The following is a 72,089-nucleotide window of genomic DNA, read 5'->3' as shown; positions in this document are numbered from 1 at the left end:
GATCTGATCCCTTGGAAAATGTGAAATAAACCCGCTGCTACCTCCGAAAAGGAGCACATGAATCTATTTGAAGGGAGCCATGTTTGCACTTGTGATTAAAGCAGACTGACCTTTCTGGGGTGGTTTTCGTCTTTCCATTTTGTGATTCATGAAATGTTTTCATCATATCCCCTCAAAGTTCTAGATAAATGAACAGCAGGCCCAGGAAAGCCTATATGCCCATAATAAGTTTCTCCTAAAAAGTGAATTTATGGAAATTTTGGTTATTTGTGCAGCTACAGGAAAGCAAATCTCAAATCTGGGGAAATGGAAAGAACAGGAACCCAGGGAGACTTGAGGCACAAATTCTTCATACACTTGTGTTTGCCTGGTCACTCCACGGGTACATGCCAAGTAAGGACGAGTGAGATCCATAAGCTTGCTTTCTTATATGGCTGCCATGACCGCCTAGAACCATCCAGAACTCTACCATCTTCAATTGTCCAGGACCATATAGGCCCTGATTTGCTCTTGGGGACATTTCATACTTCTACACATTCTGAGACACAAACACACAAACTCAGTAGTGGCAAAGAATAATTTCCAAAGAGTTAGAACATGACTCTCATATGAATGTATAGTGAGTGTATATCAAAGAGTTACTTACAGTCATGCCTCCATATATCTGAGGGCTTCATATCCACGGGTTCTGCATCTGTGGATTCAATCAACTGCAGATTGAAAATATTCAGAAAAAAATTAAAAATAACGATATAACAATAAAAAATAAATACAAATGGAAAAACAATACAGTATAGCAACTATGTATATAACATTTACTTTGCATTAGATATAAGTAATCTAGAGATGATTTAAGATATATGGGAGGATGTGCGTAGGTCCTTGCGAATACTATATCATTTTATAGAAGGGACCTGAGTATCCATGGATTTTGGCATCTGCAGCAGGGCATCCTGAAACCAGTCTCCAGTGATACCAAGGGATGACTGTACTTCATTTGTGAGAGATCCAGTAGGCTGGTAAAGCTAGTTCACAGAGTATTTGAGGAAAAAAGATTTATATAGTCAGTCAAAAAAGGGGGGTTAAAATAAATTTAAGTTAGGTTCAAAACTGATTAATGCCCTATCAGGCAATAAAACTATAAGCCTTGGGATTATATTTTCTATTAGAGAGAAATCATTGCTATCTCTCCTGGACAAAAGTCACTTGCTCTATCTTCTATAAAGTAACATCTAACCTGACAGTCTGGTCTCTAATCAAAAAGAAATAAAAATTTTTGGTGATGATAGATATGTTCATTACCTTCATTGTGGTGGTGGTAAAATTTATCAGATTGCACAATTTATGTGCATTTATTGTATGTCAATTATACTTCAATAAAGCTGTTAAAAGAGAGAAAAAAATAATAAACCAAAGTTAGTTCCCATTGAAAATTAGATAATCCTTGGGCAAACCTATTAGAAAATGGCCCAGTATGATATAAAAGAATTCTATCATCCTTTTGCTTTACTTCCAAGCTTTAGATAATTTTTTGACACTAATTAAAGTAATTGTTCTAGAGTCAAATAGATTAAGGTTTTGCCCGCTTACTAATTGTGTAACCTTAGGCAAAATATTTAAATCACTCTAAGGCTTAGATTCTCCATCTGAAAAAAAAAATGGAGATAATAATAGACTCCTGTGTCCTAGGGATATTATTAGGATTAAATAAAATAATGCATGTGGGGTGCTTAGCATGGCCCCTGGTTTATGTTAAGGACCTAGTAAATGTTAACTATTAATTATTGTTTCTAGGGAAGAAGATAGCTGAGGAGCCATCTGAATGAGACGACGTGAATAGAAAGACCATAGACCAGGAATGAGGTTCTAAGGTCACTAAAAACTGTGTGATCTTGACCAGGTCACTTGTCTTTACCTTATCTCTGATCCCTCAACTATAAATTGTGATAAGTGTAGATGAGGGCCAAAGCAGGTTCTAACTTTTAAAGTGGAATTCATACTTTTTTCCTAGATTACTACATATTACTATGATATATTATAATTACCAAGCCTTGAACCAAATCCTGATGGAATCCTGGCTTCTTCACACCTAGAATATATTCATAAGACTTAGGATTGTATGTCCACAGTATTGTAGCTCATTGGTCAGTGGTGAGGACTCTAGATTCAGGCTCTTTGGGTTCAAATCCCACCTCTGCCACTTACTAGCTATGTGACCATAAGCCATTTACTTAACTCCTCTGTGCCTTGGTTTCCTATCTATAAAATGAGGATAATAAAGGCACTCACCTCACGGAGAGTTGTTGAGACCATGACAATGATATCACATACCAGGATGGCAGACACTATGGCCTTTGAACAAGTGGCTGAGCAGCCCAGGGTCCTGAACATTGGGCAAAACTGAGAAGTGTTGATGGACTTCTCAGAGTGATGTGAGTTGAAAATGTAATTTTTATATGCAGGACAATTACCCTTTGAGGTGTCACACAGCAGTAACTCCACAGGTATATTGCAGGTATGAACACAAGTTTTCTGACAGGCGCATATACAGTTTAATAACATAAAAATGTTCTGAGATCTCATGCACACCCTGGCACTGAAGAAAAGCTGTTGATACTCACAAAGGGGGTGACCTGGCCAGTCCTTGCACCCTGCTGACTGGCAGGGTTCCCTGAGCAGGATGTGCCCTCCTGTTCCCACTGAGCCCACAGATGGCTCACCACCTGCTTTGGGAAGATGGCTTCTCCCTAGTTCTGCAGTGATACTCAGCCTGAGCCCTATAGCAGGCACCGTGGGTCCCCCCCATGAGATCCCCTTGGATCCCTTTTTACCAGTCTATGTGTAGCTTCTGCATATTTTGTTGCTAAAGGGAACTGCCAGAAATGCCTGGATGTTTTTGAATGCCCACAGTGGCTTTAGTCAATAACTGACTGATGTGGGCCTACAAAAGCCCAGCTCCCAGGCCTGGAGGTGGGATGTACCCTGAGGTGCATTTAAGACTCCAGAGCTCACTGGAGAATGGGGCCAGCGCTGGGACACCCTCCTTGCTTGGCTTCTTCTCTTTTCTTGACCTGCTTCCTCCACTCTTTTCCTGGTCTCCCTTAGCAGCACTCCCTCCATAAATCCCTTGTACATACATAGACTCTTGGTTCAGGGTTGGCTCCTGGGAGAAACCAGCCCAGGACCACCTCCCTTCCCCTCACTCCCACCTCCAGTAGAGAATGTCTCTCTGCAGATAGCTGTGGAATTCCAAAGGAGGAGGGTCCTGCTTTGAGGTTCCTAGAAAGACAGGACTTTGAGCAATTTGCCCCATCCTGAGCTACTCCTATGCTCAACACTGCAGCGGGGAGGGGGGCGCAAAAGCAGAATAGGAAGACTTGGGCCTCTAAGTGGATGCAGAAAGCAGCAATTCAGAATCCTCCAAGGAAAAATTGGTCCCCCCACGGCAAAGTGCTGGAGAGTCAGACCTGTCAGGTCTGTGGGGTTTTTCTAATGCAATGCATAGTCCCAGACCCTCAGGAACTTCTCCCAGAACAGATACAGCCTTCTCTGTGCCTCATTGGCTGCAGGGAAAGTTTCCCTAGCTTCTGCCTTCTGCTCAGCCACCTTAAGATGAAGCCTCAGACCATTTCTTCATTGAAATAAAAAGGTTGATGAGACTCAATGGGACTCCTGAGCTCTGCCATTTTCTATCTAAGGGTACTTGAAATGACAGAGAGAGGAATCCCTTCTTCCCCTGCCACTCCCTGCCCCCTTCCCTGCAACCCATACCCTAGCCTTTGGGTAGGAGGATGACCTGAAAGTTTTGCCAAATCACAAAGACCAAGCAGCCCCATGGGGGATTATAACGATCATGACTGCCAACCTGCCAGGTTTCCAGAAGTCTAGATTGTCTCACATTCTCACTGGAGTGGGAAAGTACTTCAAAGTTTAATTGCTTAAGGGGCTATCAAGGGGTGTCTGCTCCCTCAGCCACAGATGACACCCTAAATTCTTGTCCATCATTTTGCATGTATCCTTCAAATGAGCAAATAACTCCTTGACCAAGACAGGGACTGGATGGGGGAGGGTGAGTGGTCAGGGTAGCTCCTCCCTGTTTCTGGAATAGTCACACACACATGCACAAGTATCTTATTTCCTCTGCCAGCGCAGGATATGGGGAGAATTCACTGAAGCCAGTTGTTCCTCTTTATAGCACTTTGTCACTAGCGGTCTGTACTCTGCCTGGCAATAGATGCACAGTGAAGGTTTCTCAGACTCTGCAAAGCTAATGAAGAGTCATAGCACTAAGGAAGTGCTCATTAAAAACATTAGTAGACAAGTCCACCTTTCCTACAATTTAACACAGGAATCAGGTGGATTAGAAATGAGAAGATTTGTGTCCTGCATTCATTGAAAATTTTTCTGTTTCCTTGAACATTTAAAAATTCTAGCCACCTTTTCCTTTGTGTAATGTGGCTTTCATAACTTTAGGCTTCATCTACTGATTTTAAATAGGGCTATTAAGCACAGAACAGTGAGACTATAATGATTATGAAAACGATATTAAATATAAATAATAAAAATAGATTTTACTGCATTCAGAATTGGTAATAAATCAATCTGGAGCATAATGTAGGAAAACCTTTCTTCACAGATAATGCAAGGCTATAAACAATATTACAGAGGGAGAATATTTAAAGTAGAACAGATGGATTTAGTCAGGCCTGTTGCTGGCAAAGCTACAAGCTGCTTGCAGACAGATTAAAGCCATCTTAGAGAGGATGAGCTTTGGGTTGTTTTTCAACACCTAAGTGTTCTATAAATGAGTGAGAGTTAAAACCAGAAATAGGTATCTGTAAGAAATAATAATGGTTAAAATTTAGATGAGAATATACTCAAACTAGTTTGTGAATAGATTAAAACTTCTTTATGTGCATCACTGAGTCTCTACTACTACAAAGTACAGTAAATTAACCTACATATTTTATTTTAAACTTCTTTGAATCATAAACTAATGGAGAAAGAATAAATTATTCAACAAATGATGTTGAGAAAAAGGGCTGTTTGGAAAAATATTGAATTAGAGCTTTACCTCTTTCGATACATACACTAAAATAAATTTTAGCTGGGTTACAAGTTAAAAATAAACATGGAGAAAACTAGAAAAAATAAATATTTAACTATTATTGAAATATGCAAATATTTTTACAAACAAAAAATTAACACAAGTTAAAAAGTGTACATTGATAAACCTTTGTAGAAAACATTTGGTAATACAGGGTTACTTCAAAAAGTTTGTGGAAAGATTTGTATTATCTTTCAATTCTATTTTTACATGAACGTTTTGAAGTACCCTCATATACCTCTGATGTCTTTAAAGCATTCATTTTCTTTGGCTTATAAATCCACTCCCAGGAATCCTTTATAAGGAAGTCATTCAAGATGTAGATAAGGTTTTTGTGTGAATACGTCCATGGCAGTCTAACTTATGATGGCAGAAGTAAAAACAGAAAAGAGAAGATAGGAAAGGAGAGAAAAGGAAGGGAAGGAGAGGGGAGGGGAGGGAAAAGGAGGGAAGGAAAAGAAAATAACACTAAACATGTAATAATAGGGGATTAACCAAATAAATCATGATACATTTATATGATGAAATATATGTAATCTTTTAAGATAGCATTTGAGCAATGCTTAATGATTAATGAAAAATTTCATAATATAATTCATAGTAAAAGAAAAAACAGGATAATATATTTTGGTTTGATCCTAATTTGAAAATAATTTTGTGTATATGCACACGAACAAATGTATTAGTTCTGAGTAGCACAGTGTGAGAAATGCCCTCAGCCATCCAATCCCAAAGGATGGACACAGAGACACGAGGTACAGCAAAGCAAGACTTTTAATTATGGCCTTATAAGTTTCCGGTGTCTGAAGGGCAGGCACAAGGAAAAGGGCTGTAGCAAGCAATTTATTCCCTCCCCTCACTTCCTCATTGCCTGAGTACTACAGTGTGCACGATCTTCCGGATGGCTGAAATTTATTACCCGCTTGCAGTGCAAAGAATTCCTTTGTCTGGGGGCTCAGGACAAACCTGCAAAAAAGGCCCACTTAAGCCCTGTGAAGGGAGAAACACCAGAGGGTGAAGAAAACAATGGGGGCTAGTAACTAATTACCATCTCAATAAAACACCATCAGATAAATCATTTCTGAAAACGAATCACCTGGATTATTTTCTTACCCACAATGGTTCTCAATCTTGGCTGTACATTAAAGTCACCTGGGGAGCTTTAGAGTACTGTATATTATTTCCTGGGATCCATTCCCAGAGATTCTGATTGAATTGGTCTAGGGGGCCACCTGGGCAACAGCAATTTTTTTTTTAAAGCTCCCCAGGAGATTTCAATATGCCCCCTCACCAGATGTGAGAACCATGGGCATAAGATTTTTAAAAAATTTTTCTTCACTAAGCAAACTAGGAGAAAGAATGAGTATCCACTGAGACCTCCAAAGAAACTGTAGTTCACCTAGTAGCTGCTACCAATTTTCACAGCATAGTGCCCAAGAAAAAGCTCACCTGTTTGTACAAGTGTACTTCAGAAAGTTTGTGGAAAAATAGAATTGAACTTTTTGAACTCCTTGTATTCTTAAGAAAAATTATCCAAAACTTGGAAATAAGGCAAAATGATGGATACATGTATTTTCACTTGACATACTGCACCCTCTAATGGACTCGCTCAAGGACTGATTATCTAATTCTCTTTCTTTGACTTGCTATTAACTTTTGATCAGGTTCCAGACTCTGTGAAGTTACATGTTTGATAATTTAGAGATTTTTGTGTGATAAAAATTTAAATGATTTCTGTCTGGTAGAAAAGATAATTACAAAGGTTACAGTTTCATGGCCCTGGGAGATGTTAATCAGCTTTGTATCTAAGTTAGCAGTCTTATTCTAGCATTGTGTATGAATTATCTTTGAACCAGCTTTACTATCTTGTTTATTCCCTCATTAATAAGTTAAATAAATCTTCAATACATATTCATGTTATATTTTTACAAGTCACGTTTTTAACTTTTTGAAATTGTACCTTGAAACTATCCATGATCAAATATGGATTCAGTGATACAAGTAAACATAGAAAACTCACATGGAGTGGAGATTTAGCCAGCATAAACATCTTACCATCTGGCCACAGAAAGCTTCCTTCTCTCTGATGTTCTCAGTATATGCTCTCTGCATGCTTTACAAAAATCCCCAGGCCCTTTGCCCACAAGGTCTAATCCAAAGTGCTTTTTAAATCCACTCCATGATAATGACAGTGAATGCCAAACTGAGTAACTGGAGAAGTCGAATTTATACACTGGGGTAGTGACAGTCACACTACGTTACTTTATCTTAAGCGATTGAAGATTTGCATAAATTTAATTTTTATAAATCAGTCTTCTGTCCCCATTGACCCACACAATCACTTCAGAGACACTTTATCATCATTTGGATCTCCTCTGCCATCACCTGGGACTCCTGACACTTTGGCTGGGACTTTTTTATTTTTTGTTCCCACTCTCTGTGTCAAGTACTTAATGAACTGTAAAATGCTAGAATATAAGTTGGTAGCTTTGCTATTTAAAGAAACCCTACAATGAATTCATTTCTGGAGCAAGTAATTTTCCAGTGAGTCCCTTAGCTTAGCTGCTTAGTAGGTTGATGTATAGTGGGTTTGTTCCAAGTGGGATTGTGTTCTTAGGTCCTGGTTTCTTCAAGGAGTGATATGGCAGAACTGTTATCTAAGGTTTAAAAAAAATTATCTCCATCAAAGGTGAAAATTACAAAGTCCAGCATGAATGCCCATGTTGTTTGATATGAGATTATCAGATTAATCTGAGAAATAACAATTAGGTTGGCATTTTTTATTCTCTCACCTCCATGGAAGCAGAATTTGCAAATGAGCCAGCTCCTTCTTAGGAGTTTGCTGGTTTAGGAAATGTTTTCCTTGTTTCCAAACACAATAAATCCTTTAATACTGAGGAGCAGATGGTATTTCTTCTGGTATGGTAAACCTTTCCCAAAAGGGATGAGAGGGTAGAAAGAATGATGTCCATCAGAGTTCTAATCTCAATAACAATCTTGTGGATACCGAGGAACCACACTGCAGGATTTGCCTCGGCTAATCAACAAATTCCAATTCCCATTACTACAAAGAACCCACTGTTAAGAGGTAGACCTGGGCTTGTGCTATCAACACCATGTGTGCACCTTGGCTTCCTTCATAGAACCAGAGACCCCAATTTGGAAGGGAATTTACACATCATCTGATCCAGTGTCCCATCTCATAAATGAATTGCATCCACTAAAGGCCACCAGTTGGTCAGCCAGCCTTTGTTTGAAAACTGCCAGGGACAGGGCACTTACTTCTTCCAAGTCCTCTAACTCAGAATTTAGACAGATGTCTTAGAAAGTTCTTTACCAGGCCAAACTCTTTTCCTATAACTTCCTCCCAGTGTTGATGATTTTGTTTCTTCGAATCTATTGCAATTTCATAATTCTCAGTAATTAGTTCAGTATACGTAGTTTGAGTAGGTGAAGTTTGGAGGTCTCTTTCCTCATAACCTTGAAAATGGGTATTATGTTATAAGGAAGCCAAGCCTCAGGATGAATTCTTCCCTTCATTCAAATATTTATTAGAGAGCAGACACAATACTAGTTGAACACCTGTTCTACAAGCACAGTGAAGTTCCAGCTTTCTGTTCTTTTAGGCATTCCAATAAGGACCTTGCATAAAAGGCTTATGCAAGGAAGATACAACAATATTCTAGTGGCAGGACTTAGGTGACCTTGGAGTCGGCTCAGATAAGAAGAGTGGTTCTCAAAGTGTGTTCCCTGAACCAGCAGCAGCAACATAACCTAAGAATGAGAATCCATCTTAGAAATGCAAATTATCAGGCCCTACCTCAGAATCACTTACAGCATCAGCAATCTGAGTTTTAACAAGTCTTACAGGTAAGAACCAGTGGCCAAAAGAATCCCCTAACCATGACAAAATAAAGGAGAAAATTTAAGCCTTAGGTTAATGGCATAGCTCCAGAGTCACTGGAATACACACACAAATATACACACACAAATATATATAAAGTATGTGTGTTTTATATATATAATAATTATACAAGTATTTATATATAAGTATTTACATATATCTTATATAAGATATATGTATTTATATATAACGCACATACTTTATATAATATATAATATACAAAACATACACTTTATATATTATATATATTTACATATATATTATGTGGGATGTTAGTGCTTGTACAGTATTTCTAGCCAATTCACATATTTTGAACACTCTTTTCACCAATACAAATCACTCCTAACATTCATTATGTTAGTCAGAAAACCTGCCAGTAGATCATAAAGGGAGTTGAAGCATTTATACTAGCTGTCTTGGGAATGTGAATAAGACTGTTTCAAATGATAACTACTGATCTTAGAAGTGTATATTCCTGATTAGCATACACATAGTGTTTACCAACTACCTCTGGGGAACAGATTACAGCTAATGCATATCCATGCCAAAGAATTTGGTTAAATCACAGACAGTGTAATGGTTCACATAGAGCAAGCCTGATATCTACTTCTTGTGGTAGCTATTGAGTCTTGCTCTGCCTTCTTTTGGCCCAGCTAAACACCTTTATGCCTTCAGTCATCCTTAAAATAATGTGATTTCAAAGCCCCTGACCACCTGTTCCTTCTCAGCTTTAAGTTAACCACAAATTAATAAGTATGAACATTTGATGGGAATTACATGTTTTGTGAGTTCCCAATCCCAGGATAAAGGTACTTACACACACACACACACACACACACACAAAGACCCCAAATGTCCCACTTCTATGCCTTAGGCCACCACACCTTAGATACTGCTCAAACTCAGTGCCCCTGTTTGCCAAGCTTCCCTGGCCTACCTTTGTACTCTCTACATGGGTCAGACAGAGAAATGTAGGCAAGAATGTGGGGTGCCTGACCCCACCCCACATCGGTAGCAATGAATTCCCAGATAAGACACATACACCCTGATGGCTCACCAAATGAGCTTAGAAGGATGATACATGAAGTTTGTTTTATTGTGTGTCTCTTTTAATATACCTTAAGAAAGCAATGAGCAATAAAACTTTTGATTTCATAGATATCATTACTTAGAACAAGGTCAAGTTTGAAGGGGAAGTCCATTAATCATTTTTTTTAAAAGATTAAGTAAATTAATAATCTGGGATGTATCTACATCTAAATTGTGAATTAGGCACAAGAAGCCTAGGGTTTTGGAAAAACTACTTGTAAGGATAATGGGTTCAGGATATGGGTGCTCTGGCCATAGGGGCCTTCACCATAAGTACCTTTTCTAGGAAAACAGAGATCATATTGCTCGGCATCATTTACCTGCCAAGTTGTTCATCTTGTGTCCAGAAGGAAGCAGAAAATAACAGAAAATGCCAAAAACTCAGTTAGTTTAGCAACACAAACACCGCTAATGCTTTGATAAATCCCATATCGCTCATATGCCTCCTTTTAATTCAGGAAAGAACACATTCTATACCAATTCCCATACCCATCAGAAAAGATCTAAGCCAGAAAAAATTAGAGTTTTAGCTTCACTAGTGGAAGGATGATATCATGACATATAAAAATAGTGATTGCCTCAAATTAACAGTGGGAAAAAGCACAGGCCACATCAGCCTCACTCGTATTATTTTTATACATTCTGAAAACATTCTCAATGAGCACGGACAAGTAGTTCCTTCCTCCCAACTTTTCTGGTGTTTGCTGTTTCAAGAATACCTGGAGAGGAGCCCTAGATTGAAAGTTAGGAGATTCGGGTTCCAGATGACTCTGTAGTCTCAAACAAATTATTGCACCTCTCTGAGTGTCCCTTCTTCCTGTGAGGAATGCTGTTCCAATAACCCTCAAGTTCTAGCCATCCTGTGACATTTAGGATGTGGAGTCTTCAAATCCAAGTAAGTCCAGCAAAGATTTACCATCTCCTTTAGCATGGCTGGGAGTAGAGAGAATTTTTGTTCTTTTCCCACTTCTTTTCCTGATGCAATGACTTGTCAATTCCTCTAAGAACCTTGTGCCCAGTCATGCCTTTGTGATAAAATATAGCTCACAAGCCAATGGAAGTTGTCTTAGGCTGGGTTCCTCAGAATCAGACCCTTGGACAAGGATTATGTGCAAGTGATTTATCAAGGAAGTGCTCCCAGAAAAAAGCAGAAAGGGAGTGGGAGAAGAAAGACAGTAAGGACGGGAGGAAGCCAAGTGCAAGTGCCATTGCAGGCAGAGCCCCAGCCTTGCGTGGTCCTGAGAGAATCTCTGGAGTGTACATTACACCTCGCGGTTTCTCCCCTTAAGGCAAAGGAGCTGGGCTTTTGTACTCCTGTGCCAGTCAGGTGTTTGCTATGGGCCTGCCTGGGGGAAACCTAAACTCCCAGGCACTTGCGGCTCTCAGTGGATCAGGCGAAGCAGCTCTAGGTTGGTCTTACAAAGAGGGTCACAAGCACAGAAACAGGAGGATGACCACGAAGAACTAGTTCAGGGGCTTGAGGAGAGCACCAGCAACATCCACGACCAAATAGCGAGCCTCAATACACCGCAGCTTCCTTCTGACTGTCGATTTGGTCATATGAGCGCAAAAAAAAGTTTGGTTTTAATGAGAATGGAGGTCTTTCTGTTCGGTCTTGGATTCTGTCTGTTCATGTACCCCTGAGTGGAATCATTCTATTTAGGGTGTAATAAGACTTGTTGTTTATTGTGGCCAAGTATTAGTCCTACAGAATATTGCCCATCTCTAAAGAACCAAGCCGTGTACCTTGGAATACAAACATTTCCATCTGTTCTCCCTAGGCAAGGCAGAGAAGGTGACCTGAACACCAAAGGCTTCTTGCTAGAGCTCCTGGAGCCATCCCTTAGAGGCGGCCATTCCACTCCAGCTGTGTGCTGGATTCCACAGCTGCACTGATAGTAGCAGTAGTAGTTAAGTAAAGGAGCCAGTGACTGTGGCTTGCTTAGAGTATGATCAGGATAAATGAGACAAGGTTTAGTTCTGCCCTTCCCTCTCTCCTGGTCAGTGAATCTACCATACTCAGGCTCCCAAGTAAACAATCAAGACTGTTGCATAATACAAACCACAGTGCTAAATACCCATTTAGCCATATTTGCAAAACAGACAAAAGAAACATTGGCATTTTTGAAAAAGAGAGATTTAGGCATAATCAGTGTTAGTTGTGGCTGGCTGCCCTGTTGCAATTAAGAAATGCCAATGCTGGCTGCATTTAAATGGCAGGCCACCCCAGACCCAGCACCCTAAAAAAAAAAAAAACCCAAACAGAAGCCGCCTGGCAGCTATGCTGTTATTAATCCTGGAACAGCCCAGGGGCTTGTCTGGGAAGTCAGACTTCCCTTCTCAGAAGAAACCAGATCAGGACTCCTTCTATTTATATCCAGATATACAGCTATGGGAAAGTACTTCAAAAAGTTCACGGAAAGATTTGTATTCTATTTTAATTCTGTTACTCCATGAACTTTTTGAAATACCCTCATAGAGTCCCATTTAGAATGGTATGGGGTCTGGAAAATAAGCCAAGCTTGAAAGCAGTTGGGCTTTAATGGTGCTCAGTGCTTCCCCTCAGCCACTCAAGGGAGAGGGTGACACTTCTGTGAGCTGGTTGAATTGCATGTCTCTTGCGATGGTTCTTCAGCTAAATTCTCCCATAAGAAGTGTATTCATGGTGTTGAATCTAGTATATACTAAGTCACCAAATTTTGAGAAGAGCATAGTGGGGAGAAAATGAGGCCACGACCTCAGATCAAGATGGCCTCCTAAATGCTGGGGAACCACGTACTTGTGTTTCTCGGTGATTTTGTCATAGGATTGCCAGAGTTTCCCATTGTATACTTGCAAAGACCTTCAGCCATAAGTGATGCTACACATGATCCTCCCATTCTGGGGGGCATGAAAAGGACCTATGGTTGTTGTTGAAAATGCAAATTCTAGCCCCATCTCCTTCCCAGGTGGTATAACTGGGAATCCTCATTTTAACAAGCAACTAAAAAAGGTTTTGATGCAAGGAGATTTCAGACCACACTACTAAGAAGTCCAGAAGTAATCAATTGTGACTTACTCATTAACCAGATAATGGGTGTAAAATGGAAAAAAGACGGTAAATCAATTCATTCATGAGCTAGGTATTCATCATATTTGAAATATAATCTTTTGATTCAAGTAAGACATTGATTAAAACTAGTAGTACCTACTATGAAGAGAGGAGGTTGAATTTCATGCACAAGAATGTTTAACTGTATAACTACAGGAAGCCAAGTCGAGTCCACACTTTTAAGAACTTACGACCATGGACACAACTGATTTAAGAAATGGCCATTTTTAATGATAGAAGTGTAAACAGAACTTTGCTACATGTTATCTGCTAAAAGTACTCTTAGCTCTGGTTCTTAGTTTAGCATTAAGACATGAACTTTATTATTTTCAGAGGGAAAAGAATAACTTATCAGAACCATCCACAGAGTTTCCACTATTAAAAATTCTCAGTGTTTTCTTCTTCTAATTGTCTTAAACAAGTCTTAGGCTTCACAGACTCTTTTACTTGGGAAAATGGAAAGTTGCCAGTATGCTTTTCCTGATAACCATCTTCCCTTTGTTTTCTGAATGAAAGACTTTATTTCATGGAAATCAGCCAGTTTGTCCACCCTTCCAGGCCAGGAAGACCCTTAGAACCTGTGGACTCATACAGCTTTCAGTCTGTTGGGGAAGGAAGCAAATGATGCTGGAAGTCTACAGGGCATGTGAGTTGGGAAAATTAAAATACCCATGCATGGTACAAGGTGGAAACACAGAGTCAGAGCCTGAGGTGGGAAACTCAGCCTCCACTCACCAAGTCCATAATCTTGATTGGCTATCGAGTCAATTTCTACTTCATTCTTTTCATGCTTAATGAAATAATGTGGAGATAATGTGCTTTGGGGCAGCACTTCTCAAACTTTTAATGCTTGGTATCTTGTTTAATAGGGGATCTGATTCAACAGGTCTGGGGTGAAAACTAAGATTCTGTATTTCTAACAAGCTCCCGGTAAGGCTGATGCTGGTCTGGGGATAACATTTGGAATAGCAAAGGTTTGGGATCCCTATACAACCCCCCTAGTTTTGTATAAAGTTCCCAGTTTGATTCCTATCACATAGCAAGCTCTTAATAACAATGAACAATATTTTGACAACTAATAGTCATGTGGCATAGAATGTGGGAATAAGTGCAGCTGATTTCACTTAATCAAGAAAGGCTGCTTCAAACCTTGGCAAGTTCTGATGACTTAGGAAAGTGAAGGAATCACCTCTTCACCAGTCTCACTTGCCTGCTCCCGATATACTGGAGGAGCCTTAGGAAGTTGTCTAGATTGGGCACTTTGGGTCTTACAGTTGCATTAACTTCAAGGAGAAATTTCATCTAGTGAAATTAATAGCACTAGGCCCATCCTTGATCACAGTCTCATGCAGTTACAGTGGGGAAAAGGGATCATTAGCCTCCAAGCAAATCCAAATACTGGCTTCTTCTAGAGAGTGAAAATACAAACCTAGAGGAAAAAAGGGACTGCTCCACTGTTAAAATCTGAGTCATGAACTGATGACCGCACATTAACCCACAACTTAAATACTTAATATGGCTTTGTTGTTGTTGTTGTTATTTTGATTTACTTTATGAAGGTGAAAGAAATAAGGCTGACAAATAATATTCCAGAACCTTGAGTTTGACCAAAGTCATGCAACATAAATAACCTAGTGAAATTGAGCATATGGTAGCAATATGTATCTTTAATATTGATAAAAGCTACCATCCACCATGAAAAAGTAACAATCATGGACCTACGCATGACAACACAGCTGCAACATGTAAAAAAAAAAAAATATATGGCTGAAATAGAAGAAGAAATTGATAAAGCTATGGTCACTGTGGGTGACCTGAATACCCCCTTTTCAGAAATCAATAGGTCAAGTCGACTAAGGAATTTAGGGGGGTTGAATAACATAAACCTTTTTTTTTTTCTGCTTGATTTGACTTAGGCAGGTAGCTAAATAGAGTCAAAGACAGAGCAGACCTTCTTTTCAAATGCAAATTAAACATTCTCAGAAACTGGCCATGTGTTAGTGCACAAAGGAAATCTCAACAAATTCCAAAAAGCAAAAACTATATGGGCCACTTTGATTCACCACAATAAAAATTAAATTAGAAATTACAAAAAAACCCACCAAACTCTCTAATACTTAAATTTTAAATCTCACTTTTAAATAACTCAAGTTAGAGAGGAAATCAAAACTTAAATTTAAAACTATATAGAAATAAATATCAAAGGACAAAAACATGTAGGATACAGTCACAATAACACACAGAGGACAATTTATAGCTAAGTATGCTATACCAAAACCAAAAAGAAATGTAAAACAAATTAATCATTTGTCAATTCAAAAAGATTATTTAAAAAAAAAAAAAAACCACACAATAACGTATCTTATTGTTATCGAACTGGCTTGCCTGCCCCAAACAAAAACCCTGGCTTGGCTCACCAAAATCTGTTACCCCTGGTCATTCAACTCCTGGCTGAGGCTCGCCAAAAATCTTGTTTCCAAACCGAAGACTGGCTGCCTGCCCAAAACAAAAACAAACTACTCAAAAGTCAAATGTTGGTGGAATAGGAAGTTAGCTTTATTCAGGAATAACAGTGACCTGAGGAGAGATGTTCGGTAACCCATCTCTGCAATAAACTTGAAGGGGTATGTCCAGACTAAAGCCAGCTCAAAGACAGATCTACAGGGGATTTTTAAGAGGGAGCTGAGGGAATGGAATGTGGAAAGTGAAAAGCAGGAGGGAGAAGGATGTGTATGGGGCTAGGAATCAGCAAATGTTTTGTGTACAGAGCCAGATAGTAAATATTTTCAGTTTTTCGGGCCACGTGGTCTCTGTTACAACCACTCAACTCTGCCATCAGAGCATGAAAGGGACCATTGACAATAGGTAAGCAAGTGGGCATGTGTGTGCACCAATAATATTTTATTTATGAACCCAGAAATTTGAATTTCATATAATTTTCACATGTCACAAAGTTTCTTCTTTGAGCCTTTTTAGCCATTTAAAAATGTAAAAACCGGCTGGCTGGTTAGCTCAGTTCGTTAGAGTGTAATGCTGATATCACCGAGGTCTGGGGATCGATTACTGTACCACCCAGCCATCTAAAACAAACAAAAGTTTTTAAAAAATTAAAATGTAAAATCTTTTCTTAGCTTAAAGCCAGTACAAAGACAGGCAGCAAACTGGATTTGGACCATGAACCCTAATTCCTGCAAAGCCCCTGGTTTATTTAGCCCACTGTCTCTCCACTCTGTGTAAGTACAAAGCTTCCCCCCACCTCACCAAGTGACACACTGACATTCTTCTATCGATCAGAGCTACCCAGAGTGTGCTCTACGGACCAGCAGCATCAACCTCACCTGGGGACTAGTTAGAAACACAGAATTTGAGACCCCATCTCAGACCAACTGGATCAGAATATCTGAAGATGGGGCCTAGCGTCGGTGGTAACAAGGTTTCTGGTGATTCTGATGCCTGTTGAAGTTTTAGAAGCACTGTCCTAGACCACACCTTGAAACATGCTGATTTGGGAACGTTAGATGCTATCTGGGGGTGTCAGAATAGTTCATTCAACAAGTCAGTTAACATAAATTGAACACCTACAAGGGGCCAGGCCCTTCACTAAGCGCTGGTGATTTGAGATCATTAATAAGATACTGTTGGGTCCTTAGTGGACTGGGCGGTTATCTTACATCGGAGCCCCAGGGAATAGTTTTGAGTGGTTTTGCTTCCTAGTTCCCTCACTTAACGAAGCAGGCTCTGCTGGTTGGGCCACACTACCAGCTCAAGCAACACACGGGATGGCAGTTTACTGTGCTGAAATGAGTGAATTTATTATCAACTGCTGCATTGATAATAAACGCCATTTCACTGCTCACATGCTTTCAGCTACTGAGATGACTGTTCATCAACATCATTAAGCTTCTTCCGTCGCTGTCTCTTAGAATGCTAATATGCATGGGTTTGGGGTTCATGGGGACAATTTATCAAACACTAGCAATAAACGTCCCAAGAGAAAAGCTAGAGGTACACTCAGTGCTCACTCCACTGGCTCACTTATTAGGAGCGTGAACATTGATTTTTTAGCTTTGAAATGCTGTATATTTGAGAACGGTCAAATTCATCAGCCCTCTAACCAAATCACAGACATACCCCTTAGTTTTAGAGTAGGACAAAGGTGTGGGAGCTCCCAGCGCAACCGTGAAAGTGATAAAAACAAGGGTATCTACCACATGGCTTCTCTGCCATCATGACACCTGTCCATCAGCAAGACCCGGATAGGTGGCCGTCAGCTTGGAAACAGGGAGCCTTATAGCTGTTCTTTACATGCTGAGAATAGCAACTTGGAGAGGAGATTACCAAGGAAACACATGAGACTTGAGTATGTGTGTGTGTGTAAGAGAGACAGTGGAGAGAGAGCACACACATCCATCAGCAGGCAGAGCTAGAGCAGGGGGGAATCACCATAGTACTGCAAGTCTGAAAGCACATGGACCCCTTCCCTTCCCTTCCCTGTTAAAGGGAAAGGCCACTTGCTTGCTTGGGCTGAAGGAAGACATTCCCCAAGGAAGCTAGCAGCAGAATATAAAGATAGGGAACAGGGCCAGAAGGCACTAGTGTTTGTCTCTATGTGTTAACCCTGAGAGATGTGCTGTCTAGGGACTGGAGGCTCAGGCACGCTGCTGGTTTCCCTGGTTTCAGACTTCCATGGGTTCTCAGCACCACAGCGACATGCCACGTGCCTCGCCATTAGTAGAGGAAAGCTAATGAACAAATACTGGATTTGCTGCAGTCTTAGCAAAGGGTAGAAGCCTATCTTGAATGAGCGAGCTTTTCTGAATATTAAGCCCCCACCTCCTGAAGAACAAGGTTGATTAGAGCTTTCTATAATTTATTGCTCTCAGCAAGCCTATGAGATTGGCATTGTTTGCCCTGTTGAGAAAACTCAGGCTCAGAGATGGTGATGAATTTGCCCAGAGTCACCCAGCTTCTGAGTGCCAGGGCCAGCAGTCCAACTAGGTCTTTCAGACATCAAACCCTTTACCCACTCCACCGAGCTGTGGACCACAATCTACTCAACTTTCCTGTGGCCCACCCTTTTATTCTGGAGGTAGATCTCTAATCACTCAAGGGAACTTTGGAATTTTGTTTCTGCTCATCTTGAGGTTCAGTAGTCACTTGGTATAAATGTTTTCAGCTTCTGTTTCATAGATTCCCCAATTTCTAAGAAGGAGACCTGTTGTATTAGTCCATTTTTGTGTTGCTATAACAGAAAACCTGAGACTGGGTGATTTATAAAGAAAAACGACATTTATTGCTTACAGTTTCTGAGGCTGGGAAGTCCAAAGTCCATCTGGTGATGGTGACAGCAATCCAGGAGTCTCACATTGTAAGGCAGTGGAAGCAGAGAGAAAGAGTGAAAGACAGACTCTCCTCTTCTTTTAAAGCCCTCAGAACCACACCCCTGACCACCATTTTTAATCCATTCACTACTGCATGGTCCTACAATCCAATCACCTCTTCAAGGCTCCACCTTTCAATTACCATAATAGGATTTCCCACCCTCTTAACAATCACAGTGGGGGCTAAGTTTACAATACATAAAACTTGGGGTACACAATTCAAACTTCAGTGAGTTTTGGGGGGACATAATTCAATTCACTGCACCTGAATTTAAGAAAAACACAAAGTGTTTACAGCTCTATATCATATCATGGACACATATCCTAGTGGCCAGAACAGGTGTTTGGAAATTAGCAGGTTCAGAATATGATGCTCTGTCAATTTTTTAAATGACTGTGCATAAAACTAATATAAGCTTACTACATTATTTTTTTAATGTCAGTGTAGGATGCAGCCCTGAAGCTTTTTTCTTCTCTACTATGATTTCATATTTGACACTTTGCCCAAGAATCACTGGGTAGTAAAGAACCATGAAATCTATGATCACCAAAGAAGTTTCGCTTTAGGATTCTTCCTATCTAAAAACCCTAAATAGTCTGACTCACAAGAGCGATAAATGAGAAAGATTCTGATAATATGTATGAAATTAGAAACCTGGAGGAATTCAATCTTAGCAACTGAGAAAGCAGTGTAATAGTGGGCCTCGGAGAAGGGGTCACAGAGCCCCTTCCCCGACTCAGATTGAGGGCCTGCCTCTGTGAGCTTTCATTGACTTGCCTCGCAATGGGTATGTTCCTGACTTGTTAATGAAGAGTTTTCATTTCATTTTTGAAAGACTTGATTCTCATATAAATAATAATAATAAAAACATGATATTGCCCTAAGGCCCTAAATCTGATTTCCTCTCCCATCTTCAGTTTTCAATAGAAGGACAAACACGAATACATTTTGTGGTTGGGAAATAATGCTCATATGCACTGTTTCTATTCCATTTGTTTCTACAGGTCTTTATTGGTTAGCGGTAACACCAGCTGCTAAAACAAAACCAAACCCTCTGATTTCTAGTAGCATAGCACAATAGAAGTGTGTTGTTCATTCATGGAAGAGGGCGGGTGTTTCTGGTGAGCTGTCAACTTTCCTCCATGCAGGGATTCAAAAGATGCAAGTTCCTGCTGTCTCCTGGCTCAGCCACCTTCTAGAGGCCTGTTTTTGCTGGCAGAAGGAGAAGAAGAGGGAGTAGAATATCTGCTTCTGAACCGCCTTAGTCTGACCAGAACACACGTCATCTCACTACAACTTATGGACCATCTCTAGCCACATGGCACCACCACTTTGCAAGGGGGTCTGGAAATGTAACTCCTGGCTGCACAGCCCTTTCACAGAGACCATGCACTCCCATGCAAGGCAGAGGGATAAATTCCAGTGCCCAGTTGGCCATGTCGGCCACAAGACAAGAGCCCATGCCTTCTATAAATTTGGTTTATAGAGTACGGTTGTGCTGCTTACAGAGAAGTCTTCATCACATCAAACACTTCATCAGGCCCTTTACCCCCTTCCCTCTGATGGCCATTCCTGGGGACATGAACTTTTTAGGGAAGACTGCTGTGAGCCCATGGGCACCCATGGCATGAGGCATGTTCCCTAGCGTAATTACTATCACACCGAATAACTAATTTCCTTCTTTCACTCCCATTTTCCCAGTTAGTTCTGTGAAGGCAGTGAATTTGCATGTCTCGTTCATCACTACATCCCAGGTGCCTAACACTGTCCTGGCATATTACAGGTGCTCAATAAATATTTGAGAAGGCAGAAAGGAGGGGAGAAAGAAAAGAGGAAGGAAGGGATAGAGGGAGGCAGGGAGGCGTGCTCAGTCCTGCTACCTGTAATTTGCACCATAATGGATTTCAGGAGAGCAGCCAAAAAATGAGCTGGTCACATTTCAGGGCAAAGGACCCATCCCTCTTTGGGGTGATAGCAGCTTACCCCCATACAAGTCCTCTGGGTAACCTCTTATGACAATTGAAAGAGAGAAAGATTTTCTGCCTTTTCCTTCTAAATGCCTCTAAATACAATGGAATACCACTCAACAACAAAAAGGAATGAGCTATTAATATATGTTGCAACATAGACACATCTCAAAATAACTATGCTAAGTGAAAGCCAGACAAAACCAGTACATACTATATGATTTCATTTATATAAAATTCTAAGAAATGCAAACTCATTTATAGTGAGAAAAAGTAGATCAGCAGTTTTCTGGGCAAGGGGGTGGGGATCGATGGATGGGTAGGATTACGAAGAATGTAAGGGGACTTTTGGAATTGTTGGGAACGTTTATTTTCTTGATTGTGGTCATGGCTACCTGGGTGTATATATATGTCAAAACTTCTCAAATCGTACCCTTCAAAAATGTGGGGTTGGTTGTGTCTCAATTCTACCGCAATAAACTGTTTAAAAAAATTAAATAAAATAAAAATAAATAAATGTGACATTTAAAGTGTACTAACCCAGGACAACGCTCCTTCATCCCATCATTTGCAATCCTTGGGTGGTTTGTGTCTTTAAAAATCCTTCACAGGTAGACGGGTGTCTATCTCCACGGTAAAGTTAGCAAGTATGTATTCATGGCACTTCTTGGAGAAATAGCATCATTCTGTTGACCCTTGTCTGAGTATGCTTCAAGTTCAGAAGATGACTGAGCCATGGGGACAGAGCACGGGCCATTCAGATCTCCTACTTTTTTTTTTTTTTTTTTTTTTTTTTTTTCGTGACCGGCACTCAGCCAGTGAGTGCACCGGTCATTCCGATATAGGATCCGAACCCGCAGCGGGAGCGTCGCCGCGCTCCCAGCGCAGCACTCTACCGAGTGCGCCACGGGCTCGGCCCCAGATCTCCTACTTTTTGCACACCCCTACACGCACACATACAAACTCATATTTTCAAATCTGCTTCTTCTCAGGTTGCACGGCCAAATCCGTCACTGACGCCCCAGCCCAGGTGCCCTGCCACCCCCCACCGCTACCATGGCCGAAGACGCGGACATGCGCAATGAGCTGGAGGAGATGCAGCGAAGGGCTGACCAGCTGGCAGATGAGGTGAGGACCCCCCCACCCCACCCTGCTACCAGCCCAGAAAGTGGGGAGCTGGGTGGTTTGCCTCATGCAGGTTCAGGTGGGAAAAGGGGTTTTTCTAATGTTTCAATTTAGAAAAATCAATAAATAAAACGGTATGACTTTGATTTCCTATACACCTAAGGGCTCTGCAAAGTAGGATGGGTTGATTAAAAAACCTGCATACAAATTAATATCTTGGCCCAAACTCTCAATTTCTACAAATCTTGAGAAGTCAAAGTCCTCTGAGAAAAACAGTGTCTTCGGGTGTCTTACAGTCACTGGTGTGCTGGGGTTGTCTCAATTGAGAGAGCTACCTGTTAACATTTTCAGGAATTTTGCAAGCTGTTGCTAAACACAGCCATTATTATAATTGAATTATATAAACTGACAATTGGATAGATAACATTAAGATCAGACGTAATAAATACTCAAAATCCATCACTTCCTAATTACTTTACTACTATCTGTGCTCTCGAGTTATTAACGTCTTCTGTATCTGTAGGGTGTGGATACCGTATAGTGGGTGTTACGGTTATCTTCCCAACTTCACGTTTGGTGACGTCACATGTAGTTAGAAGTCAGACAGGGTAAGAGTATTTATACCACAGAATCTGCAAACTCTACAAGTCAGGGTTTGACTTATTGTTTTGTTGATTGCCTAGACTTAAGAAAGTGGAGAAAATATGAATAATGCAGATCAAACTTAAAAGTGTGCCCATCTGCAGCCATTACACTATGATTAACACAAAAAATTGACGAGATCTTCCAGTATTGGAAAACTATGCATCTCTTCAGCCAAGAGATCACTGTCATGAGTGATGTGTCAATATATGTCTTCATTGTTTCCTTTTCTTCTTACTCGTTAACGTAAATAAAAATATCCAACCAACATTCATGCCAGAACTACACTTATTCATCACATGGTTAGCCACACACACGGGCTGAGCCAAAAAGCTTTCTAGAGAATCAATTGACTATATGGAATTTACAAAAAAGAATATCGTTTATTTTACTATTATTGATAAATTTTGTTCTATTCACTCTTTCTTACCAGTAAAATAATACACTTAAATACGTATACATATTTTTATATTTTTTCCAGACAGCTGGTTGTGAAACATTTACCAGCATGCCACTGCTTACGGATATGCTATTTTAAAAAGCAGCCTGCTGACAGCTCTTCCAGAAAAGTTAACATTCTTTAGTTTCCTGCGGAATCTTGTCCAAAATAAGTTTGTCACTTAAAAGCCTGGTTTTGAGAAATGGCACTGGTTGTTGGAGTCTAGTCGTGTCAAAGGAACTGAGAAAGAAGTGACACACTGTGCCCGAGGGACTGTCACAGAGCCCAAACTTTCCATCTCATTTGTTTTTTATCTGAGGATGAAGATGGTTATTACAGCTATCTCCTGTAGGCTAGTTATTTCAAGCATGTCTGGTTTTTTTCACCTTGAGGCAACAGCTTAATTTGTATTGATAAGAACTTCCGATTGTGTTTTAGGAGCTTTATAAGAAATTTGATGTTATATTCTTCTCAATTCTTGAAAAATTATGTTTGTGTTTAAAATTCAATATTTCCAGCCCAGGGAGGCCAAATTAGGCCTCTGAGTATTTGAGATAATTTTTCATGCATCCCGAGCATGGAAAATTATCTTTTCCAGATTACTTTGTCTTTGATATCAAGATCAGCGTCATATGGCTTTGATTTTATGAAGATAAGCTTTAATGCAATTGCTTTAGGGAATCCAATCATGTAGAAGCCTAATAGGAAAGAGATTGAAAATGGAAAGACATTTTGTGTTTCAGCTGCAAACTTAAAAGAATATGTGATAGGAACCCTTTGTGTTTCTCAAGTGAAGAAAGTGTTTCTGACTTTCCAAGATTTCTGCATCCTGCATTCATAATATTTATGTTTTTTATCTTAGTCGCTGGAAAGCACCCGTCGTATGCTGCAACTGGTTGAAGAGGTAAGGAGGAACCATATTTTAAGATAAAAAAAATTAATACCTTATGCTGTCATATTCCTTTTCTAGACCCTACTGCCTTTCCCTAGGCCGTGATCCCATTGATTCCAGTATTGATGTAGCCTGTCAGGAAGCCACATAATGAGGGAGGTGCTGTCTTTACATTGTCAGGTAGCCATGACAGCAGATTCAACCTCCCTCCCAGCCCAGGCCACTGTTTTATTCTGGGAAGCAGAGAAGGACAGTATTTCCAAGTCAAGGCTCCCAAGAAATCACAGAAGATTAAATCACTTTAAGCAAATCAGAGCAATGTTTAGTTTACAAAGGAATTATCTACATATAATCTTCATTTGTAGTAAATTTCATGCCTGTAAGTCACATCCAGTCTTGACATTCTGTCCTGACTTTGGCCAAATATATGACTTTTAAAAAGATGTATCCATATAGGTATATAATTTCAAAAGTTGTTATATTTAGTCAGGCACCAAAATTTATTTAAAAATAAGAAAAATCATTAACAAAGGGAAATATCAAGTCTAATAGTATAAATATAGAAGCTCTTTTATATTCCTGACTCTGGATTGAACATCCATTTGCGAGACATGGTTAATGAATCCCAGACTATTTTCAAATGGGTAAAATAGGGCAGATAGCTATAATGGAAACAAAAGGGCATTTGCAATAAACCTCACTCATTCCAATTTGGTAGAGCAGCAGTCAACCAGGAAGAATAAATGGATTAATTGAACTTGCTCATCGGGAGAGATGAAGTGGAAAAGCAATGGGTCAGGCTATATTTATCTTAACCTCATAAAGCAAGCCTAATAGTTTTTATTCAGTGAGATGCTGTTTTAGCTATGATTCGGAACTGCTTATCAGTGTATAAATTCATGTGTGCTTGTCTTCTTTAGAGATCTTGGGCTTTCTCTAGCAGAATGATGAAATGAGCCTATTTACCTCATGTTACTGTAAATTGCTTATGCAATGACATAAAAGGGGGGAAAAAAAGATCAATTTCACAAAGGCTAAAAGGAGAGGCAGCTGCCTCTCACACTGCTGGAGCTAACGTTTTCCCTTATTTCTGCAGTTCAGCTTCTCTCCTAGGAAGGAAATATGGCTCACTGTGATTGGCCACAGGAGGAGTGGGGAGAGGGTGGCAAGTATGAGGTCCCCAGGGAGCCTGGGAAGTGGGTGAGGGGAGGAGTGCATGTAACAAAAACTGCTATCCCCCCAAAATGACCACTTGAGGCTGCAGTACCGCACATGGCCCCCACAGGAAGGCAGGCCCAGCAAGGGGGCCCACAGCACAGGAAAGCAGCCTTCCCTCTCTAAATGAAGAAAACTGTTTTCTTTGCTCTGTCCTGGGAGCACCACTCATGCAGAAATTCTCAAGGACCAAGAAAGGGGCAGGGGTATCCTAAATTTAGGAGTGCTGGCAAGGCTGTCAGCATAGACTTATTCTCTCCCCACTTGTCATGAGAAAAAAAAGAAAGGAGCAAATGTCAGTAACATTACTACATGAGCTCTGATGTTAACCTGAACGGAGCCCAGAAGTCAACTGACATGATTATTTTATTGTATATTATTGTATTATTATCATAATACATCTTTATGACCTGCAACCATAGCCTCCAATCTCAGTTTTGTTTTTGTTGACGTGTATGCATGTGTGATGTAAATTTCTTAAATACCAGAACTGTCACCAATTTGCTTGCCTGTGCAGTGTTGAAATGCTGACTATACTGTGGAAAGTGGTAGAACAAATAAATCAGAACGTGCTGCCTTGAACTGGCCCCTCACCGGTCAGTCTTTGGTCCTGGACACTTCTTTTTCATGTCTCTTTAACTGCAAGCAGTGTCAGCCAATCTTGAAAAATGAGCATCCGCTCTAATTTATTCTAGGAGAAAAAATCTCAAAAACTGTTGATTGAAGTAGGATTCTCGAATCATGTTTTTGTTTCTCCTAAAGTATTTCTCGGTCAAGCATGAAGTTGCATCTTAAAACAAGAGCAAAACAGATGGAAGCTATCTCCTACCTCTAATCAATGAAAGGAGGCTATTAGATTTTCCATCCTTAGGAAATTGTGAGCAAGGCATTATTACAGTAGATTGATTTGCTCTTAGCTTCCTCCTGGGTTATTTTATATTTATGGTTAAACACCCTGATGTCGAGGGCATTGGCTATTCAGATGATGTTCTGCTTTTCAATCAAAAAGGAAATTCTCTTTAAAGAGGATTAGAATTAAATATTCATCAAGAGCAGAAATCATTTGGAAAATCTGAGCATTGAAATACCAGGATCTTGCCTATGATCCCAAAGTGCATCAGTGCTATATATTTTGAATTGAGCTGAATCCTTACTGAAATTCAGTCTCAAAGACAGGAAAAGTGACTAAACATTTCAAGTCTTCCTAAGGCAGACAATCCCACTTTCAGTGGAATATACAACCTCCTGCCATCCCCGATAGACTTCAAAGTGTAACAGTATGGCAGGAGTGGGAACTTGCTTTTTAATAGAAGCTACCATTTCAAGGATGATGTAAAGTTACAAGAGGTCAGCGGGGAAAATTCAGAAAAGCTGAATACCATAAACAGTTAAACAGTCTAGATATCATAGACTAAACCTAGCACTAGGTTCCCAGCCAGGAGTTAGGAATTCTCTTCTGGTGGATGCATTTCAGCTAATATTTATGGAATGTCTAATGCTGGGGATAACAGGGAAGATATAAATTGATATCTGGAAGGGAAACAGATATTTAAATAGCTCTCCAAATTCAAGGCCATCCCTGCCTTAGGAGGAAAGAGTAGGGAAATAGATTCTGGTAGGAGAATCACAAAGGTACTCTCAAGAAGGAAGTATTTGATTCCAGGCAAAAAAAGTGAACTCTGCTAATGCTAAATGCAGGAAATGAAGTCTGCACATTCATGCCTTGGGCTATGAAAACTAAGCCCAAGAAAAGCCACTCTGCTTTAGGGCAGGCCAGTTCACAAGCACCACACAGCTTCCATGGAGTGATTATGGAACTGCTAACATTTCATGGATGTTTCAGCATCTTTTATTTTCATGCCAACTTATCTTTCAAGACACTGTGGCCATGGGAAAAGAATAAGCATTCTAAAGCTATGTCTGTGTTGTGCCAGACTTTCTGCTAAAAAAAAAATAAGAAAAATCAGGTTGGGCAGTTTTTTTCAGATATGCAGATGTGGCATCTTTTGGAACTCAGAAGTTAAGACAGTGCCTGGAGTATTTAAGTTTTGGCTCAAATGTATTCGACTTTGGGGAAAGCATTTCAGAATGATAAAAGAAAAATTTGAATTTTCTATAAACATTGCCTTAGTTTATCTCCAAAAAATAAAATAAAATAAAGTACAGAAATAAATTAAAAGAAAAAAGAGAGAGAAGTGAAAAAGAAAATACAGTTCCTCATGTCTTCAACTCCCCAGTTTTTAGGTAGGCTTTTCCCCCAACAATCTCAAACAGAAACCAAGAGTTGAGATAAGGAAAAAATAGATCCACCTCCTCTCACTTCTAGCTATTAAATACTCTTTAAGGAACATGAGAAAGTGATATTTTGCCTCCCCGAAATATTGTCCCTATCCCTGCCTTTCTCCCTTGAGCTTTTAATTCCCCCAAAGAACAATTCAGATAGAAGCTGTCAGCCAAACTATGGAGCCAAATGTAAGTTATAACATTTATTGAGAAACGACTGTGTGCCAGGTACTGTGCTTGGAGCTATAGCATTATCGTTATCAAACATATAGTATTATATAATTTAATCCTGTAGCCACCTTTGCTACTATTTCGATCTTCATTTTACCACAGAGAAATTTGAGGTACACAGCGGTTAAGGAACTTGCATGAGACATACAGCTGTAATGACAGAGAAGAAATTGAAGCCCAGGTCTGCCTGATTCCAGACCATGAATTCTTACACACAGCACCTAACTTCCTTTCCACCTGCAACTCCTACAATATTTATTTTTTTCTTTGAGAATCTAAACAAAGCAGAAGGATCTAAGAAAACAAAGCAGCTCATTCTAAACTGAGATTCCACTGCAATAAAATCCTGTATCTTAATGTATTCTTGCCTGAACCTAGTACAGCCTCCCATAGAGTTGAACTTTTAAAGTTCGTTACATTCTGTAGCTCATTTTATCCTCATAACTACTAGGGGAAGTGAGGGAGCTGTTACTGCCCCCATTTGACAGCTGGGAAAGTCGAGACACAGAACAGGTGACTTTAGAGCACTAGGACTAGAATTCTAGATACGTCTGGCATTCAGAATTACTGACTCTCAGATCGCAGCTCTGCCCACTGACCAAATTGTCTTTCACACTGAGAAACACAGTTGAAAAGTCATGCATTTGTCTATCCCTTATCCTCAGTGCCTGGGGCAGAGTAGAGGCTCAATAAACATGGAAGGAGAGAAGAAAAGAAGTAAGGAAGAAAGGAAGGAAGGAAGGAAAGAAGGGAGGGAGGGAGGGAGAAACGAGTATGCAGGTGATTGAATGAACCAACCAACCACGCAATATTACTTGGCATCTCTACCCTTATCTTAAATGCGGGGAAACATCCTGAAAGGTCAGGTGACTTGTCCCCAGTCTCATGACTAATTGGTGTCTGAGCTATGAGCACAACCCAGCCTTCCTGACACCCAGATCAGTGCTCTGTGTTTCTCTTCTCTCAAACATGAACAGCCTAGAAAACTCTTGCTCCTTCATATTAGTCCTGTGAATCATTCTAGCACTGAAACATTCAGTGCCAAATTGGACAAGTGTGAAATTATACTTGCAGAGCTTCATATAAAATTAAATGGATATAACAGAATATCAAAAAGTATAAAGAAATGAAAGCTGGACTGACCAGGCTAAAGTCACTAACTTTTTTCCCATCCACTGGCTCCCACAGAAAGATGCGGATATCTCATGTATGGCCTTGAGGTGGGTCCTCGAGGAGCAAGTGCTCTCCAAGAGGCCATCGTCTTCACCAGAACTTACTATGCCACATCCAGATGCCTGAATAAGCCATCTGATTTTCAAAATTTTGTCTCATAAGCAATGGCTAACATATGCAGGAAAAGGCACAGAAATTGTTAAAATACAAGCTAATATAGACAAAAGTCCATTTACAACACATTTGAGGAACAGATTTTGAAATGTCTTTTGTAGTTAGAATATTGCTGCTCAGGGTGTGTCACCACACCAGCAGTATGCATGGGGAGGTGGTAGACATGTAGAATCTGAATCAGAAACCAAATTTTAACAAGACAGTTCATATGCAGAGGATTCGTATGCACATTAAAGTTTAAGAAGTAGTGGTCTAGAAACTTCTGATGGTAGACGGCAATGATAATATTTTTAGTTTGCTTAGATATCTTTCTATAGAAGCATTTTATGAATGTATTTATTTTATAAACACTTATACTAACTATAGGCCAGCTTCTATTCTAGCACATTCCACATATTAATTCATTTAATTCACATATCAACTCAATGAGGTATTAATGCTTATTATTGCTGTATTACAAATGTGAGAACTAAGGCACAGAGTAATTAGGACACTTGCCTGAGGTCCCTCAGCTAGGAAATGAAATCACCAAGATTCCAGCTTAGAGTCTGGCTCCAGAATCTTCTTCTGAAGTCATCCCAAGTCATCACTCTCCAAACTACATCCTGATCTTGCCACAAACGTTTATCAAAATGTGTTCAAAAGCAAAGTAGGCTTTTGTGTCCTGGAGAGTTAGCTGCACACATTCTCTAAAATGGTGAGTTTATAAAAGCTCACGGAAATAATTTTTAGTGTTTCATTTTTTAGAAGCATTGTTGGAATTTAATTGTTATAATATTGTATTTTTTAAAAAAACAAAAGAACCCTGTCACCCTCCACTAACATTTCTCTCTTTCTTTCTTAGTTCAAAGTAAATCAATAGAAAATAAATGGGGCTATAAGAGATGTCTTATTTTAGAATTTATTCTGGGGGCCACTGTGAGTTTTCCTTGAAAACCCAATTAATCCCAACTGTAAGCATTTTATACTTATCAATGGTCACCCTGTAAAATGGAAGGTTTTTACTTAACTGGTTAGAATTCTTAGAAATGATGATTCCTAAGTATGAGGAATGCAAATATCTCTGCTCCTTCTGCCCACCTGTTAACTCCCACTCCCCTCCTCCCAATTGTTCAGGTGGTGTTTGGCTTATTTGTATAACAAGAAGTGAGATAAGGATTGCCTTTTAAAGACGGTTCCTGCACACACACACACACACACACACACACACACACACACACACACACACACACACACACACACACACACAGCAGTAAAGCTTGTAGAGGAATTATTTTCTCACATGATATCATCGTGCAGAATTTCAGATTTCAGAATAAAATTTATTTCAGAATAAAGAGCCCTTATTTCTCTTCTCAATCCCTTTTCTAAAGCTCACAAAACTTCTCTCCATAAACAGAAAATGGAAGAGTGAGTTTCTCAGCCTTTACGAAGCCATGCTGTCTTCTGATAAATCTGAAAGTCTTACCACCCCCCCGCCCCCCACCAAGATTCTTACACATCTTCCCAATGGGGCGTCACTCCCCAGTTCACTGATGGAGACTTTCGGATAGATCATGCCAAAGAAAATTTAGTCTAGAAGATTTTGAAAGGCTTGCTTTCTGTGGTTGGTGTTGTGAAAACTACAGGCATTTTTATTTTCCAAATATAAAATTACAGTACAGTGTTAAGGGTGTGTACTCCAATTCCATGCCAAGACCCATCTCCAGCCCCACCTCATGGAGACTGTGCTACATCCCCATCTTCTGCCGCTAGAGCGAGTCCATGGGTTACCTGTTGCTCCGAGTTCCTCCCCAACCCTCAATGCTTTTGTCGTATTTCCTCCCTTTTTTCCTTTGATCCTTCTTCATTTTCCATTTCTAGGGCTAATTGTCCCCTTACTGATTTCTCTTTCTCTCTTTTCTCCCTCTAACTCCTTTTCAACTTTGCTACCATTATTGGAATGTAGAGTAAAGATGCTGGTATCAGGACTTTGGTTATGTTGGATGAACAAGGAGGTAAGTTCAGATTTCTTCAGTAAGAACCATTCCTCTTCTGAATAAAGTGCATTTTGAAATTATTTGTGCATATGCAGGTGGTCATTTTGACATGTGTTACACAGAGTGTTAGGGCTCTAGAAATTTCATCTTGTGTTTTTTTCTTTCTCTGTTGGAAAGATTGGTAAAGGCATGGAAATGTTAGGCCTTCGTGATTGAATGAATGCTACCACTATCTCTGTTATATATGATGGGGTGACAGAATTTTGAAGGCAAAAGTCATTAGTTTGTATTTCTTTAAATGATAGTATTTTGGACAGTGTAAGAATTCTCCTATTGTCCTTACCCTCAAACTTTCCCAATATATTTGGTTTTCTTCTAATAATGCCTAGATAGAACGAGCTTAGCCTATTACTTTGTTCATTTCTTTTGACATCCTAATTCAGTATCGGGCAGTTTTGATTTCCGAGCCACTACAGGGATTCCTTAAATAACTGGAAGCATTTTTAATAGGATATACGCAGAGTGGGATCATCTGGAAAAGAGAATATTAAACCAATTGAAATATTTGACCTACTTTTAAAATCATTATGGAGATGTCAGAGAGCCAGCGTTTTAGTATAGTATGTCTCTACTTTAAAGTGCAACCTGGAAGGATAATACCCATAATTTTTCTTTGCCTCAATGTATCTAACCATATGGTGATGTTGTACATAATTCTAGCCACAAGTTAGTTAGCTGATTTCATTCTGAATTTTTGTAATAATAGACAAATTTTTGAGAAGTTTTTTTCTCTTTGTTCATGTTTTATGAAAGCATTAGAAAAATTTTCAGAATCATGAGGGGTTTTTTTGTTTTTTTAATGGCAAAGATAAAAATGTAAAACTTATTCACAGCATAGGACTCTATAAACAAATTTCAAGCATAAATTTGAAACTGGGGGGAAAATTGCCATACAGATAAAGACATAAAGCACTTTTCCTAAAATACAGAGAGCTCTTGCAAATCATCAAAGAAAAGGGCAACAACCTAAAAGAAAAATGGATGTAAGTTAAGATGTAAGTCATCAGTTTACAAATAGACATATGAAACCAAGTTTCAGCCCTCAACAATAATGAGATACCACTTTCTGTAGAAGACTGGCATAAACTTTAAAAAGTAATAATAACCAATGTTGTATATTGGGAAGACAGAAATGCTCACCCTATAGATGGGAGCTATAGACTGATATAAATGTCTTGAAGAGGAACTTGATAATCTCTTCAAATTTTGAAGTGCACTAATCTCTGACCAAGACATTCCACTCCTAGAATTTTACACTGCAGATGTACATTTACAATTGTTCAGAGAAAAATGTGCATGCTTTACTTGTAATTGTGAAAGACTAGAAACAACCTAAATGTCTGTCGGTGGGGAGATGAACCAAATTAATTATGATATGGCCATCAAAGAAACGTCCTGCAACCAATACAATAAATATGATAAATTTTTATTTACTGATTTCTGGGGAGTCAGGGCTGGGACAGAAAGGAACTGGAAGAAGATGTATCATTTTGGGTCTTATGGGAAGCAAATGCTAAGAAGCAATTAGAAGTATAAGAGGATATATTGGGGAAACATCTGTGATGGGTCACGAGCAAAGGGAGGGCAGTAGGCAGGGAGTCTTCAGACCGTGATGTGGGTCTGACACTTGTAAAAGGAAATGGGAAGGAAGGTCGATTGGGTGGAAAGAGCCTACAGCGCTGCTCTGAGAAAGTCTCACCCAGGCCAATGGGAAGCCCAGGAGCAAAGGTCACCCATTAGAGGAGCCCCATGTTGGGTAGAAATGCTCCAGCTCTAGTAGCCCCGTTGTGCTCAGCCTTTTGCATAAAGCATCCTGGGGAGCACCTGGCCCCCACATAAATGCTGTGGCAGATCCCATAGGCACGCAGCTGGAGGCATCAGTTAACTACACTCCTTCCAGCACATTCCCTCCCAGAAGAAGTTCTGAGGGGCACATTCCCCATGGCTGTCATATAAAGACTTTTGTTTTACACTATTTATTTGTATTAAACTTTTTCAATAAGTATATACCAATCAACCAAAAAGATCAATTAAGAACTTTTGAAAAAAACAGTTGAACATCAACCCCAATACTTTTCCTCCACTTTTCAAAACACGAATTGTCAAAATGAATACACAAATAATAGTCTCGTGGAGTTCTATTTTGAAGGTATTACAATAGCAGTGGCAGTCCTCAGAACTCCCCAAATGAATTTGCTGTAATTTTGAGACTTGCTGGCTTGATCTGTGTAACAGTGTCCCAAGCTTTGCAAGTCATTGCTTTAAAAAAAAAAAAAAATTAAATAGCAGGTGCCCATATCAAAGAGTGGTACCTCATTTCCAGAAACCAAATTGATGCATATACACTCCAGTAACTAGCAGCTCCACCTTATTAACTCTTTCAGTTAATAATCTGCTCTGTGAAGGGGGCAGAAAAAGAAGCATTGCTGCAGAAGGAAGGTTTGGGAAAGATCGAGGATAATACCTTTCCCCCTGCTATAAAGCATTGACCTAAAGATATGAAAAATAATATATACAAACCTGGAATCAAAATAACAGAGTGAATAACATGCTTACGTGTGTTGCAAATTTCACTGTACTTTGATGGAGAAAATCTAGAAATGTAATTTGCCCAAATCCCTACGCAAATTCAAAAGTACACAGTTCTTAAGCCCAAATGATTCCCAGAAGCATCTATACATTATTCTCTGAACAACAAAACAGAATAGAATGTCCCCACAAGATAGTCAATGTTCTCAGTTAAAACATTACAATTGTGGCCATACCACAGTAAATGCTGTATTCCTCAGTTAAACGTATTTCCTAAGATAACCTGGGTTTTACCAGATGCATGGTGAATAGATTGATGCTGATGAGAAACATGCAACTGTAAAAATCTCCAAAAGTGGGTGGCTTCTGCCTGGTTAAAGTGGTACATGTTCCATTTATAACAGGAGCTTAGGACCTTTTAAAATGACAGATGAGCTTAAGTCAACAACTATCTTCGCTGCCATTGTAAATGCATTTTAATTCTGTATATGCCATGTTTAGTTGTTTAGATCAGTAACTGCTTTAAAATTTCCCTTCAGTTATGCTCTACTAATTTTGTCTATGCCTGAATACCAGAAGTGTTGACTATTTCTTCCCCACAGCTGCACAGGAGCCTCAAGAAACAGTCATCCTTCTAAAGAACCATTCCAAACAATGTTGGGTCAGGCCGGACCATTCCAGGTTGTCCTGCTAAATGGTTACACTGGGAAATTCCTTATGGGATTCTTGTTTTATATCCAGGTATCAGGAGACACCAAGGAGCCCTGAGCATGGCAGACAGCCCTGGAAATGTCCTCAGTCCTGGGAATTTTATTCCTCTAGAAAACTTGTATCCAAAAGAAATCCCTTTAAACAACCTTGGCACTAATGTGGGATAATTTAACCTTTCACCTCCATATCTCATGTTCTTTTTGTTGGTCTTTGCTGGGCTATATGTTTGTTTTGATGTTGAAGATGTGGCTTTTGGGAAAATCTCCTGGGATCAACTACAAACTAAACAGTGAAATCTTTGACCACTGCCTGGCAGAGGAAAGACACGAAAAGCCCCATCCAGAGAGCCAGTCAACCATCTCAGAAGGTTCATGGCACTGCAAGGCAGCGTTTGAGAAAACATCCCTCTTGCTGAAGGTCACTCAACAATATCTGTTATAAATGACTAAGGCTACTGTATCCAATATGGTAGCCACTAGTCACATTTAGCTATTTAAATTTATTTAAATGAATCTTACTATGTGCTCATCAGTGCTAAGGAAAATGAAATAACATGGCAGCATCTTGTAACTAGATGTAGCTGTGAAAGCTTTCACACTAGGTCAATGGCATTGATTCTTGTTATTCTTTTACTATTTTTTACCAGGTTGGGGATTCTAAGGGCCCTCTGTTGCCTTACTTAGGTGAGAGTAGTAGAAAGCATGTGTTAAGCTTAGATCCTTGAGCATCCTGCCAAAGGTGGATCTATGGCAAATAACCAGCCATCCAAATATCATGGCAAAAGAAAGTTCGAGCTCTTGCCCCAACATATAGTGTTGTCTACTGGAAGACCTCTCCCAACCCAAGATGTAATTTTCCTCCCAGCCTCTAAGAATAAATAGAAAGCAGCCAGAAAGCAATCTTAGGGACATAAGAAGCAGCCATCCATGGACAGTGCATCGTATCAGCCGCAGAGATGCTGCTGTCCACCCCAGAATGGAATGAGATATTGATTGCTTTAAAGCATTTCTTGAGAAATGTCTTCACAGAAACCACTGAAGTGCTGTGAAGTCTCAATATGCCAAATGTATCCACAAACATTGCTCAGTGTAACCTAAAAATGATTATTATTGTTAGAATATGAAAAAATGATTCCACAATACTTTTAAATTAAGGGTTTGACTTACAATATGTATCTAAAGGTACTTTCAACTGATATTGGTCAGTATAAAATAGTTTCCTGAATCGACTATTTTCTGAATAGTTTTCTGAATCAAATTCAGCTTCAGAATTTCCTCTTTTCATCAAACCTGTGCCAAACCAAGCTGGTGACCCGTGGCAGAATCTAGCTCTCCGTAACGTGGATTTGGACTTGCCTCTTTGTTTCTGTCTTTTAATTTCAATTCTCTAGTTCACAGGTCCAACACTCGTAGACCAATTCATACATGTATGTTACTTCCTAGAACCTGGAGGCACAGTAGCTGGGGTTTCCGAAATCTTGTCAGACAGTTAATATTTTGCCCCCCCCCCCCACAAAAAATTAACTTGCTTTCTAACTCAGGAGATACTCCTCAAGAAGGATGAATACCTGAGCATGCATCCCCATGCTATAATCTGTGCCTATTTCAGCTGTCATTTGTGGAGTTCAGCATGCTTTCCCTCTGAGCCCAAACACCTCCTCTAATCCATCTCAACCCAGCACTCCCAGAAGCCGTGAGCAATTATTTGATTGGGATTTGGCATCCTTATTTCCGTCTGTACATGTAATGGTTCTTTATTTGATGATGTTGAGCTCTTACGTTGAGCTCCTTTTCCCTCCACCAATCCTCTCACTCAACTATTTCACTTAATTACAGATTAACTTATAGCAGTCTTAAAAGGAAACAGAAGTGAAGTCTTTAGAAAACAAAAAGTTTTCCAGAATGGAAAGAATTGCCATCCCTTTTAAGGATTTTCTTAAGGATGTTACCGTACCTATATTTATTCAGCAAAAGTTCTCCAGCACTACACTGTTATTTCCTCCAGAGAGCCAGTGTTGGATAAACACTGAAGCTTTGCTTTTATCAGTCATTTTAAAAGCATGGCAGAGATAGCAGATTTCTAATATGCTGAATTGTGTTCTTTAGCCTCACAAAAGAGAATGAATACAATAGGCTCTTATTTTCCAAATTCACAGTTTCCCCAGTTTGGGTCACTAGTGAACCTTGGTTTTTTTGAATGACAATTTCCACTGTACGATTTAATGTGAAATTGTTTATAAGTGATTATTTATGCCCTTAGGCTGGAAATGTACTTAACAGTTTTATTCTAAGCATGTCTTTATTTCCAGAGACATAGGCAGGCATGCATGAATGCATGAAAATATAGATGAAAAGAGGAATGAAAATGTAATTAGGTTTTGTAATTAGACAGCCAGTACATCCCATTGCTGCTTTCCTTTAATGATCTTAAAAGCTGTTTTAAAAATCCCTTTGTTGAACTTGTAGTTACTTCTGTTTGGTGACACAGCTTTTGAAAAATTAATCCAGTTGATGTATGTAACCCTGGCAACCTAGAAATATGATTCATTTTTATGACTATTGATGTATGTCTTAGATACACTAAGGTCAGCTTTGCTAGCAGCAATGTCCCAATCCATCACCCCTCATCCAAAGAGACATTTATTCTCCCTGCTCTCTGTCTGGGGTTGTTATTTAGCATGCTCCCCATTGTAGAGACTGGGAAATCAGGGGGCAGAAAAGTGAAATGCCTTCCTGCACTTTCATAGCAAATAAGTCATCGGATGAGAGAGGAATTGAAGTGGTCCAGTACTTATAGCCTTGCTGTGCTGATGTTACCTGTTTTACAGCTCCTATGAATTAAGTACCCAAAACCAAGAACAGATCAGGGGCTACCCTTGGCTAGACAGCCACTGTCAGGGAAAGAAAAGGGTCCATACCCATCTGCGTTGCTAGTTATGGCTGTTGCTGTTTACCCCAAAGAAGAAAATGGGTTCTACTTGCTATCCTTATCTGGTTGAGGATGCTTAAAAACCAAAAGTAATAGATATTTTAAAGTTGAAGCAGATACTTTCTCTAGCAGCATTAGATCGGAATGCCTAAAACGTAAACTAACACCCTGTTTTTCTTTCTCTTGGGTTTCACTGGTGTCTGAGTAAGTGAATATGCTGTGCTGTTTCCTGCATACTCAGAATCAAGCAGGCCTTCTGACCCCATCCCATCATGTTTGAATTACAAACTCCCTTGAGCATCACTTTTGTTCATTTCCTTCCACCCACGCCTGCGTAGGGCGGCGGCAGCAGTTTACGACAATGCATCCTCCTGCACAACACGTTGTAATATCTCTTTCCCTTTCAAATTCCCTTTCACGTAGTCATTTCTCATGTTCTGTTGGAAACCCTAAAAAAATTCATTCCACGCTGTCATCCCTTTGTCCTAACCAGAACAACTCGATCGTGTTGAAGAAGGCATGAACCATATCAACCAAGACATGAAGGAGGCCGAGAAAAATTTAAAAGATTTAGGGAAATGCTGTGGCCTTTTCATATGTCCTTGTAACAAGTAGGTACTGGGTACCAGCTCTAATCTGTGGCGTCCAGTTTTCTTTCTTTCTTTCTTTCTTTTTTTCTTTTTTAATGTCAAAGTGAATGTCTGAAGTTTTGTCTTTTTTTTCTTTGTCCTTTTTCATCTGCTTCATTCTGTGGGGATAAAATACTTGTGTTTAATCAGAACAACTGGAACGCATTGAGGAAGGGATGGACCAAATCAATAAGGACATGAAAGAAGCAGAAAAGAATTTGACGGACCTAGGAAAATTCTGCGGGCTTTGTGTGTGTCCCTGTAACAAGTAGGTGCTGCCTGCCTGCCTGAAGCTTTGGTTTCCCAAGGCCCATCTCCAAGCCTTGACAAGCTCATTCCTGCCGTTCAGGCAGGACGAGCATGTGGCATGCAGAACAGATCAATACCGTCTCCAATGCATTCATCTCATAGCATAGATGATAGTAGTGGGAGTTACTGTTAATGCATTAAAAATCAGGCATACTACAGTGAAAGCTTCACTGTCAGCAACTTTTATTGATGAACGTTTCAACATTTTCCAGAAAGTGTACCTTGAGACAGAGACTAGCCTCAAGAGAGAGGCACCCAGAAAACTCTATTTTCCCCAACCCCAAGAGCCCAAATTGCAGATTCAGAAAAGGCTGCGAGTAAGTTTGGAAGATGAGAGACACATATATCAAGGTTTGATTTTTTCAGAAGTAAGAGTAACAGGTAATTTGGCCCAAGCAAGTATTCTATAAGTTAGAGAATGTGACAGAGATTCTCCCTTTCGACTGCCCGCCGGTTGCCAAATTTGGTCATGAGATGCTGCAGTTGCAACCCAACACAGAGGCAATGAGCTCTTAGCAAGAAGCGCTCAAGCCTCATCCAAATTGAAGTCATCCTTCTCAAATTCTTCCGCTTGGAAGATCTACCTGTACACTGGCTGAAATGTTGAAATGTGTAGATTTTGCATGCACGAAATCACAAAACATTCAACTGTTCTCAAGTTTCTGCAACGCTTTTTTTGGAATGTAGCAGACATGTGACATGTGGTTATAAAGGTTTGCAACAGAAGGAACCTGAAACTGAGAGTTCTGGAAGATAGTCTCATTTGCCTAGCAGTGAAAAAAAAAAAAAAATGCATGAGTGGATTGTCCAACATGCATTTGGAAAATTAAACTCGTTACCCGATCTCCCTCACCTCTCCCTCCACTTCCTCCTTTTAATAGAAGCCTTTTTCCTAAAAGCTCTTCTGATCCTAGCTTTTAGAATAGAAATTGATGTCATTTTTAGTGGATTATATGACCATTCATGCCCTTTAAACTTTGAGGCTGATTTAAAATATCCCACTTCCTGTTTAGGAGCAGGAGGGGCTCAATTTACAAATAAAAATTTTTTGCTTTTTAAACAATGATCTACAGTAAAGCCTGATTAACTGGAATCTAACTAACTGTAATCCTTCACTGGATACTTCTGCTTTTCATTTTTACCTTTAGCAAAAAAACAGCAACAACAAAAAACAAAGAAAAAAATTACATCAGAGATTTAAAATGGCTTTTCTTCCAAGGCAATCTAGGTGGTTTGCATAATCTCACTCAGTCTCCGTCCTCCTCCAATTTCCACATCTAAAAGAACCAAACAGTAAAAGTTGATCTCAGAAGAAAGGCCATTGTACACATTGATATAAACCATAACCAAGGAAAGACTGGACTCTGTCCACTACCCTAAGACTCTCATGCAGGAAAGTGGCTCAGGAGTCTAACAATGATACTCTTCAATTGCCTTTGAAACAAAATGTTCCTCCATGGCCCACTGCTCATTAAGAACGTCATCTAATTCACCAAAATGACTCTTTGCCAAGCATTCCAGTTAGTCAGGATTTGACTGTATATCCTTTTCAGTGGCAATTCGTCCCCAGCTGAGGTTTCCAACAGATCCATTTCCCCTTCATCATCTGTGTGTGCAGAAAGGGCGAGGCGGGGCCCCCTGGGATGGATTCTAACGTTCTGATGAATTGATGGCCCCTACGAATTGCACGTGTTAGTGGTCACTAATTCCTTAATGCCAAGAGACCCTAACAGAGCTTCAAAGCTTGACTGAAGTGTTCCCTATTGTGTGTAAATAATGCTTTAAAAACCATGTGTCACAACGCAGTGGCTGGTGGTGGCCTGGACTATCTGAGGGCTTCGCCCCGTCTCGGCATGTTTCAAAGGACTATGGTAGATGTCCGGCAGTGATGTGAGTCTATGTGCAGCATTGTGGGTGCAGTGGTTTGCCTTCTTTCAGAAACGCATATTTCCCACTCCTTTGACTTTGCCAAAGATGGTATACCAGACATTTTACATAGCAGAAAACATCACGAAGTCCATATAACATTTTTTAAACTAGGGAGGGAGGGGATGGGAAGTTGGAAATAAAAAACAAAGCCAGACTCTAAGCTCTATTAAAATTGGTTTTTGGATCTTGTCTCGTTGAGTGGGTTCATGGCCCTTTGGTGCAGTAAATGCTGACTGCTGTAAGGGCCATGGCACTATACACTAGATTGGGGGAGTTGCTGAAATTCCATTGGTACAGTTTTCCAATTTGTCTCCAGGGTTGCTTGGTCCCCAATCTGCAAGTATTAGAGCCAGTTTTAATAGATGGCTGTGGTCCTCTAGTGAAAGAAACAGGTAAATTCTAGTGTCTTATAATAGAAAATGGGAAAATGGGACCAAAGGATATCTCTTGTTTTTTGGACTAAAAAGTATGTGGTTTCTACTATGCAAAGAACCAAAAAACATCTTTGATTGCCTTAAATTACAACACCCACCAAAATATGCTGCACATGTTTCTATTGGGCACAACAGGTATGCCTGGATTTTAAGTTTTTCTCCAAGGCAGCTCAGTGAAATACAGCCCATGGAGACCACACCATTTCCAAACCACTGTCCCCTGTCACAACTCCAGGATAGTTTGAAGTAGGAGTTTGTAAGCACTCTCCACCCTGCCCCTCATCCCAACAAAGAAGCTAACTGAACCTGCGTTTCAAATCCTCATGAAGGCTATTACTGTCCTGCTAGTGCCTTTTTCGAGAATGGTCAACTTCTGGAGTAGTTTGGCTTCAATGAGAATGCTTCACTTTCTACTCATGCCTGTAGCTGGTGCATGAAGAAGACTTAGAGGGGTTTCCCTTTTTAATGCTAGATGGCTTGTTCTCTCTTCTATTTTCCTGCATTCATTTCACTATGCTTCTTTTACTTTTTGTCTCTGTGGACAAAGGTTTGTACATCAACTCTGGATGTATGGTGACTGTTTGGAAGTACCGATATATTATTTAACTCAATTCACTCTAGAGGCAACTCCAAGACCATCACTTTTGGCCAACCACCAGTCCTTTATGTCCTTCACACACGGTTGTAAATGTGAGTTCCATACAAGCATTAGGAAAAATATATTAAACAGGGATCTTTGCATGATGGTGTGTAAAAACTTGGTCAAGTGTGTTTTTCTTGATGACAGTGTGTTGCTGTGGTGTAATATACACACTCTACTTGGCGGTCTCATTTTGTGTCCGTCTGCCAGTATGTTTTTCCATGTGTTGTGTGTCTCAACATATAACCATGTCACTGAAATAGAACTGAATGTCCTCAAGCTACCTTAATCCTTGTCTTAAACCCATCTGATCCACAAAACAAACCAAGACGAGAACAATCTTGTAGACAAAGATTGCACTTGTGACCATTGCAATTGACAATTGGAAATGAAATGCTGAGTAGCTGAGGCATGGTGGTGGCCAACTGTTTGGGTCCGCATTATGATATATCGGTATTCTCTAATGCCTCAACTTAAAACTCATTTGCTTGGTTCAATTCTTCGCTTGACGAAGTGACGATTGTTGTGAGCTTGCTGCTCCACCCTGGTGTCTTGTCACTCACCCTCTTTTTTGAATAGGCTTAAGTCAAGTGATGCTTACAAAAAAGCCTGGGGCAATAATCAGGACGGAGTGGTGGCCAGCCAGCCTGCTCGTGTGGTGGACGAACGGGAGCAGATGGCCATCAGCGGTGGCTTCATCCGCAGGTGAGCCTTGTGCAGCCCGCACTGTAGCAGTTCTCTATTGTCTAGTAACAAACCACCTTTCTTGATCATGAATCTACATGTCGGCTGGGTGGTCGTTCCACAAACCCGTCCTGGGCTAACTCATGCAGCTGCCTGCAACTGGGGGCAGGATGACCCAAGATGCCCACACTCCCTTGTCTGGTGATTGGTTGGGGGCTGCCAGAGGGGCTGTCTGTTCTCCATGTGGCCTCTCTGGCAGAATAGCCCAGATTTCTTACAAGGTGGTAGCAGCATTCCAAGGGGGTAAGCCCCAAAGCAAAAGTACTTCTCAAACCTTTGCTTGTGTCTTGCTTGCTGAAGTTTCATTAGAGAAAGCAAATCAACATGACAGTAAACAGGAATCTCATTCCATAAGTTTAATTGAACAGAACTTTTTAAAGAGACTTTTTAGAGGTGTGGGCAGGGTTACTATCAAGGAATGGTGAAGCAATTAATGGACTAGCAATAGTAGGAAGCAGTTAGCACCATGGTCCTGAAGGGACAGGAGAGGAAACAGAATTCAGCAGTAGTTGTGGCTGTGGGCAAGGGGCTATAGGTAGAGAGATGCGTCCACTGCCAGATCTAGCAAGGAGTTAAAAGGGAAATAAATGCCATAACCCCTCACTCCTCTTGCCCTTCAATTTCTCATTGGCCATTAGCCAAAGCCTTTTGGAAGCCAGAGGGTAAGAAAAGCTGGTTGATACAGTCGTGGAGGTCAGCCTCTCAGGGCAGACAGCAAAGAAGTTCGGAGAATGGATTTGGAGTAAAACTAGAGAATAATGAGCTTATTAATCATTTCTTTTAAGATCTAGAAGCAAAAACTAACGTAAATATCTATTGTTAAAATCACACGTTACACAGATCAGCCCATTCAGAACTCAGCTCCCTATCTGCTCCCAGAGAAACTGAAATGAGGATTCTCAAGCCTGGCTGCACATGAGAGTCACCTGGGGAAACTTTTTTTCTTTAATACCAGTGCTTGAGCCCAATTCACACCAATTTAATTAGAATATCTTGAAGTGAAACACTTACATTTGTGGCCCATTAAAGTTCCTCAGGTGATTCTAATATGCAATCAGGGCTGAGAACCATCAAACTAGAAGTACTTTTTAGCTATTGATCATTTACCTAAGCTTCTTCCCTACATGAGAAAGCTAGGAAGTTCTCCTTTAATTTTTTAAATGTTTTCTGGCCTGGGCTACTTTAAAAACTGTCATGGGCCAGTCTACCTTGGGAGTTGCCATGGGGGAAGGATTTTAACCCCTCAACATTTTTTTAGCGCATCACCATATGTACTGGAAAATTATGGATAAGTACCTGCCATTTGCCATAAAGTACCTTCTTGACTTCCAAGTTGGACTGTGAAAAAATGGCAAGATGGTAAGTTGCTTTGTGAACCAACTCCTTCCTCCCCACTCTCACCCCATTCAAACTGAAACAATAATGTTTTAATCACAGTTCTTTACTCTGGAAAGACCCTTTCACAATGCCATTAAAAAACCCAAGGCATTAAAATATGAGCAAATAAAAATCACCTTGAACAAGTAGCTCCTTTGGAGCTCTTGGGAATAGCAGGATTAAGGGGCAGACTGTAATTATCATTACTCATCCCACTGATGTCGGTCCCTAATGGAAAGACGGATGAGCGGGGAGATTCTCTGACTCAGCACATAATAAGCTTTTTCTTTCATTCTCAATTTGGGTCTTGGAGATTCTGGTTGACATTTCAGAAAGAAAGATACAGTTTCTGTCTAGTTCCATTTTCATTCTCTGACCTGAAGTCCTTCCAACTAAAACGATTTCATCCTTAAAAAATAAAAATTGGGATAAACATGCGAAAGGGGAAATGATGTGGTGGCAGAAATGAGAAACAGGAAAACTGATCTATTTAATATACTTTCTTTAAAAATAGAAATTCAAGGGTTCAAAATGCACTTTTAAAAATTACTTTCTAATGTACAAAAATTAAAATGTGTTCTTGTATTGGATGAAGATTAAAGAGAGATAAAATTGATGCCTAGAGGTCTACACATTTTTCACTAAGTTTTGGATGCTTAGTATTCAAGTTTCTTTTTCCCACCCTCTATCTTCTAAATATTGCTCTTTGGCACCCAGGGTAACAAATGATGCTCGAGAAAATGAAATGGATGAAAACCTGGAGCAGGTGAGCGGTATCATTGGGAACCTCCGTCATATGGCCCTGGATATGGGTAATGAGATAGATACACAGAATCGCCAGATCGACAGGATCATGGAGAAGGTGAGCACATAGCAGTTAGCAAGTTGCTACTGCTTGTCAGGTCTTCTGAAATAACTAACAGGACACGTGAAGGGCATCACAAGACCCTCAACCATGATATTGGATTCAGGCACAATAATCAACGTAGCTGATACTCCAGGATAGCTGGAAATTTCCCTCTTGATTTTTCAAGACAGAAGCATAGGATTTAACAACAGAACTGGGGAAAAGATAAGAATTTCATTTATCAAGTATTTCTCAAAGGCTCCTCAATGCTAGGTATTGTACTATAGGCGCTGAGAAGGACACCATTTGTACTGCCAAGAAATTCATAGCCTATGGAAGGCGGTGAGCCTCCAGATGAATTTACTACCTCACAAAATATAATTCACTAAGAGATCCACAGATAAAATGCTAAACAGGGTTAGATAAGGAAAGATTTTAAGGGGTAGGGATTGGGAAAATCTCAGAACAAGTTGAATTTGAGTTAATTATTGACAGATAGTTAGGAGTTTGTCAAGTGAAGATGGTGAAGGACTAGAATCAGGAAATAGGGTAAAGAATAGTCAGTTTAGCCAGAAGCTGAGTATGAGCTTTGTTTTTATAAATGCCAAAGCTTTAGCGATAGTTCAAAAAGCCCCAGGTTCCATTCCCAGCCCAACAGTTTACATCCCTGGATTTCAAAATAGGGAACTTATATCTGATGAAATTGAGTTCACACAGGACACCAGCTCTGGCTCTAAGATACCCAGTGTTAACAAGGCCTATAAGGAAGACTGAACAGCGTAGAATGGTGAGGGGTGGGTTTGGGGGCTTAAAATAAGAAGAGAACAAAAAGGGACCCTGCAAAGTTTCTATAAAGAGATTTAGGGCACCAAAATCTGACATTCTACATCTTACAAACCTGACATAATGTCTATTTATTTGTGTTTCACCCTTTCTCCAATCAATAGGGTCTTGAATATTGATTACTACCTTTTAAAATGTCCACATGCCAGAAGGGAGAAATAGAGGCATTATAGGTTTCATGGTAATTGTACATCTATAATCTACTCTATTTGGCTAATCTTATGTTGCCTGTTTATTGCATTGAAGTTCTTAGTCTTAGATCCCGAATTTCTTTATAACGATTCATTTCACTTCGGTGAGCAGAGAAAGACACTTTTGAGATTTCTTAAATCAGAAGGCTAAATAGTAGTTTCTTTGTACCCAAGTGGCCTCCAGAGACTCGAAAAAGGAATGAGTAGACACAAAGGGAATGCTTTACCCTATCATGTTGTATGTACTCCGTATTAAAACTGATCACATAATATTTTGCCTGATCAATATCGAGCTACGCAAATGTCGGTGCTGGTTGGCAAACTGCTTGTGCTTTGCTTACTTTTGCAAGTTATGATATGCTTATCATTAGTAAGAAGCCTTTGATATGATAAAGCTTTTAAAGCTGTGCAAGTCAATGGATTTTAGAATAACATTGAGAGTTTCAAAAAGCACTGGAGCCCAAACAGCCTAACCTAACCCATTATGGCCCAGAAAAATGAACTAAGAAATAATTGCTGAGCTGCCCTCCAACAGGAAAATGATTTGAAAAAACAGGAAGTATTCATCTTCTATTAATGGGCCCAATTTACTCTTAGAGGCCGTAGATAATGCATAAAAACCAATTAGGTTTCCAGAAGGAGAGGTTTTACTAGTAGAGAGGTCAAACTCTTATTGACAAAATTGGACTTTAGCAAGAAAAAGTGTTCCTGGAAAGGCAAGTGGCATCTTGACTCTGCTGCTTTGCATTTCCAGTTCCCATCTTTAGGGAGAACCTTTTATTCTAGGCCTAGTGTACTACAAGGACAGAGACATGCAGCTATAAGGTTTAATCAGGGCCGACCCGTGGCGCAGTCGGGAGAGTGCGGGCGCTGGGAGCGCAGCGGTGCTCCCGCCGCGGGGGGTTCGGATCCTATATAAGGATGGCCGGTGCGCTCAGTGAGCGCGGTGTGGCCAGTCACAAAAATGACCAAAAAAAAAAAAAAAAGCCAGGCAAATGAATGGGAAATAGTCATTCCAGTGGGTTTGATTCCTTGAGTGCTAAATTATTTAAGGAGTGGGGGAGGGGTCTAATTGCCTTTGAATAATTAGTTCATTCCAGTCAACACTTTAAATAGACCCTCTTCCTTTTTTTTTTTTCTTCCTCAAAATCACAACTTGGACATAATTTAGATGGAACCATTTCAACACAGCATTGCCCCAAATGATCATGTTACACAATTATTGGTAGACTTTCACCTTCTCAGGGAAGTTCTCATTTCTGATAACAGGAAACAGTGTGCAAAAATCTCCTGCATATCTAAGATTTAATTAAAATCACACTGTAGGCCTGAGGAGAGTCTTGTGCTATTTCTCTCTCATTCTCTCGTGACCTCCACAACAATCTGTACTGAGCTTTGTCAGTCATGATCTGTCATCAGGTAGATTGATCGTGAAGTTTTAGGAGTCCAAAACAATGAGATTTTCAATACATCCCCATGGACTGTCAAGAAATTACTTTGTCTATTTAAAAACCTCCTTTTCTGCTTATGGGCATATACAATCTTCTACGGTTAAAAACATAGTTTCTTCTAGAAAACTAAATTGGAGGTAAGTTTTCATCAGATGTTTTATGGGAACTGTTGCTAAGGAAATGACCTAGTGATATTCAGACTGTGATTTAAAGTTTTCAGTGGTGAGTAGCATCGGCGTCGGTGGCAGCCACTGAGGCACAGGGCACAGCCCCACGGGTGGCCGCGCCAGGTGGGCTATAGCGAGGCAGGCCGGGCGCTCCTCCAGGCTGCCAGCCCTGGGGGGCTGCGGAGCCAGCCCAGTGGCTCCTGCAATGGCATTGGAAGAGGAGGCTGCGGCAGGAGGTAAAATGAGGTCCTTCAGAGAGTCTTACAGTCAAACCAAAAGCAGAGGAGAGATAAGACGAATAACCTAATTGAAGAACTATCTGCAGTGACCCCTCAGTGCAATCCCATGGCACCTAAACTGGACAAACTTAGTTTTAACAATGGCTGTTCAACACTTGAAATCTTAAAAAAGCATGACAAATTCTTAAGTGGGGGATAATTATAGACCTTCATTTATTCAGGATAATGAGCTCAGGCACTTAATCCTTAAGACTGCAGAAGGCTTCCTATTTGTGGTTGGATGTGAACGAGGAAAAATTCTCTTTATTTCTAAATCAGTCTCCAAAGTAATTATGATCAAGTATCCAAAACTGGGGATATTTTTCACAGTGTTTAATTTTTTTGAACAAATACATATTTTGAAGCTCTTTTTCTGAACCCTTTCTTCCCATTAGGATGTGGGATTAGGTTTTGCTAAGTTAGAACTCCAAGGGAGATGGAAAGGTAAATAGAAAGAGAATGGATTTTTATTACTGACATTAGTTCACTTCTTGACCTTCAGCATGTTACTTTTACTGACCCTCAGCTTTCTCCTATGTAAAAACTGGAAATAATAATTACACTTGTCCCTCAAAGTGTAAAGACTAAATAAGGTATCACATTTGAAGGTGTCTGAAAAGGGTTAGTTGCCCTTCTCTATTCCCTCCAAAAGACATTATTATTTATTATTGAGTTATAGGCATTGCATGACAACTTTTGATCTAATCTCTGGCAATAAACTCTGAAATACACCTTTTGTTTAACTAGCTTGAGAATTACTTTACTCCCTCATTGTCGAAGACTGTTTAATTTAAACAAGCTACTCAAGAACTACACAACTGAAACTAATCCAACAGAGTGAATACACTAACACCTGTGTTCTCATTTAAACTAGAAATCAGATAGACCACAGCTTTGATCTTGAATAATTCTCATTAGTGCCAGCCTACTTGCAAGTTTGGCATTCATAGATAATGAGTTACACGACAGAAAAAGAGGCCCTGCCCCCACTGCCCACATCCAAGCCAGCAACGGAGCCAGCCCAATGCCCGGGGGTCCTGAGAGATGGGGCCGTGGGCTTCAGTCCTCTCCCTCCCACAACCAAATCTTAGGATGGGCTAATTAACCACGCGTGTTTCTTTGGGATGTGTGACTTATCTGCTCATGTTCTTCACCAAGTTTCTGCTTAGGTTTTTCTAATTCGTTTTTAAGAGTTCTTTTCACAAGAAGGATGTTAATCTTTGTGTGTTCAAAAAAAAAAAAAAAAAGAGTAGAATAATGGTTACTAGAGGCTGGGAGGGGTGGGGGAGGCGGGAAGACTTGGGGTGAACTAGTGGGGACAAAACTATGCATCTACCCTAAAAGAATCATTGTGCAGGATATGCATGTATTGAAACAGCATACTCACTATACACCGCAAAAACAAATACAAATAAAATTTAATTTAAAATATACATAAAAAAATTAAGTTGTCAATAGTATACGTTAAGCACACATTGAAATACAGTGAGGCTGACACTTCAGCAGCCCTCAGATTCTTCTATCAATGAGAAAACACAATGTTTGAGAACTAAGACTTTGAGTTCCAACAGGATTTTGCCACGCGCCGCTCTGTGACCTGGTTGCCACATCTAAAATATAATAAAAGAACAGTTCACACCTAGGATCGAACAGGTTTCTGTGTGGGACAGTGAGTATCCACTTCTGGAAGCTTGACCTGGGGCCTAAAAGCTACCTGCCAGGTCTGAAGTGGAGGAGAGTCCCAGAGTGTCCAGAAGGGTGGGCGGAAATCCTTCCAATCTCCTCCCGGCTCTCTGGTGGTCATCCTGGCTTTCTCACAAGGGCAAATCATGTAGCCAGGAAGTTGAGGTTTCTCTAAATAGAAATATGAAAACTGGGATGGGATAGCCTCCATAAATAAAGTTCTAAAGCATATAAATAGAGTGAACACAGAGGCATTTTCAAATTCCAAGATGATGTCTAAAAAAAGATTCTCTCGGGATTTTTTCCTAAAAGGTGCTATACCTTGTACATAATATATAGTAAAGATGCAGTACCTTTTGTGTCAGATATTGTATGGGCTGGAATTTTAATATGTTTCAGAAAGAATTTAGGTGGAAATCACAGGTGCTCATTGAACACAGGTCTGTTCCAGCTCCTCCCAAATCCTTTGAGGATATCACAAAGAGTAACCCCACGCTCTAGTTCAAATACCCCTTTGTGCCACCATGTGAAGGCTTAGCCATACTTTCTTGTACAAGAAATTTAACAACATTTGCCTTCAGAAATACCATCTATTTTTAAGTGGATTATTTTTCTTATTTGAGCTTTCCTCAGAGTTCAGTCTGGAAACACCATAATTCAATCTACGGTAACATTTCACATTGGTCTGAGCCTGCAATTTTCCTTTGCACTAATGTGTCATTATTCTTGATACAATTTGTAGCTGGAAAGGGAGGATTTAAAAGCCAAGGAAAATTGGAAGGTTATCCATTTTCCCAAGGAGGAACCTAAGGTCAAAAATATGAGTCTATAGTGCAAAACAATCAAGTAAAATCAATGCTCTGTCTTACAGTGTAAATACTTGTTTTGAAAGCAACTCTCAATTATCCAAACAGATAGCAGAGAACCATTGCCGCATGATTCAGAGTTATGAATAATCGAGACATATGTTTATTTTAACTTTGCAAATTTCTATTTGAATATGGATAACTCTAATATTCTGGAAATTCACAATTCAAACTGAATAAAGACTCAACTCGGAAGAGACTAGAGAGCACCAAGCACAGTAGTAGGTGCAGAGTTGGTAATCGTTGTATAATACTACTGGTCGATAGAAAAACAGTTCAGTTTCCCTGCACTGCCTGGCAGCTTTCTCCTCCTCTTGCCAGGCTGAGATGGACAGGCAACTTCACCATTCAAGTTAGGACAGAATGACAGCCTGAACAGAATTGTCGTCTTCACCTCTACTTGCTGACTCGTCATTCTAAGTGTGCTGGCAATAATTCATTTTCTGGGGTTTAAAGGTCTCTCCTGGGCTGGCCGATTAGCTCAGTTGGTTAGAATTTAGTATTAACCAAAGTCAAGGGTTTGGATCACTGTACAGACCAGCTGCCAAACAACAACAACAAAAAAATCTATCCTCGTAGTGGCACTGGGTTTCGTGCTACATGCACATACAGCAAAATGTAACCCAAGGAACGATAATATCAATCAAGAGACTAAAGTGAGCAAGCTACAAAATTACAGTAAACAGGTCCCTGTTAATGGCAAGCCAGTTATGAAACTCATAGAGGTGAGTCTTTAAAAATGAGGCTTAAATACTATTAAGCATCCCAAAAGCAAGCCAAGTTTTCAACCAATGACAATAACTGCAAGATAAGATATACTGAGCACTTAATTTTGCAAAACATTATTCTAAGCACATTATGTATAAACTCATTCAATCCTCACAGCAAACTTGAATAGTAGAGTGATGAACCGTGTGGACTCTGATTCTGGACAACTTGCATTCTGACTCCGGTTTCCCCACTTATTAGTACTAAGACTTTAGAAAAATTGGCCAAATTCTATCTGCCTGGTTTCCTCACCTGGAAAAAGGAGCTAATAATAGTATACACCAGAAAGCTGATGTTGTTAATCTTGAGGTTGTCAAAGTTGAATGAGTAAAACATAGTAGATGCTCATGCTCATTAGCAGTATTCTTTATTACTCCCAGGTTGTAGACAAGAAAGCTGAGGCCCTGAGATGTAAAGGAATTTGCTCAAAGTGACACTATTAATAAGTTAGCTACGATTTGACTCCAACTGTGCACGTGTGGTTTCTCAGCTCAGTCCAACAGATGTGAATGCCTGCCATAGAAGTCATGGAGTGTCATTCCAGGATAGAAAGATAAATGATACAACCATCCTCTAAAAGATGCTCTCTGCTGGGGAAAACAGTTAAAAACTAAAATCAGGTGTCTATGGGATGGTCAATTCTGACTAGGGAAGTTTCAAGATGGTTTGACGCAAGAGGAAGCATTTGAACAGAACGAAAAGAACAAATGGAATTTCAAGGGGTAACGAATTCTGTTTTCCTTCCACTTTTTCTAGGCTGATTCCAACAAAACCAGAATTGATGAGGCTAACCAACGTGCAACAAAGATGCTGGGAAGTGGTTAAACGTGTTCAGCTCCGTTCTCTTCCGAATGCTGTTGGGCAAGATAGCTCCTTCACACTTTTCTCCTGGTATTACCTAGTAGGTCTGCTCACACACACACATCAGTCCATCCCTATCGTGAATGTTGTTCTTTGTTACCTGTCAGCTTCCTGACAATACTGTGTGTCTTTTGTTCTCTCTGGGTCTCTTTCTTTCCAAAGGTTGTACATAGTGGTCATTTGGTGGCTCTAACTCCCTACGTAAGATGTCTTGGGTTTTATTTTTCTTTCTCTCCTCAGTGGCATTTGCTGAATGAAAACAGTTTAGGAATGCTCAGTGTGCTGTTGATTCTTTCAATACACAGTATTGTTCTTGTAAAACTGTGACATTCCACAGAGCTACTGCCACAGTCCTTTCTTTGGATGTCAGGCTCTGAATCTCTCAAAATGTGCTGTTCTTTGGTTCCTCATGGCTGTTATCTGTCTTTATGATTTTGTGATTAGACAATGTGGAATTCCATAACAGGCATTGCACTAAAAGTGATGTGATTTATGCATTTATGCATGAGAACTAAATAGATTTTTAGATTCCTACTTAAACAAAAACTTTCCATGACAGTAGCATACTGATGAGAAAACACACACACACACAACAACAACAGCAAAACAACAAAACAACAACAAAGCATGCTCAGTATTGAGACACTGTCAAGATTAAGTTATACCAGCAAAACCACAATAGTGTCACTTTCTTTCTGTCAATATATAGACTTATTAATCATAATCATCCTTTTTTTAAAAAAAGAATTTTAAAAAAAGATGGATTTGACACACTCACCATTTAATCATTTCCAGCAAAATATATGTTTGGCTGAAACTTTGTCAAATGGATGTAATATATGGTTTGTTTGCTGCTTTTGAAGGCTATGTTTTGGAGAAAGCAATCTTGCTGTGAAACAGTGTGGAGATGTAAATTTTGTAAGGCTGACTCTTACTAATCACCATTTCCCCTGTGGTTTGTTATCAGTACAATTCTTTGTTGCTTAATCTAGAGCTATGCACACCAAATTGCTGAGATGTTTAGTAGCTGATAAAGAAACCTTTAAAAAATAATAATATAAATGAATGAAATATAGATAAACTGTGAGATAAATATCAACAGCATGTAATATTAAATTCCTCTTGTCTCCTCTGTTGGTTTGTGAAGTGATTGACATTTTGTAGCTAGTTTAAAATTATTAAAAATGATAGACCCGACAGATCTGCTTCAGTTTTTTTCATGAACCCGTCTAATTTTGCACTCTCTCAAGAAGAGGAAGCCTGGCTGCTCTGTCCCATTGCTCCTAAGAAACCAGCTCTGTGTGCCAAGGACACTGTATTGAAAAACCAAGATGTCCCTTTTAAATAATCCCAATGGCACTTGACAACCTGGCTTGATTTTCATAATCTGTTCTAGAAATACTTGTGTGTGAATTCAGTGTTGGCTGTGGGAGAAAATGTAGTTTTCCAGCAGACATAGAATAAAAATCCATGGGAAAACAAAATCTGTGGTACTCAGACTTGGCCCCACATGGTGAATGGTATATCAGGTGTCAATCAACTCTTGCCTTCCTTACTCTCTCCAAAATCCGCAGCAGCCAAAACTAAACCCTCCACTACCATACACTACTATTGCCCTCACTTTTTACATCTTGATTGACGTACCATGAAATTCACTCATTTAAGTATGTAATTCAGTGGTTTTTTTAGTTTATTCACAGAGTTGGGCAATCTGATTTTTGAACATCTTTGTCACCAACCCCCTCAAAGAAAGCCATACCTGTTAGCAGTCATTCCCATATCACAGCTCCCAGTTGTAGGCAATGACGAGTTTACTACTTTACTAGTCCTCTCTATAGATTTGCCTATTCAGAACATTTCATATAAATGGACTCATGGAATGTGCGGTCTTTCGTGATGGGCTCCTTATACCTAGCACAGTGTTTTCAAGGTTCATCCATGTCGTAGCAGGTGTTGGTACTTCATTCCTTTTTATGGCCAAATAATATTTCGTTCTGGATATAGCATATTTTGTTTATCCATTCATCAGTTTATGGACATTTGGATGGTTTCCACGTTTTGACTGTTATGAATAATGCTGTACGAACATTCATGTACAAGGTTTTGTGTGGACACGTGTTTTTAATTCCCTGGACTCCACACTTTTACCATCATCACTGACTCCGCCACTGCAACCAGCACCAAAGCCTCCACCACCGTCACCTCCACCACTGTCACCTCCACCTGCACTTCTTCCACCTCCAATACCATCTGACTACCTCAACTACCACCACCTCACACTTCCCACTGCCTCTAACTCTTCTCTACCATCTTAACTAGCACCTCCACCACGTCTACCTTTATTACCACTGCCATTACAATCCCCATCATTACCTCTGTTACCACCACCGCCACCACTCCTGTGACCACCACCACCTCCTCCACCACCTTTGCCAACATCACTCCCATCACCTCTGTTACCTCTCTAAGACCCCCTGGTAGCAATGCAGATGAATTTGTCCTGGTTGCCTCGGTTGGTTTTCAGATAATTTCACCTATGATAACATCTCTGGAGGTTTGGTGAGAGCAGTTAAGAAGCAAGAGCAGTGATGACAAACTCCTCATATGCGATCAGCTTGCAGTTCTTTAACTCTTCCCAGGCCTGAGAACGGGTTCTGTACGTACCCAGATTCTCACGGAAGCTATTTTAAGGAACAGCAGTAACAATACATTTATTCCGTAAAATTAAGGTAGTAGAGATGATGCTGAAAACAGAGAAAGCGAATAAATATACTGCTTATGTCAAAGCTGCCAATGGGTCAACATATGGGCCAGCTTTGAAAATTCTGCTCCAAACTCCATCTGTTCTCAGCTAGATGAGTGAGTGTGTTTCCACATTGTTTTAGTAATTAAAACCCTACACTGGATACATGAAAAGTAAGATATGGGCATATTTGTTTTGAGGCCTATCACATAATTCTTTCTGAAGCACGTTTCCTTTGATGATTGAATTTGTCCAGTCTCGGCTCTTTTTTTTTTTTTTCTTTCCATTTCACTGTGGTAAAACATGTATAAGGATTGCCATTTTAAGTATTTTTAAACATACAATTCTGTGGAATTAATTACATTCACAATGCTGTGTAACTCTGCTACCTCTATCTATTTCCAGAACTTTTTTGTCATCCTAAACACAGACTCTATAGCCAGTAAGCAATAACTCCTCATTATTCCTCCCCCCAGTTTCTGGTAACCTTTAATCTACTTCTGTCTCTAAAACTTTTTTCTTTTTAGTTTTTTTTTTCTTCATTGACCCATCATAATTGTATATATTTATGAAGTACAGTATGATATTTGGGTTCATTTATACAGTGTGCAGTGACCATATCAGGGTGTTTAGCATCTCCATCGCCTCAAACATTTGTCACCTCTTTGTGTTGGGAACTTTCAGCATCCTCTCAACTAGCTGCTTGAAGTTGTACAGTAATTTGTTGTTGACTGTAGTCTCTCTGTATTGCTGCAGCACACTAGATCTTATTCTTCCTGTCTCTCTACAATTTTGTATCCATTAACCATCGTCTTCTCATACCCCGTCCTTTCTCCCGTTAGTAGTCTCTAGTAACCACAGATCTACTCTCTACTTCTATGAGATCAACTATTTTAGCTTCCACATGAGAGTGAGCACCCTTGGCTCCTATGAAGTCAGGTCCTTTTGGCTAAAGGGAGAGACGTATTCCCGTGGGATGAATCAGCTCTGGGTAACGCGCCAACTCAGGAAGAAACTACATTAGAAATGTCATGACTGGGGCAATGCGGAATACTGTAAAGGCTGAGTCTTCTGCCTCCCTCATACATAGCACTGGCAAAAGCACACTTCTGCAAAAGACTAGAAGGTGAAGGGTGGCCCTGGATCCTAATAACAGAGTCCTTTCCTCTTGATTGTCTTTCCATCTCTAGCTTCTGTTATCCTTCCTGCACCTCCTCCCCCAACATCTGCTCTCACCAACTTTCCCCAATATCTGTGTCACAGAGTCATCCACAAATTAGTGACTGTACTGGAAATTAAGAGGAAAAGAATAAAATCCATTTTTTGTGATCATCTAGCATATGCCAGGTACAGTGTTAAGCACCTCATTTACGTTAACTCATTAAACCCTCTTAAAAACTCAGTAAAAATGGTGTTATTAGCCCCATTTTGCAGATGAAGAAATTGGTAGTTTATTTGAACACATCTGTCAGCTAATAAGTGATACAGGCATGATTCTAACCAGGTATGTATGACTCCAAAGTTATAGGAGAGGTCTGAAAGATACATTCCAGGAATGTGCCTCTCAGTTCCGCCAGCCAGGAAACTCCAAGAGGCATTCAGCTCCACAAGGAATAGCAGAAACAGCTTCACTACAGTGTGTAGCAGGTCTTGGTGAGCCCACCTTTCATTCATTCATTCATTCATTCATTCATTCAAGAAATACTTATTGAGCTTCTGTTATATGCCAGGCCCTGTTCTGAGTATTGGGAATACAACAGGAGGGGAAACAAACAAAAAAAAAACAGAGGAAATTCCCTGCATTAATTGAATTTACACTCAAGCATGGGGGAGGGAGATAGATAAACAAACAAGTAAAACATAAAGTTTATCAGATGGAAAGTGTCATAGTGAAATGAAAACAGTGAAGCAGTCAAGGCAGGAGGGAGCACAGGAGGTAGGAGACAGGGTGTGTCTCAGTCCATCTGTGCTATTGTTATACAAAATACCATAGACTGGGTAATTTACAAATAATAGAAACTTATTTCTATTTCTGAAAGCTGGGTAGTCCAAGGTCAGGGCACTGGCGGGTTTGTTGTCTGGTGAGGACTGCTGTCTCTGCTTCCAAGATGGTACCTTGTTGCTATGTGCTCATATGGTGGAAGGTGGAAGAGCATAAAAGACCTAAGCACATTCCCTCCTGCCCTTTTTTACAAGGCACTAGTCCATTTCAAAAGGCCCCACCTCTTAATACCACTTCGCTGGAGATTAAGTTTCACCACATGAATTTTGGAGGAGACACATTCAAACTACAGCAGGGTGTTATTATAAAATAGAGTGACTGGGAAAGCTCTTGAAGAATTCAAGGGAATTCTTCAAGGTTTAGAGTAAGTAAAATGGTGTCTGCAGTGAACCCATTTGGAAAGCAAAGCCTTGGGGTGATGAAAGAAACTACCTTTATCTTTTCATTAAGCAATACTGGAATACCTCCTCTGCAACTCAGTACTGGTTTTAAGTATTTCCTGCACTGACCAGGAGAAACTCACAAAATCCTTGGCCAGTGAGCAAGGCAGCAAGTTTAGAGAATGAGATGAACAGGTGCAAGGGACAAACACCACATCATATTTTCTTAGACTAGTAGAAGGTCTTGGCCTCAAGGTCCAAGATTTAGGTCTTCACACAATCCTCAGCTTCAAACAGGTTAGTCGTGTTACCTCTCGTTCTCCATCTAAGTTTCAGAAACTCAAATTCATCTGCTAGAATGTAGGAAGCTTTGTGGAACAAGGAAATTAAGGAAAAGTGTGCCATTAAGACCTTTAGTTACAGTACCTGCAGCTATCTCCTGGATGAGTTGCCAAAGCACCCCAGGTGTCTAACTGCTCTAGGGTACCAGTCACAGGCAGGGTGCCACCAGCTGGGGTTCACCACCCACCGTTATGCAATCCTCAGCTCCTCCAGCCCCTTGCACACACAGTTTCAAGACCATCCTATTCAGGGGGTTTCCTGCCCAGAGTTCATGATCCTATTTCCATGAAGAAATCAGAAAATTCTGGCCCATGATCCTCCTGGAAGACACTGCTGGCACCTGGCCCACATCTCTGCACACCCACCTCTACTCACAAAGGCTGTTTGCAGTGAAGAACCATGCAATTCTCCACCTTGGGGCAGGGCAAGCCAGGGTGCTGAAGTTTTAATGCCCCTGGCAGCAATCTTTGACCAAGATGAATGGAGATGGATGATGGGTAGATACCCCAGCTTCCTTGGCCCCAGGTTGAGATAACCCTGAGGAGTGTGTTCTACTTTGTCTCCCAGAGTCAGCTGAATCAACCCCCAGCTGCTCATGTGATAACTTATCTGATAATTAGCACTTGCTTTATTGGCTACCTTCTCCTCTCTCTGTCTTTCCCACCTTGCTCCTTATGTTTCCTGGAATCTCTTCTCAAATAAACTACTTGCCTGAAATCCTTTTCTCAGGGTCTGCTTCTGGGGGAGTCCTATCTAGGATAACACACTTATGAGATTCATGCCAGCTCCTGAGCATTTCTCCCAAAACACTGCCATAGAGAAATGTGCTGCTTTCCACCTACTTTCCAGCATTCTTTGGATCCATCTTTCTCCATTTAAATGCCCCTTAATATCTACTGCGTGTGTCTAAAAACGGGCACTCCTCAATGTTGAGCAAGGAGCTGCATGCAAAGTAATACCAGCTGTCACCTGAGCCCGCTGCCCTCTGCTGGTGAAATCCAGCCTTTGCTCTCCTGCACCACTGCACCCTCCCCAAAGGAGGGTTGGAGAAATGAAAGTTTATAGTAAAAAGCAACGTGCTGCCTCCCACAGAGTTACAAAGTAAAGGGCAGCGTGGAGGTGCTCCGGAGAGAGAATTCAACCAGGAGCCTTGAGACTTCATTGAGCCTATGTGTGAATAAGCAAGATCGATATGATGATACTTGCCCTACTTATTTCACAGGATGACTCGGAAGATCAACTAGGATAATGTTTTTCAAGATGCCTTGTAAATCGTACATGCCACCAAGATGACGGCTAAAGTGACAGGAAACACAATCAGCAGTATCAGGGACAGAAACAGGCCTCCCTCGTCACTTTTAATTAGAGAATTCACTCATCCCATGTACAAGGGTACTTCAAAAAAATTCATGGAAAAATAGAATTGAAAGATAATACAAATCATTTCATGAACTTTTTGAAATACCTATGATGTGCATCTGATGGACACACTGTACTTCATCTTAGGTTTAAGTGAATTAATTTTTATATCAAAGATGTTTCATGCCTTTGTCAGATCTACCAATAAACTTTCCAAGTAGCTCCATGTTCCTAATCAGAGCAGTTGGTGTGCTAAATTTTTCTCCAACAAAACTCAGTCTCTCTGATCTTTACCCAGAGGTCATAAAAGTCAAGGGTATTACTTTCTCTATTGCATATGTTCAAAAAATAGGAATCATTCCCTAGATGTTATTGTGAGAATCAAATGAGTGGTACATTCTACAGTTCTACCCTAGTATTACCTATCATTATTATTTTTTCCAGTACTATTAATGATAATAAGGGAAACCAGGCAAATGATCCAAAGAAAAATATGGAGGAGACTATGAACCTCTGTTAACAGTTGACTATTGATACGTAACAAACCATGCACCAAAACATAGTGTCTTAAAATGATAAATATTTATTTAGCTCACAGTGCTGCAGTTTGGCATTTTGGGCTGGCAGTTGTTCTGGTCTTGGCTGGGGTCCTCATATGATTGCAGTCAACTCCGGGCATGCTGGGCAGCTCGGTTTCTGGGAGTTGGCCAGCTATTGGCTGTGGCTCCTTGCCTCTGCTCCATGTGGCCTTTCATTCCCCAGCGGACCAGCCAGGGTTTGTTCTCATGGCAAGGTCAGGAGTCCAAGGAAGAGACTGGAAGCATTCAAGTTTTCTTGAGGCCTCGGCTCCTCACTTCTACCACATTCTATAGGCCAAAGAAATTCACAAGACCAGTCCAAACCCAAGAGATAGGGTAATATACTCCACCTCTAGTTGGGAAAATCTTTAAAGTCTTATTGCAAAGGGTGTGCATACAGAGAGTGGTGAATGATATGACTATCTCTGCAATCAATCTATCACAACCCCAAAGAAGCATATGGAATTATTTTCTGCTCTTTGTCCCTAAAGTCTTATGGAAATGAAAGGTTAGGGTGAACTCTCTGTGTGTCTTACAGGGGGCACATGTGTCTTACGGTGGGCACATACTTCCCCTTCAGTAACATTAAAAAAAAAAATCACAGGGCTCAGAGGGCCAGCAGCCCAATGGCAGATTTGAGAACCATGAGCAAAGTGATTGTAGTGCTGGGGGTGGCTGCTGACAGGATATGGAAGCTGTTGCTAAGACTGACCTTAATCCTGAAGTAAGGAAACTAATCCCTCCTATTCAAAGCTATAGGGTTTCAGCCACCATCGTTAACCCCTAAACACCCAGGACTTGAAAGAAAACATTTTAACATACACAAATAGAACTGGATCCTCAACTAGCGCTTGACAGATACCCTTATTCTGGAAACTTCTGTGGGTTTTTTTTTCCTCCCATCTTTTATTTGTTGCTATTTTGTGGAAATTTACACTGAAATTAGGCAGGAGGAGGCTTTCTTTTATTTTCCTTTCCTCTTGATCTTTTCTGTACAAAAATATACTGTTCTCTTTGCTAAGGGGACAAAAAAGACTGATTACTCAGGGATGAAAAAGAAATTATGTGTGTCAGAGACAGCTTAAGTATACACGAGATATATCCTGGGTGTCTGGGGGTGTGGGGGCGTGGGAGGTGACTGCTGTCTTCTGAGGCAATGTCTTCCTGCTTTAAAGGAACCGTGACAACCGCCAGTTTAAGAACCATAAGGCAAGTGAAAATGGTTTGTGTCTTTAAACTTTCAGAGGTTGTGGAGATAGAAAGCCCTGGGGACCTAAATCTGTACTCTCATTTGTTATTGAAGGCAAAACTGCAAACCAGGCCAAATAGATTCTCCAGGGGGCTAGAGCTTTTCATACCACTCCACTAAAAATTAAGTTTGTTTTCCCTGCCTGTTGACTTGACTATGACAATGGCCCAATTGAATCTCTATCCTCTGAATAAATGAAAATAGCTTGCTCAGCACTAAGAATAATAAGCAATTCCTTAGTCAAGACATCCCTTTGGATTATCTCAACATAATTTTATTCCAGAACCATGGTTTCAAACCAGAGAAACTTTGGAGTGCCTTGGAAGTGCTTTTCCCAGGTTAGGGGATGTTGCAGGCTGGTTCCTCAGAAAACAAAGCCTGAGATAGAGGCATCAGTGTAAGCAGCATATCTGGGAGTGTGATTCCAGGGAGCAGAAATGAGGAATGGGAAACTGAAACTGTGAAAAACACTCACTGGAAAGCCAATGCGAAAATGAGTTATGAAGGTAGCCAATGCTACAGGCACTTGGGTGATTGGTCCCATGGGACAGCTGAGAAGCCTATGAAATGCATATCAAGTCCTCAGAATCATCTTCCAGTAGTGCCCACCCCCCCCCCCACCCCCGGCCCTATTCCCCTTTGGTCAAGGACTACCACAGGGCAGGGCATTAACTCCCTTTTCTCCAGGCAGCATGGTGGACAGAAGGCTGGGAATAAATTCTACAGTCTGCCTCCCCTCCCACCATCTGATCTCTTGCACTTCTGATGGCTCTCATATGCTGAACCCCAGCAGAAGCCAGGGGAAGGGAGTCAGGGACAAAGTCCACACAAATTGGCAATTCCAGGACGCACAACAGGGTGAAGGGTGGAGTGTTGGTTTGGAGGGGTGAGCAATGGCATCTAACACACTCCATCCCCACTGGCCTCTTCCTCTGGCCACACCGACTCTACCGAGGCTATTGTGGCTTCAGACAGCAGTCTCACTAAAGGGAGCTCAGGCAAAAGGGGCTTGTAGTGAAGAGTCATACAGAAGAATTGGAATTAGAGTCTTACAGAATAAAGGGATTGTCTCTTCCTCTTGCTCATGGGCTACGTGGTAGTTTCATTTCTGTCTGTCTCATAATATTCTCATTTCTTTTGCTCTCTTGTGTTTGCCACAGGAAATGAACCAAGTTTTCTCCACTCCCCCTTTTCATCTCAACCTTTCAGCTCACTCCTTCATTCTCTAGTTATTTCCCTTATGTTCACAATAGGCAACATCGCAGGTTGCAGAGCAGCCTATATTTGGGTTGGCTGAGCTCAGTCATGTATTCACCCTTGGTCCAATGAATTATTGCCAGAGTTAGGTCATGTAACACAAAACATGGCCACCTAAGCAGCAGGAGCTGTAGGTGGGAAATGGGTGTAATGGATGCACCTATTGATACCTATATAATCATCTTAAATCTCCAGTGTACAAAACATTTCCTTTTTAGTTTAGATGCTCCCCAGAGCCTGTGATATGGACTTGGATTCAGGTAGTTTATTTGGTAGGTGATCCCAGGGATCAGATTTGAGGGATCTGGTAAAGAAGAAAAGCCCATGTAAGTCAATATAAGCGTTTTTGTCAAGGTCACCACTCTGGGCAATGGGGCTCAATTCCATGAGACCTCTGAGAATTTTACAGAATGCCTCTCAGAATTGTTCACCTAAAAGATGGGAGGCAGGAGCACTTATTCATCAGCTCTCATCCCCATGGGTAAAACATTGCTCCCAGAGGTATTTATTCCTCCACACTGCCAAGCTTGAATGCACAGGGCTGAGCAAGCTCTCACCGGTGCCCACAATATTGGAGAAGCCCTGGGGCAGAAAGGAAAACCTAAGGTACGCACTAGAGGCAAGATGCTGCTTGCTTGAAATGAGTCAAAACCTGCACACAACTGTCTACCCATCCATGGCTGAAGTCAGTACTACGGTCAAGAGACCATGGATGGTTCAGAGCAGCAGTTGATAACCACTGCTGTCTTCACTGCCTGACCATTCATTTTCTTGTCTACTCTCTGCGATATATCTCTCATCCCTCTTGACGTTTGATGAAATACTTGCTTAGGTCACTGTGAAACTAACAAACAACAAACAAACAAACAAATAAAATCTTTCAATTCTCAGCTACTCTAGCCTCTCTGGGATATCTGTAGTGGATTGAATTGTGTCCCCACAAAACTCACGGAAGCTTGAATTGTGTTCCCCAAGATTTATACAACAGAAACTTAGCCCCCACTGTGACTGTTAAAACAGAGGGAAATCCTATTACGTTAAATGAAAGGTTGAGCCCTGAAGAGGTGATTGGATTATAGGACCGTGTGGTAGTGAATGGATTAATAATGGTGGTCAGGGGCATGGTTCTGAGGGCTTTAAAAAGAGAGTAAATGAGGAGGTTACTCTCTCTCTGCTCTCTCTGCTTCCACCATCTTGCAATCTGAGACCTCCGGGTCACTGTCGCCACCACTGGATAGACTTTGGACTTCCCAGCCTCAGAAACTATAAGCAATAAATTTCATTTTCTTTATAAATCACCCAGTTTCAGGTATTTTGTTATAAGCAACAGAAATGGACTAATACCATATCTGATATGGTTAACCTTCAGTTTCAAAATGACCCCCTTGTTTTTTGTGAAACCACTTTCCCCTGGGTCTTCTCTTATTCTCTGGCTGCTTTTCTAAGTCAGTCTCCTTCAGTTTCTCTTCCTCTGCCCATACTTTAGGTGTTGGTGTTTCCCTAAGGTGCTAAATTGGCTTTGCTTCTCAAAGCATGCAAACCCGACCTTGCCTGTAACAGCTTCAGCTTCTGCATGGAGATGATTCCCAGAACTAGACGCTTGCTGCAGGCCTCTCTTCTGGGGCCCCAAATCACACGTCTGCCTGCCTCCTCAACACCTCCTTCCAGCTCACCCACAGGCCCTTCAGACTCATCATCACCCACAATGAAGTGTTCACCCCCTCCCTCTAAACTTCTCTGCCTTGGGATTGAAGCCAAGTGCCACCCCCTCAATAAATCAGTCGCCAAGTCTTGTCTACACAACCCCCCAATACCTCTCTCCTCTTCCGCTTCCTTTTCCATGGCCATATCTGGAAAAGCACAGACTCAGGATGAGCCTCCCTAATTCCTGCCTGGGTTCGGCCCCACCCTCCATGCCACTCCCAGAGAAAGGTTAATAAACCACCAGTCTGATCATGTTATGCCTCTTCAGTTCTTTAGCAGTTACCTTTAAGAAGCTACTCGTAATCCAGCAGCTGCCACCATTTAGAACCCGTTCATTACTATTGCTCTCTAACTCACTGACATACTTACAATTATCTGAAAAGGATGTATTTCTCCCATTCCATTCTGCCAAATACCTGCTCATCCTTAGGACCTTATTCAGGTACTAACTGAAGCCTTTGACTTCCCTGATCACTTCAAGGCAAATTTAAGCACTCTCATCTTGCTCTTCTCAGAGAACCTTATACAATCTTCAACTATGATATTTACCATATTGCTTTTCAGAATTTGCCTTTATGTTTGTCTCTTTCATGACACTGTAAACTTGCATCGGTTACTACTACTGCATAACAAATAATCCAATCTCAGTTCTCAGTGGCCTACAACAATAAATATTAATATGTCACATTTCTGCAGGGTTCAGCAGATCTGAGCCGGGCTCAGCTGAGAGGTTCTGCTGGTGTCTGCTGGGTTCATTCATGCATCTGTGGGTCACCTGGAGTTCTGTCTAGGCTGGGCTGAGTTTGGGCAGCTAAAATGGGTGAGTTCTGCTCCATCTGTCTCTCATCCTTTGTAGTGAATTGAATTATGTCCCCCCAAAACTTACTGAAGCTTGAATTGTGTCCCCCGAGTTTTATGTATTAGAAACTTGGCCCTCACTATTATGATAATTAAAAGGTTGGGCCTTGAAAGAGGTGATTAGATTGTAGGACCATGCCATCATGAACAGATTAAAAATGGTGGTCACGGGCATGGTTCTCAGGGCTTTAAAAGAAGAGAGAGGAGAATCTTTCTCTCTTTTGCTCTCCCTGCTCTCTCTGCTTCCACCTTCTTGCAGTGAGAGACCCCTGGGTCACTATTGCCACCAACAGACAGACTTTGGACTTCCCAGCCTCAGAAACTGTAAGCAATAAATTCTGTTTTCTTTCTAAATTACCCAGTTCCAGGTATTTTTTTTTATAGGCAACAGAAACGGACTAATATATCCTGGAAGGTAAAGATCTTGTCTCATTCAATTAGTACCTGGTATTGAACTGTTGAATCAAAGAGCCCAATGAGATAGCTAGTAAACATTGTATATATTAACCAGAAAATACTAAGTTAAAACCAATTGTATCCCCCACATTATCCAAACTTTCCCCTCATCCGCACCTAATAGAGTAGAATACCCTCTCACTCATCCCTGTAAGTACTATGTTCTCACTATTCCAGTGAGTGTTATGTAAGACTTCCATGTTTGCTGCAACCTCCCAGCAGAACCTTCAAATGCCAGGTGGGATTTTATCTACAGAGTAACAATGACTTTGCCTTCTCTGGAGCTATTTGAAGGAAAGCCACTCTGGTGGTTTAAAATATGTTCACAAATTCTCTAACACTTCTTTTGTATTAGTCCATTTCTGTTGCTTATAACAGGAATATCTGAAACTCGGAAATGAAATTTATTGCATATAGTATCAGAGACTGGGAAGTCTAAAGTCTAGGGAACATCCATTGAGGGCCTTTTCCTCATGGTGATACCACAGCTATGCAAGGTATCACATGGTAAGAATGGCTGACCAAGAGAGAGCTAACCTCTTCACTCACTTTTCTTTTAAAGCCATCAGAACCATGCGCATTACCACCCATTACACTATCAATGGATTAATCCATTCCTAAGGGTACAGTCCTCACAATCTAATCACCTCCTAAAGGTTCCACTTTTCAAGCACCATAATATTTCCCACCCTCTGAACATTGTCACAATGATTAAGTTTCTAATATATGGAACTATGGGGGACACGTTGAATCCATACCACCTAAAAAGGAAAGCCTAATTTTCTTCCCCTTAAGTGTGTGGGCTTAGTGACTCACTAAGGGCTGTAATAAGGCAGAAGTGCCCACGTGTAACTTCTGAGACTAGGTTATCAAAAGCCTTGTGGCTTCTTCCTTTCTATCTCTCAGATTACTTGCCCTGGGAGAAACCAGCTGCCGTATCATATGAGCACTCAATCAACCCTGTAGAAAGGTCTATGTGATGAGGAATTGAGGCCTTCAGCCAAGAACAATGTGAAAAAGCCTTGGAAGCAGATGTCCCAGCCCCTTCCAAAGACTGTAGCCCCCAACCAACATCTTGACTGCAACCTCATGAGAGCCCTGAGCCAGAAACACCCAGCTATGCTGCTCCTACATCCTGATTCTCAGAAACTGCATGCTGTTTTTGGTTGCTAAATTTGGGGATAATCTGTTCTGTAGCAATGGATAATTCAGCCACTTTGTCAATAAGTTGTTAAACCCTCCCCTAAAGCCCAGGTTTCATAGTTAGAACATTACAATGACTTTTAAAGAGAATAAAGGGTAGAAAATATACCACCACCACCTCTGCCTTGGAATCCCTATACCTAGTGTCAAAAAATAATAATCATAACAGCAAAATAATGACCTACCTTAATTTGAGGCTAATAGGAAACTGCCAGGTTTAGGAGGGAATGTCAAGTTTGACTACAAATGTTAGCTAGAAATGCTGAGTTGAGAAGCTAATTTGCAGAGGAAGAATTGAAAAGACTCAAGTCACCCCTTTGACTGAAGCCCAATCTTAATTTTCAAATTCCATGTTCAGCCGCTACCTCTCAGAGAAACTAGATTACTAGAACACTGACACGACCTCCAGTTTATCGAAATGTCATTTGGTTTGTGCGCTGCAGCTTGCCCCTGTGAAATAAAACACCACGGGCCAACTCCTGGTCTAGCCCAAAGGCGATAATGGGGGAATTCATGAGGCTCCTAAAAATAATGAAAAAAGGGAGCAGCGTTTGAGGTTGTGAGTCACGGTCGTTTGGGAGTCAGGAGGAGGAGAGCAGAGAGAGGAGGAGACTATAAAAAGGGCTGAGCAGAAAATAAACACGGGCTCTGTAGACACAAAGCTGAGGGGAGCACCCCGGCCCTCAGACCTCAGAAAGCTCCAGAGCAGGCTGAGGCGGAGGGCCTGACAGTTGGGGAGAAGCCTGCCCATAGCTGGCTCAGTCACCCACCCACAGAAGGCAATTTGGGGTCAATGTTGTAAGGCCTTGTGGGCCCTCAAATGCCCTCAAGTAAGGCCCTTAGGGATTTAGAATTTAACAGAAAAATTGACCTAGAAACAGGATAGAGAAAAAGCAATGATCGAGTGTTGCTCAAAGAATTACAGTGGACAGAGGAAGGCTGTCTGCTCAGGAGCCTGCACGTGAGTGCAGGAGAAATCTGGAAGGCCACCTGCAGGAGGTGGCATGTGAACTGCAGAGACAGGAATTATTCTGGTGAGGCATGTGTTGTGGGGAAGACTGAGGAGCCCAGGTAATTCCAGGAAGAGATAATATCACAACCGTATTAGTTTCGTATAGCTTCTGTAACAAATCACCACAAACCAGCTGGTCTGAAAAAACAGAAGTTTATTCTCTCACTCTTCTAGAGGCCAGAAGTCTAAAATTAAGGTGTTGACAGAGCCATGGTCCCTCAGAAGGCACTAGAGGAGATTCATTCCTCCCTCTTTCAACTTTTGGTGGCTGCCAGCATTCTTTGACAGTGGCCCCATCACTCCCATCTGTTGTCCCTCTCCGCAGCACCTGTTCTATGTGTCAGATTTCCCTCTGCCTCTGTCTTGTAAAGATACTTATGGTTTTATTTAGGGCCCACCCAGATAATCCAAGAGAATCTCTTCATCTCAAGATCATCGACAATCAAATCTTCAAAGATCCTTTTTCCTATAACAGCAGTCTCCAGGGATCGGGATCTAATATTTTTGGGTGGCATATTTCAGCTTACTAGAACGACCTGTGATCTGGACATGCAAACTCCCTGCTGAGTGAATGTTTCAGCTCAAGCTTAAGAAGAGGTGAGAAATGAGGTAGGAAGACATCAGAGCATGAAGAATCTTACAGACCAGAACAGGGAATTTGGATTTCACCCGGCAGGAAGTAGAGAACATCCTTAAAGATTTTTAGTGACAGTGAAGTGGTCAGACTTTCCTCACTGGAGAATCCCCCTGCTACAGTTTGGAGCAGGGTAGGAGAGGACTAAACCAAAGGCAGGCCATTACGTCTGCCATTGGGAGTTGCCTTTAGAAGACCACAGGTAAAATACAGATGGATGGTCCTGGAAGGAGAGTGCCAGGGCGCTCCCTGCAGCCACCAGGTCAGATTTTGTTATCAAATGATATCACTGTGGGATTTGAACAGAGAAGCTAAGCCCTGAAAGGACCTCACAAGTACACAAATAGTGCCTAGAATATGTGTGTAATACCTATTTGCTAAATTAAGGAGAAACAAGGAAGGCAAGTTCTTATAAAGATTCTGAGAATTGGGGTAATAATGGGGGAAAGTCAGGAATCTAGTGACACAGTAGAGGGACCCCTTTGACCTACAAGGTCCTCATGAAAGTGCCAGTGCCTATGGGAGCCCCTCACCCAGGCAATGATGCCATCTCGCAGGGCAGCCCACTGTCAATGACTGACTGATATTGGGGTACAAAGGGTCAGCCCCTCTAGCTCAAATTAGGGCAGCTCTTAGTGCCATTCCTGCTCCAGAGCTCCCATGGGTCACTGAGACCACATCCTGATTCTGCCGCCGCCCCTGCCCTGCCCTGCTTCCCTTGCCCCATTTCAGATTTCTTCTGAGAATACTCCCTAAATAAACCACTCACACATGAGTCCTCATCTCAGCTTCTGCTACAGGGAACCCGGCCTAAAACAGCCTCCACTTCTAGTGAGGCAGCTTCTGGAACAGTCTCAGCTCAGAAATGGGTCAGCAAGCAGAGGGTCCAATCTGTCGTCAGTGAGTTCTGGTAGAACGTCAAATGTGCACACGCTAAAGTGAGGGAAGAGGGTTTTGTCAACAAAGTTGATATTCAATAAGTAGAAACCAGAAACCCAATGGGTGGCACTAAGTAGAGTATTTGCTTCCCCAGAACTGGTTTCTAATTAAAGATTATTCCTTTGACACTTATCTCACTCTTCTTGCACTAAAAACTTGTGTTTTTGTTACACATTTTGTTTTCACCAACTAAGTTCTCAAGTCTTCATAGATGGGGCCCGACATTGTGCATAGTGTTCCTTTGAATGGATGTACCATAATTTATTTAAACAGAGTGAGTTAATGCTAAGGTTGTTCCCATTTTAGTGATGAGGAAACAGAGGCTGAAGATGAGTAGTTCGCCAAGCCAGCCGATGTCCAACTTGAGGTCTGAGTCCTGGCAGTGGGGTGGGCAGCTTAGGCCTAACTTATAACTCCCATGGCGTGTACGTGATAAGAGGCGTGTTTGATGGGGGTGGATTTAGTTCCAGTTGCTGATGACATTTTTGCCTGCGGTCTTCTGCCGGCCATCCTCTCTCCAATCAGTTCATCTCCAGATGAGATGAATGAGATGTCGGTAGTTTTCAAACATTAAAAAATTACCCCAAGGTCTTGTTAAAACACAGATTGCTGGGCTCCACCCCAGAGATTCACATTCAGCAGATCTGGGTGCAGACAGCAATTCTGCATTTCTAACAAGCTGATAGATGCTGATGTTGCTGGTCCATGGACCATGCTTTGAGTATGTGAAGTGCTCTATACAATCTAAACCCACACAAAATTAAGAGAATGTAAGTTTTAAGCCTATATTGAGCCCCTACTGAATGCCAGCTATGAGGTCTAAGAGGAACTTGCATTCTAACCAGGAAAGCAACCAACAAAGAAGGAAATAAATAAATAAAATAACTACAGCTCACGGTTAATGTTATGAAAGAAATCATCTAGGTGGTATGATTGCAATTTAGACGAGGCTTATTACACAGAGGGCATAAAAGCTGTCCAGGAGATGATGTTTAAGCAGAGACTGAAGGAGGAAAATCAGCCAGTCATTAGCAGGGCTGGGGAGGAACATTCCAGGCAGAGAGAGCAGTACAGGTAAGGGCTCTAAGATGGGAATTGTCTTTGCTTGTTTTAGGAAAAAAAGAGCCTGCCAGTGGAACAGGAGCCTAGTAGGAGGTGGAGCAGCATTAGCAGTTCAGAGGGGGAAGTACAGCATTGAGCCTTGAGAATTAAGTGTTGGATTTTATGCTAAAAGTAAGGAGAGCCCAGCAAAGGATTTATTCAGGAGACTAACACCATCTGATTTATGTTCTTAAGAGATCTGCAGGCTGCTAAGTGGGAAAAGGCTTGCAGAGAAGTGTGAGGGAAAGCAGGAGCCTCATCTAAGAGGCCATTCCAGAAACCCAGGTGAAATATGGTGCAGGTGGTTCGGAATAGGGTGATGACCGTGGAGGTAGAGAGAAGTGGCAAACTTGAGAATTACATGGGAGATAAAACCAGAATTTGACAATGGATTTGAAGGTAAAGTATTGGTCAAGGGGTCGGTTGGCTGTTAGTTCATCTAGACTGTCCTTACCTGGGACAAACAGAACAACTCAGCCTTGCTCCACACGTCCCTCATTCTCCAGCTGCATAGCCTGGCGCTTGTTCATGGTGACAGCAGAGGCACAAACCACATGGAAATTAGCAAGCCTCTACTTGAAACTCCTTCTAATGCCCCATTGGCCAAAACAAGTCACATGGATGAAACCAGAACCAAATGGCAGGAAAATAGTCTCCACCTATTGATAGGGAGCGGGCAGCTGCAAGCCACATGGCAAAGGGCGTGGATGCAGGAAGGGCTGGAGAATGGGCTGAAGAGGTGCTTTTCAAAGGACCAAACACTCTGCATTAACAGCCAGGGACAGGGGACAAGAGAGGTTAACATAGTTGTGGAATGTTGAAAATGATAAGCACCTATCTCTGTCAGCAAAATCCATCAGCTTAGGAGGCCAAGAATTAAAGTAATAAATAAATGCTGGACTGTGAAATGCCTTAGGGACCTGGGATATGCCAAAATCAGGGATTCTCTGCTCTCTGGCCAGTTTTATTTTATCACAAAGAAACAGAAATTGCAGGACAGCGTGAGATAGAGCAGCAAACGATTTCATTTTCCCCTCAAGTGCAATTATAAGTGCTTCTGTTATTAGTTACTTGGTGCCTTCTCCAGGTGGGATTATCCTGGGCCCCTGAGCTGGGATACTGCCCCCACAATACGACAGGAATTTCCCTAGAGGAGCAGAATTTCTGCTACTATCTCCACACAAACCATTCCAACAATCAGGTGGTGAGGTGGTGCTGGTGCTGGTGTGTCCCCCCCCCCGTTTGTTTTTTGTATTTTGTTTACTCATAACATAAACTGTGGTGCCTTGATGACCTCAATCATAATTTGTGACCTTATTTGGGACAAGAAAGGATAAGCATCTCCCGAATTTCTAGAAACATAAACAGCAAGGAAACAGATTGTTTAAACAAATGAGGGCTTTTAGCAGAAGGGCTGCAGATGTTGCCACGTTCTCTCCATCACTGCAGATCTGTGGCCCGTCTCTGGGAAAGGGCAGGAAGCCTTGGGGCGCCTTACTCAAGAACAGTGGATAAAAGCCACGGTCTGGTGATCCCATCTGCTTCCTTCGAGAAGGAAACATTATAAAATAAAAATGTCAGGGCCCCAGGTAATGCAGTTTCCCAGGGGTCTCTGACTTAGCCAACGTGTCCTCTTACACATAAACTTTGAATGGGGGGGTGCAGACAGCTGGACACACTAAGTTGGCACGTGGTGCAAACAAAAAGTTACCATCTGTGCTGCTGCTGAAAAACGATGATGCACAGACGTGACTTTTTAAATGTTCCATCTGGGTGTAATTGAATTGCCTCCTTAAAATAAAAAATCTATATTTGATATACATCCTTTATTGTAATGATCTTCATATATCCTTTGTTATTTCCATAGAACTCACTTCATGAGAAGTATGACATGAAATATTGAAAACTAAGAACAAAGGTCTTTGGGGGAATGACTGTGGTGTTTTTGTTTCTCTGGCTGACTTGTTCTTGATTTTCTTGTGATTTTAAAAACAATTTCCATAAGTGGAATTCCATTTCACCTCTCTGAAAAAATGCTCTGACTGGAAAACTAGATAGACAGGTAGAAGGAGAAAGTCTGTTATCTACACACAGGAGAAAAACAGGACATGAATTTGTCAGAATATCCAGTTGCCCACATTTCCAAACCTAGAAAAGCGGCAATTAATTTTCTTTCCTAACAACCATGTTGGTTCTAAAGAACATGCCGAGAATAATAATAAGGATAATTATAAGCACAACTTGCATTCAGAGTGCCTCGCTTCTGAAGCATTAAGAGTGAGGAAACAAAAATACACAGAGGGGATGCTAACATGCCTGTTTCCAGGTACAATTATAGATTTGAAATCTGTCGTTACCTTACCATGGCAACCTTCACACTGAATTTCCCAAATGTTGGACTTTTGCCATCCTCTTCCTTTGGGGGAGCCCTTCAACTACTGCTTTTCCTGAATTCATGTCGATACTTGCCTTCGGTACTTAACATTCCACCAAGTACTTGCTATGAGCTCACATCCCCAGACCAAGAACAACAGCAAAGACCAGGAAGAATCTGGCTAAGCCCTCAGCAAAAGCTCTTAGCTGTATTCTTCCCGGATGATGAAAACCAACGACTGAACATAACTACAAAGGGTCAGTGCCAAGTTCAAAAGCAAAACTTTGGCCTCCTGTTCTATTCAATTTTAACAAATACTTACTAAGTATCTATTGTGTGCTGGGAGCTATAGGGAATACAGAGATTAAAATAAACTGTATCGTCTGATCACATGAAGTTTACAATGTAGAGGAAGAATGAGATCTGAATAACTAAAATACCAGTTCTCAATGTGTGATTCTCAGACCAGCAGCTTCAGCCTCACCTGGACCTTATGAGAAATGCAGATTCTCAGGCTCCACTCCAGACTTTCTGAATCAGGATCACTGGGAGTGGGACCCAGCAATCTGTGTTTTCATAATTTCTCCAGGTGATCAGGATTTTGATGCTTCCTAAAATTTGAGAATCACTGCTATAAGGCAATAGAGCACACTGTAAGAGAGTCACAATGTGTTTAGAGTAAAGGGAAAATAACATCCATTTTGGAAGGAGGACTTGCTAGAGTGACAGTATTTCCATAGAGCTTTGAAAGTTAGCTAAAACACTGAAATGTATGAAATGAATGGAGTACGAGGACATTCTGGGTGAGTGAAACATGAGCAAAGCAACAGAATTAACAAAGCAGAAGGCAACTTGAAGAGTCTAGATTGACTGGTGCGGACAGAGACAGAGATCAGTCAGAAGATAGGCTGGAGTCTCAAGTGCCAGGCTGAGCAGTGCAGTGCTGGACAGGTCTTTAAT

At 40.8% G+C, this 72,089-nt stretch overlaps 1 protein-coding gene across 2 annotated transcripts; it reads left to right on the top strand.

The window, feature by feature from the left end:
* The first annotated feature begins 21,596 nt into the window (after positions 1–21,596).
* Positions 21,597–50,902, top strand: SNAP25 (synaptosome associated protein 25). Of its 2 annotated transcripts, none has more exons than XM_063110249.1 (7): positions 21,597–21,668; positions 23,609–23,650; positions 30,663–30,711; positions 37,701–37,818; positions 41,442–41,567; positions 43,701–43,845; positions 50,834–50,902. In XM_063110249.1, the coding sequence occupies exons 1-7, from the start codon at positions 21,597–21,599 to the stop codon at positions 50,900–50,902; spliced, it is 621 nt and encodes a 206-aa protein (XP_062966319.1). The 2 variants fall into 2 exon arrangements, with proteins under 2 accessions (XP_062966319.1, XP_062966328.1); XM_063110258.1 differs by lacking the exon at positions 37,701–37,818 and adding an exon at positions 37,415–37,532.
* The last annotated feature ends 21,187 nt before the right edge of the window (positions 50,903–72,089 follow it).

The sequence above is a fragment of the Cynocephalus volans genome, chromosome 1, assembly GCF_027409185.1.
Source record: "Cynocephalus volans isolate mCynVol1 chromosome 1, mCynVol1.pri, whole genome shotgun sequence".
In the NCBI taxonomy this organism is placed as follows: domain Eukaryota; kingdom Metazoa; phylum Chordata; class Mammalia; order Dermoptera; family Cynocephalidae; genus Cynocephalus; species Cynocephalus volans.
Note: the sequence above shows the minus strand (reverse complement) of the source record. Positions and strands in the feature narration are given on the sequence as shown.

Coding starts and splice junctions, on each gene's coding strand:
- SNAP25 (XM_063110249.1), top strand. CDS start 21,597: ATGGCCGAAGACGCGGACATGCGCAATGAGCTGGAGGAGATGCAGCGA. Junction 37,819..41,441: donor TGTGTGTGTCCCTGTAACAA/GTAGGTGCTGCC, acceptor TTTTTTGAATAG/GCTTAAGTCAAGTGATGCTT. Junction 43,846..50,833: donor TCGACAGGATCATGGAGAAG/GTGAGCACATAG, acceptor CACTTTTTCTAG/GCTGATTCCAACAAAACCAG.